Source organism: Ipomoea nil, unplaced genomic scaffold (genome assembly GCF_001879475.1).
Source record: "Ipomoea nil cultivar Tokyo-kokei standard unplaced genomic scaffold, Asagao_1.1 scaffold3169, whole genome shotgun sequence".
NCBI lineage: Eukaryota > Viridiplantae > Streptophyta > Magnoliopsida > Solanales > Convolvulaceae > Ipomoea > Ipomoea nil.
In genome coordinates, this window is record NW_017619597.1 from 2,921,593 (window position 1) to 2,993,681 (window position 72,089).

The following is a 72,089-nucleotide window of genomic DNA, read 5'->3' on the forward strand; positions in this document are numbered from 1 at the left end:
TTTGGTCCCGGTAAATTATTGTGTGGACCATAACAAAAAATACATTTTAATATACTAAAAGTACATTATTCGTGTACTGCATGTACATTATACAAAATAATGTACTTTTGTTACTCAAATAATATACTTTTCTTAAATACAATGTACATTTTTAATATATTAAAAGTATATTATTTGTATACTGAATGTACATTATTTTATAATATGGTCACAATAATGATTAAGTATGGTCAAAATTGGGTTATGCATCAACCTATTCTTCACATTCCGACTAATGATGAATCTAGTGTATAAAGTTTAATTATGAACCCATTTTGCCTGGGTAACAAACCAATTTTTACATTCTGACCCTTAAATTTAACTCATAATAAACAAATATTTAACATGAGTACCAAATTCAAATTAAAATCAATAATCAAGGGACTAATTAAATTGTAATGATGAAAATTGATAAATATCAATAATTAAGAGATCATTCTTCGAATTAACTCTATCGATTTATTATAACGTTTAAACTGACTTATGCCTAATATAACAAAAACAATTTACCAATAAAAGTTAAATAATTCAAAAATTAAATTAGCAAATCAAGAGCTTGTAGACAATACAAAATTTGGTTGATAGAAGCTATATTGGAACTATCGGATAGCTTAGGTCTTAATTAACGTTAAACTGAAACTTGCCGGCAATCATCAGTTCAACGGTTGATAAATGTTATTCACATTATCTAATCCAAAAGTCTATCACAACATTGTTATGAGTTATGACAATTTGACAATCACAACAATTTAACCCAAAGTCTATGAGAACTGCAGTGATCGATATGATGTATTCCAAATTATTACTCGCTCTCAATAATATTCAAAACTCGAGTATTTTATTTCCTTTGTTAAGAAAAACAAGATTAATAAATCAAAAAAAAAAAAAAGAACAAAAAAACAAACAAAAAAAAAACAAAAAAAAACAAAAAAAAAAACAAAAAAAAAAAACAAAAACAAAAACAAAAACAAAAACAAAACAAAACAAAATAAAAACAAAAACAAAAACAAAAACAAAAAAGAACAAAAAATACAAGATTTACTTGGCTTGACAGTGTGCGCGCCTACGTCGTACATAGAAGCGATTAAGTTCTTTATTAATTGTGATGATAATATATTTAGATTTACAAATACCATATTTATATATAACTCTAATTATGGTACATTTATAAAATTACCCTTATACCTTACATGTCGCTCCATTCCACTCCGCTCTACTCATTTTGCTTCATTGCACTCCAGGGTACTTGTAATCTTCTAGTAACCTATGAAACATATACATTTTTTAATGGATAATATATAAATGTGATATTAAACAAATTAGGTGAAGATAAAGTGTAAATTCAATTACACTTAATACTACAAATGATCTTCTGACTATTGGACTAGTATTCCTTTTAGTTCTCGACTTTCAATTTGATCAAAACACATATCTTGACTTCCATTTTTATCATAAATAATCCCCTGTCAAGATTTCTGTTAGATGGATGTTAAATCTATGGGTATTATCGTCAAATTAATTAATATGGTTATGATTATCTCTTTTAAAGAATTATGGTGGTTAATTTAATATAATTATGGTGACCTCTTTTAATTAGAGAATTATATATATAGTTAAAATGAGATCAAATTCTTATTGAATTAAAATGTATGAGAAATGATTATTTTTTTTTAATATTGTCAAATACATTTATCTTTTTAATTTATGGAAAATCAGCATCTACTACCTAGAGGTGTGATCTGGGTGCAGTGAAATTTATCTTGTGACCTAGAAGGCAAAAGACTACAATGAGGTAATTAAACCAGCCTATGTAGGTTGCGCATAACTTATCGGCTCAAACTAAGAAGACCAACAAGCAGCTTCTACTGGTTATCAAGTCAACTGTTTGACCAACTCGGCTATGGATTTTCTCAAAATGCATTTATTTAATTTAATATGAACATAATCCATGGATTGCTCCGATAGCCTAATGTCACGCAATCACGCCTATGCCCTACATAATTCTCTAGAAGATGTAATGGTAATCATATTAATTAATTTGACGATAGTATCCCTAGATTTAACACACATTTAACATTAATTTTAATGGATAGCTATTTGTGATCAAAAATAAAAAGTCAAGGTACGTGTTTTGGTCGAATTAAAAGTCAATGACTAAAATAAGTACTAACTCAATAGTTAGAGGACCGTTTATGGTATTAACTAATTCAATTAGCTTATCACATATTACATACATACTATAGAGGTGTGTTTATATTTTAGTTAATTAATGTTGAAAAGAATTCACGTTAATATCGAATTGAGTTAATTCTCAAAATGGTCCTTCAATTATGGCCTTTTCTCAAAGTGGTCCTTTAACTTTTAATTTCTCCAAAGTGGTCCTCCGACTTTTGAATTTTAAGCTAAAATGGTCACCCGTTAGCTTTGGCGTTAAGTTGGTGTTAAAATGAAGGGTAAAATTGGAAATTTAAGTTTTACACTTCAATTTAAAGCAATTTGTGATTCCTTTTAGCAATCTGCGCACATATTTCTTCAAATTAGGTTTTTGTTCTCCTAAATCTGCAATCAAAATGTGATATAATCAACTAGAAGGCCAAAAATCTTTGCCTTTGGAAGTTTGTGGATGAAGTTGAAGATGAACTTTTTTAGTCTTCTAGTTGATTATCTCACATTTTGATTGCAGATTTAGGAAAGCAAAAGCCTAATTTGAAGAAATATGTACGCAGACTGCTGAAAGGAATCACAGATTGCTTTAAATTGGAGTGCAAAATTTAAATTTTTAATTTTACCATTTATTTTAACACCAATTTAACGTCAAAGCTAACAGGAAACTATTTTGACTTAAAATTTAAAAGTCGGTGAACCACTTTAAAAAATTAAAAATCAAAGAATCAAATTAAGAAAAGACTATAGTCGAAGGACCATTTTAGGAATTAACTCAATCGAATTTATTTGTCAAAAATCCTGACTTTTGGACCGAGGGAGTGGACAAAAGCTGAGAATTGAAAATTTTGAAGAGTCGAACGAAACGGCATGCAATAGACTCCGTAAATGTTTTATTAGGGATGTCACTGAATTTTAATATTAGAAAACTGTGAACAGTCAACTGTTAAAATTATTTATTAATGTTATAAATGACATAATGACTAGGATATGTTTATAAAAAAAAAAATTGAAATAAAGGATATGTTTATAATTTTTTATGATTTTAATTTGATACATACATATATATCATAAATAATTGTACAGAATATTATTAAAAATTATTAGTGATAATATCATTTATAAGCATATATGTTTTATATAATTATACTGGTTTAAATGCGGACAGACGGACAGTGTTGCCCGTTCGGTCAGTACGAATTCACAATTAGATATGTAAAAATGCACCACACAGTATTCAGAAATGCATCAATGCACCACAAAATGCCACCATACACCAAAAAAAATAAAAAATGCATCACACTGTACCACACCTAATAGTGCATTTTCGAACATTTTGTGAGTGCATTTATACGTAACTAATGGTGAATGACCACACGACCGCACGAGAAGCACCGTCCGCACAGAAACCTGAACCTTATACTAAGTACGTGCAATTAGCATCGACATTAATCAATATTATAAAAATTATTTATCCATTCATCCATCATATTATGTAGTATGAACAAGAACAACACTACATAGGACCGTAGTTGTTGTAAGAACTAAGAAGTGGTGGTCAGTGGTTTGTTCTGTACCCACTTGGCATTTAATTGCCGACTTTGACTAAATACAATTTATTGTTTTGTCTTTTCATTTCTATTTTGGCAATTTGGCTTTGTGGGCTGGTAATAATATAATTAAACTAATATAGAATCTTGGCATTCCATGTTCGGGAAGAGAATGACATTTTAACGATTTATTATTATTATTATTTTAAAAATATATAGAGAATTTAAATTTTGTGAATTAAGTAAATGCATTTTATAATTAAAAACAAAGAGTGAATTATGAAAATTTAGAGAAACGAAAAACAAAGTGATGGTCGGGTTACATATAAGACGACAACTGTATTGGTTCAACAGACAACAACCTCAATGTAGTAATGGTTCCGTTCTACTACCAATTTGTCGGACACCACATCAGCAACTTCTATGTAGTATGATTGACCTAAGCGTCTAGCTAAGTAACGCCACATTAGTTCTGTCAACTGCTCACCTTCATGATGTCCCAACGAAGACGCCAACTCACTTCACTTGTACTTTTACCAATCAAGGTTGAGAGCCTCTCGAGCTCTCTATTAGAATAATGTCTAGACAATTATATCCAAATTATTGACATTGGTTAGTATAAATATCACTTTTCTATTAGAATATTGACTTGTTCATTTATTTTTAAAATCATTGTATTACTTTTCCCGTGCATATTTGGTTTTGATAGTTCCTATTATTGTTGAAAGAATCCTAAAGTACCCAACCCTCAAATATGTAAATAGGGCCCCAAGTTGAAGGCCAAAGAAAAATGGGGCCCAAATCGAAGCCCAATGGAAACTGTGGCTACACAATTTAATAGATATATATTAATGCTCTCGTTGCCTTCGAACTGGGTGTTTGGTCTAGTGGTATGATTCTCGCTTCGGGTGCGAGAGGTCGCGAGTTCGATTCTCGCAACACCCCTGAAACCTGGTTTTGGCCCCTGTTACCCTGTATGTGACTACACAGCTGGACCACCGTCCTTCATTAGAACCTAAAATTGTTCAGAACAAATGTGTTCAGGTTTTTCGTATGCATAAACAATATAAATTATAGATATGATTCATTTTAGTTTTAGGACCTAGGAGTGGTTACAGGTTAGTCAATGTAATCACGCTCAGAGTATAAAAGATAAAAGTAAACTGAAAACACAAGAATCCAAAGCAAAGAATTCTCCGATCCCCTGATCTTGTCTGTTGAGCCATTGAGTCCCCGTGATTTGCATCATCTGATCATTCCAAATGTTCTATCGGGTCAGGATCTTGGGTTAGGATCCAACCTTTTGGAAGAAGAAGAAGAATTCTCCGATGCCTTAACCTCAAGAAAATTTGGAACCCCTTTCTCAAAATATTTATACACTGAGATGCTTGATCAAAAAAGGAAACAAATCTCCTAAATTAATACCACCAAATTCCCGATCAATCATGCCTGCATTTAGTGCTAACTGTAAGATTTTCCCTTATAATATATATTGATATTATATATTAGGGCCTTAATTAAGTGGTGCAAGTTGACTAGGCTTATTAAGTGGTGTGGTTGGACTTAATAACTAGTAGTTGTTAGTCAACCAAACTATGTGCCTAATATAATCCTGGATTGATGGGATACAGGATGGTTGTTGTTAGCACATTCAGTTACGGTACTCAGACCGCTCAGTAGATACCAATACACCATCTAGGGTTCTGAGTCAGGTCTGAGACAAAACATGGCTGACGGTCTACCGTTAAGAGTGGCAACACGACAGGAACATCAACTATGGCTGGAGATCAACACGGCTACGCTTCCGCTATCATACGATGTTAGGTTTCTCGTATACTGTGGTTCATATAGTTAGACTATTGTATATCTAACATTTGGTTTCAGAGCCTTTATAATCTCTGTCTGGTTGATTGTTTTGCCTAAAACAATATTAAGTTAAAGTTTTCATATACATCAAGTTTTTGTATATGTTTCATATATTAATTCGTTGAAATATGCATACAAAATATATCTATTCAGTCATGATATAATTAAGTAATTTAGTATGTATGTTTTGAGTATTAATTAGTATTGATACTGCCGTAATTAATCTTAAGAGCCTAAAGCATAATTTTGAAATTATTTTCAAAATTCTTAATTTTTCTCTACTGCCATGTTTTATCATTGAGCCGGCGACTGTAGATGGATTGAGAGACGGCGGAAACTTAAAAAAAAAAAAAAAATCAGTTCTTCTGTCCCATTCGACACTGCTTCATCGCTGCTGATTCTCACGGCATATAGGGTTGCTTTAGGCTAATTAATTTGAGGAAGATGATGGTGGAATGTTATGTGGGCCGGGTCTGGCCCATTCGGCCAGACCTGGACTATTAAAAAAAAATCTTGGGCCTGTTTTGTTTTATTGGGCTTGCTTCAGTTTCTCCATCATCATATTTGAACTTCTTCTAACTTAATTGATCAAATTAATTTCTCTTTCAGTTATTATTAAATTATCATTCAATTTGGGACAAATATTAAGTTTTAATTTGCTGTTTGAATTTTAATTTAATATTAAGGTGCACATTAAATTGTTTCAAGTATTACAATTTATTAAGAAAATATGGGTTAATAATATATTAATATGCAAATCCAAGCACGCTACGTATATTTATTAAATAATTATTTTATTGTTATAATTATACATTCGTAATAGCATGCATTAAGGTTGGATTTAGCATATTATTAACTCATAAATTCATTATCAAATATCATTCAATTTTGGATCGTTAGGCCAATTTTAGTCATTACGGCCTATTAAAGGTAGTTTGTTGTGGTTTCCCCTTAATTTTGAGCACATTTTAGTATTATGTGTCTCTGGGACTTTAGAACCTATTTTGAACAAGCTATTTGGGACCTATCATGGGTCATTAAGTATGAATCCCACCATTTTGATTGATATTTTAATAATAATTATAACTCCTTATAACATGTTTATTAAGTTTTAATTATTACTAACTACCATATTTTATAATGGTATTCATCGTTGGTAATAATATTAAGTTTTGGGTCTACTTCAGTATTAGACCAATGTCCATCCATGTTATAATTCACTTGGGTCATTGAGATTTATGAGCCTAATTTGAGTGAATAAGTGCTATAATTATTGTTTTGGCCTGTTTAGAGATATTAAAGATTTAATTGTTATTTTGGCCATTAAGAACTATAACTATTGTTTAAGTTGATTAAATTTTAATCTATCAATAGTTTTTAGGGCTTTAATAATATTAAGTCTTTAATTTTATGGCAAAAGCAATATAGTTGGTATATTGTCATAATAATGGTAATTTGGTTATTACCTTAACTTCAGTCTCCCTAAGTATCATAATAATCATGGTTAATTATTATGTGATAAATTGAGATTAGCATTTGGCATCCCTTAATTACAGTTTTGCCTTTATTGTAATTATTATTAATTGGCATTATTAATTACTGTTATTAAGTTTAAGGGGCTAATCTCATTTTATTACCTTTCATAATAATTATTATTTCATGGTAATCTGCTATATTTGGTACATTGGCATGATTACCACTTCATTTTACATGACTATTAATGTTGGTAATTAAGTCCTACCAATAAATTTTTAATGTACCATTGGACGCTCATCGAGGCTAGTGACACCGACAGTGAAGATGAGAGAACTCTGGAGTTTTTTTCTTCTCTTGTGGATTATCATCGTTGTTAGCGCAATGGAGAGATGCGGTTTGCATCATTAAGGTTAGCCATTAATTATCTTTTACAGTTATTATTGATAATTAGTGTTACAGTTACAGTTAACCGCTAATTTGGACTAGTCACATATTTTATCTTTAGAAAATGAAAACATTTAAAGGTGCATTACCATACTTTGATTTGTCATTATTATTAATGTTAATAGTGATTATAATGTTACTTATTGCTATTAATAATTAATTAATGATGACATTAATATTGTTATGGTATTCAGTTATGCACCTTGAACTGTTTCCAAATAAATTTATGTGACAATATTCCAGTACAGAAAATAATTTTTCTTGACATTAATGTTTTTCGGACTTCAAATTTTATCAAGTTTTTAAAATTTTATCCGAAAACGTTTATAAATGTTAGCGGTTTTAACCATTGTTTTTCCATATTTAGTCTCCTACTTAATGTGATAATATTATTATGGCTATTTTGGTTATTTGCAATTTTGCCATTAATAATAATAATATTATTATTAACTGAGTTATGGAGAGTGATTTTGAGTCAATTTAGTAATGTTGGAAAAACATATTTTCTAGGCATTTGACTTTTGCCATTAATTCCATAATTCATTTAGTTCTTTGAATTATGACTGTCCATATTTGGTTAAGTATAAATAAATGAATATTTTGTTTAAATTCATATTCTTTAGTTGGTTCATACTCCTTAGATTGTTTTATGCATTCGATCATATTAAGTGCATAATATTAAGTTTAATTATGCAATTAGGGTTTGTGAGATTTTGATTTACAAATGATAGCATATCCTTTTGGTTTGATGTTGTTTGAATTTGTAAATTCAGTTATTTCTCATAAATTTGATCTTTATGCATTAAAACATTTTACCATGAGCTTACAATTTAAAAATTTTAAAGTATATATTCAGTACATTATTATTCAACATGTTGAGTATCTTTTGGTTTGGGCTCATCGGTGTTTGAATATTAAGTTTATACTTTAAAATCTCATATTGTAAATTGCTTTAAGTTATGCAATTTATTTGGAATATATGAGTTTAATGCTTAATTTTATGCATATTTGTCCACCGCATAATATTCTGTTTTAAATTATGCAATTTTATTATGCCTTTAGCAATGCATACTTTGAGATGGAATTATATTAGTTCCTATTTAAGTTGGACTTACGCATAAACTTTAGTTGCAGTAGTGCCTGAATTTAAGCACGTTTAGTCCGCTAATTTAGTTCACCATTTAAGCTTTAATCATAGGTGAACCATACAGTTTTTTGGTGTATATCCTCCAATTTTAGGTTCATACCCCCAAACAATTATACATTAAGTATATATAAATCGGAGAGACATACTAGTTTTAATGGTCATGACTTAAGAACATCTTGAGCCACTAGTCTCCTTAAATTGATACTCTATTTAAGGAATTGGTTTTCAGTGAGACTTAGTCTCTAACCGCCTTTCCTTGGAGTATATTTAGATTTTCCCATCACAATCTGGTATAATCTGTTTGTCAAAATTTTAAGTATTTCTTGCCAATGTGATTTTATTTCGGTTCATTAAAGACTAGCAAAAGCATCTTTAATTTATTGAAATATCTTGAGTTTTCAATCTTGGTTAATTAAGAAAATGCTACAGCATATTTGGCTACCTAAGATTGTTAAGTTTTAATCATATAAAGTTTAGGCAAGAATTTGATAATTGTCTAGTGATCTTATAATTTTAATTTGGTTTTGGATTAGCCACAGCATCCTTAATCTGTTAAAATTATATATTAAGCGGTTTATTTTGATCACATAAAGTTTTAGAGATATCATTTGTGATTAATTGTATGTAATATGATGAAATTTAGCCCACAGGCAATTTCGTTATATTTGTATAATTAATCAGGATGAAATACTGGACTACAGTCATAATTTAGCCCACAGGCAATTATGTATCGGAATGTAGTTTAGTAGTTTTATCAGTGACGATAGAAATAAATCAATTTATTTACTTTATGGTTATTTGTAAATAATTTCCAATTCTATCATGAAGTTTAATTTTATGATGTAAACTTTAGATCATATTTCTTAATTTGCCCACAGGGATTAAGAAAATGAACATGATTTCTTAAGTTTTATCATAATGGTTGTAGTGAATCTTATTGACTAAAACTTTAGCCTACAGGCAAGTTTTATGTCATTTGATTCTTCAACTCATTTGATAATGGTTTCATCATAAATAAATTTTTCAGTTGGATCTAATTGAGTAAAACTTTAGCCCACAGGCAAGTTTTATGTCTCTAGATTCTTCTGGCTCTTTAGTAATTGTGGAAAATATTATCATAAGGGTTTCTTAATTGGATTTCATAGAATTAAAACTTTAGCCCACAGGCAAGTTTTATGTCAATAAATCCCTCAACCCATTAGATAATAATTTTATCACAATTCTTAGAATTTATAAATTTAGTTCAATTATAATTCTAAGTTTCATGGTTTGCATTGGCAAAACATGTTTTTCAGTCACTTCCCAAAATTTAGCAACTTTTATTAATTGATCCACGAATCTTGCTCGGTTCTTCGGACTAACTGTAGTAAGTTACGTGATTTGACATACATATTTTGGATTCCATTAATAATAAAATGTATTTTTTTGAGCCAAATTCTAACTTGGTTTTGGAAGGTGTATTTTTATTTTAGTATGTCCGACTATGGTGGGGATTATATCTTCATTATTTAGTTAGACTTTAATTGGAACCAAAAATTGATTATTTAGTATGTCCAACTAATGGTGGGGAATTATGTCTTCATTTGTTAGTTGGTCAATAAATCAATTATGAGTATGTATGTTATTAAGTTCATTTTATTAATTTCGCTGAAGAATGTTTTAATCAGTGGGAGTGATCATTTAGAAAAGGATCATTAAGATACTCCACTAAAGTTTATGGATTTAAATGGCTTCATACATCCTAAATTTGATTGTATGTCAAACAATAAGTCCATAAGATTCCACAAGTATTAATCTTGTATTTGTTCATATAAATTCATAAGTTCAAATTATTGAACATTTGGTTGTGCAACATATTTATGAAAATGTTGTAACAATATTAAGGAATTTATTATAACAAAACATTTAACTTGTGGTGCACTGTCAATTAATAAATTCTTCAGTGATTAATAGGGTCTTTAGTTTCTTCAAAATTGATCCTGTGCCATTTTGGTTTGTAAGGCTCAGAACAATTTTGTGGGACACATAAGTAAGACTCATTATGTTCCGTTCATTTAAAGTGAACATTGAAGTTATTTGGGAAGTTATGGTGTATGATTAAGATTCCAAATTCATGGACTTAGACCTTTGGTTTATTGTCTAAGTTATTGGAATGCTTCTGTGACTTGACTATCTTTTGGCAATTTTTGATGAGTGGGAGTGACAGACGTGTCAACTTCAAGCTCTTAGCTGTTAGAGATAGTACTTAAAGTTAACTTATAAAGAAGTCATGGAATATAGTTAGCATTATGCTAACATTAAGAGATCTCTACTTAAGGCATGCTTATAAAGTTTTAGAGATCATACAGTATACTCTTCTGTACAATTTGGATGTGTTTCTCCTTCAGTTGTGCACATAATGTATTTTGAGAAACATCCCTTAAGGTACCGAGAATAAACATAGGATTTGTTCATTAAGGACCTAAGTTGAAGAATTAAAATGCATGTGACCATAATGGATACTACTCTGATTAAATAGAGGACATATCACTATGATTCGTGTGTTTTGTTCTTTGATGATGGTTGTGCTGGTACTTGCACCAAGTGGGAGAATGTAAGATTTTCCCTTATAATATATATTGATATTATATATTAGGGCCTTAATTAAGTGGTGCAAGTTGACTAGGCTTATTAAGTGGTGTGGTTGGACTTAATAACTAGTAGTTGTTAGTCAACCAAACTCTGTGCCTAATATAATCCTGGATTGATGGGATACAGGATGGTTGTTGTTAGCACATTCAGTTACGGTACTCAGACCGCTCAGTAAATACCAATACACCATCTAGGGTTCTGAGTCAGGTCTGAGACAAAACATGGCTGACGGTTTACCGTTAAGAGTGACAACACGACAGGAACATCAACTATGGCTGGAGATCAACACGGCTACGCTTCCGCTATCATACGAGGTTAGGTTTCTCGTATACTGTGGTTCATATAGTTAGACTATTGTATATCTAACACTAACAACCTACCAAAAGTACAAGATCATGTTCCAAATTTAGAAAAAACAAACTATTTTATTAAGGAAATACACCTACATAAATCTCTATCTTTGTTGCATCGAAATCTCGTCAATACTTATGAAAATCCTCCTCAATAACCACTTGACAACCTAACCCGAGGATCTAGTGGTCTAACACTCTCTCAGATGCTTTCCGACCAACCACTCTAGGGTTGACCATTTGGATCTCAGTGCCCTATTCATCAATTCCATCAAAATTTTCTCATTTTTAATGTATGCACTGTTTTAAATTATAAATGATTGTGAAATTAAGTTTTTAAATTTGCTAATTATGCACAAATTATATAGGGTATTTTTTGTTTTCTTCTCTTTTCTTTTTGGTGTACAATTTACTATGAATTTTTAAGTGATAGTTAGAATAACCTTATTTGAAGTGTTGGTGAACTTAAATCATGGTAGATCACTCATAGTCCCATTGTCAAATGATTAAGATGGGAGAGGGAGACAACAATCTGCATATGCATATTATAGGGGCAATAATGCAATATGGGAGCAACCTCTCAAAGTGAGGGGTTTCTTGTGCGCAGTGAGCAAAGGTCTAACCTCTGTGGTTCATGTTCAGTTAAGTTACCATGATTTACATCCTCATAAATACTCTGTCAGGTCGGAGTGTAGGACCCTTAAGGTTGGGGTTCAGCCTTTTGGAAAAATATTATAGGGGCAATATGACATTTGTGTAGAAAGAATATTATAGGGGCAATATTAGGGTTGGGGTTCAGCATTTAATGATATTCGATTCACCACATTTATAGAAAAGTTAATTTCTCTACAAATTGAATTACGAATTCCCACACCAAGACTATGTGGTTTAATGGTATCCAGGTTGGATTTCCATTTGAAATGTTATGAGTTCTCGAGCCTCAGTGGAGGCGTTATTGGTTCTTTGTGTTTCAGTAAATTGAGAATGTATATGAACAGATACTACAATGTAATAGGGTCAGAAACATTCAAAAAAAAAAAGAATTACGAATTACGAATTCCCACAATCATAATGAACATAAACTTTGGTATTTTGAGAAACCTTCAAAAGGAATTAGATTTTTTTTTCCTTTGCTGATCTTGTTAGTGTTTTACAACTTAGATTGATGTTATGTTTTTTTATTATATTTATTCTGTGGTACCTAAATTATATATATTTCCTAGAAAAAAATGACACTTTTTTCATGAATTATATGATTATAGCGTTTTTGTCCCTTGAATTATTCATGTATTTATAATTTATATTAATCCCCTCAATTATATTAAAAGTAGCGGATTTTTCTATTTTATATGGAGTATTAAATTGACACTTTTATCCTTAAAAATTAAGTATTTCATTTTTTTTCTTAACAAATCATTGCTTATATGCGGGCTTATATGCGGGAATCATAATAAATGTGGAAAGAGCAAACACCATTTGTAAATATTATAATTATAATTTTAAGATAATGCTAGAAAAAAATTAAGACTTCAACACAAATAATTTATTAATGTTAATTAATTATAACACTAATATTAATTTTACTAGATTTGATCACGGTTCTAGTTCTGAGCCGACGGTTCATGATTTTGAGAAATGAAAAATTGGCGATTCCGATTTGAATCGCCTGTTCGAACCTTTTTTGGGTAAATTATATTTTCTATTTTATAATAATCCAAATTCACTTATTTGTATTCTTTTTTTTTTTTTTTGGGTTAGAAATCGGAGGCGGTTCCGATATTCAATTTTAATAAACCCAAGCCGAGATTGTTTGGGTTCTGGTTCTAAACTGCAACAGTAACCGTTCTTACGATTTCGATTTCAATTCAATTCGATTTGCTGTGGTTATCTTTAAATGTTATTAACATTAGCTTAAATTTTTAATTATAATATTTACAAATGATGTGCTCTTTTTGTATTTATACTGATTCATAGATGTAAGCAATAATTTGTTAGAAGACAAAAATAAATGAAATATTTATTTTTAAAGATAAAAATGTACATGTAATAGAAAATTGAAAAAAATCCTCACTTTTAAAATAATTGAAGTACAAAAACTCTATAAACATATAATTCATAGAGAAAAAATGTCATTTTTCATATTTCTTAAAAAAAAAAAAAAAAAAAACCATACATTGAGGGATTAAAACATTGAGGCATTATTATTCAAGGAATAATGTGCCCCAAGGCCTTACAGTCCGTCAAAGATTTTTGTTTCCCGCCCTCACACAAAAATAATCTCAACGGACAACGGTACAAACAGTTGTCCCCAAGTCGGACTTTAACGGAACCCGGTTTTAGATCCAGCAGAGGACCCGGGATTGCTCCGGACAAGTAGTTGCTTCCGAGCAGCAGCCTCTCCAACCGCGATACCCCTGGACCCGGCTCCAACACCTTCATTGCGTATTGGGTCGGTATAATACCCGACAACTTGTTGTTCTCCAGTGAGAGAGACGATAATCTGGGCATTAAACCCATGAACCCGGGCAAGAACCCGCGGATGTGGTTGTTGCTCAAGTCCACCGCAATAAGTTGGGAATCGTGAAACCATTTCCCGGCGGCGGGTTCGTCGATTGACCCGAATTGGTTATGTGAAACGGTGACCTGTTGGAGAGACGGGTGGGTGAAAAGAGCCGCCGGGATTGACCCACTAAGTTTGTTGTGACTCAGGTCCAGTACCTCTAGAGAGAGCAAGGCGGTTACGCTCGCCGGAAGATTTCCCTCCACCGCGTTGTTCCTCATGGAGAGCTGGACGAGAGATGCCGGGAGCTCAGCCGGAAGCCCGCCGGAGATCCCGTTGTTGCTGACGTCAAGGAAATACAGGGTATTCAACCCAGTAAGCTGGGGAAACTCCCCGGTGAGGTTGTTGCATTGAAGGTCGATGCGTTTAAGGTTGTTGAGACGGTTAATACTCGAGGGGACCGTTCCTTCAAGGTTGTTATAGTCGAGGTAGAGCTCTTCAAGCCCCGACAGCAACCCGAGTGACGGGGGGATGGGCCCAGAAAATAAATTATGCGACAGAGTGATTCGCCGGAGGTTTAGGAGGTGAGAGAGGGAGTGAGGGATAGAGCCATGGAAAGAATTGGCGGAGAGGTCAAGAGTTTGGAGGTAAGGGAGGTTGTTCCAAGAAACGGAAGTGAGTGAAGCGGAGTAACCCCAGTGATCAAGAGCGAGTTCCGTGACTCTGGCGAGGGAGGAAACGGCGACGTCGCATCGGAAGCCGCAGGTGAAGTTTCCGGTGAATAAATTGTCGCAGGGATCGAGGGAGAAGTCCCAGGAGGCAAGACAGGAACCGGGAGTGATTGAAGTGGGATCCACGCTGTTCTTGAGCTGCTTCAACACCTCCACGTCTTGCCAGTGCGTTGTTGAATGCACATGCAAGTGCAATAACAGTAACTGAACAGAAACCAATACTATATCGAAACGTGAAGTAAAGAAACTAACCATTTCTTGAAATCCTGATATTAATGACTAATGAGGTTCAACTCCACCTAATATATATGGATAGATGACAATTATCCTGAACGAACTGTTAGGCAGGGTCCCAGATTTCTCATATGAATATAAACAAACCAAATAGGTGCATGACAAATAGCTCATTTCTCTACCAAATATCGGTAGGTAATCTTATCATTGCATATAATAACGCTGGCAGTATCACTCTTCATTTGTTTTAATATGTATTTTGGTTATGAAGTGCAAGCTGGTGGCTTTGGTTTTGCATAATGCAGGCAAGGGGCCAAATTATCACAATTTTCAACTATTTTTTCACCTAATATCGGAATTTCTTGTTGCACCAAGCTAGGTTGGCTTTTTAATGCCGGATTGAAACTAGAAGAATCTGTCACCAAACGCATCATGTGCAGTAGTTATAAAGCATCCAATAATCAACTGACTCAGCATTCAACAAACTTCCTAGCTACCAGTTACTTGGCAGTCACTTCATGTGGGGAGGAAGAGATGAAATTGATTTACTTTCAAGAAGAAAATGAAGTTTTAACTATATATCCGACCATCTGTACAAGACGGTATATGGTAAACCGCAATGACCAGTAGTGACAGTAACAAGGATGTTTGTTCACTAACTATAATGGAGGTAGTAAGTAAAAATAGATAGACAATAATTGCTGTGATGTATAAACAGTATTGTTGAGTGAATTGGAAGCTGATCTAGCCTTTACCAAAGCTTAACATCAGGAATCAAGATTGGATACTGAATTTTCTCAAAAGTTTTCTATAACAGATAAATTTATTCGGCGATATACAAATTAACAAGACTTAGGCCTTCAACCTCCTCTTCTACTGACAAATCAAAAATAAATGAACTAGTAAAAGAAAAATGAAGGGGGGAAGGAGATAATGTATTTAGGTACGATTTTTTTTTTTTTTTTGGGTGGGGTATGACTGAGGGGGAAGGGATTGTACTTGAAACCTCTCACATGGCGTTTCAGGTCTATGGCAAAGGGTGGATCTATTTGCTAATTAAACATTCATGCTAAAGGTCGGTATGTACACATCCTGTTGTGGGCGAAGGGCGTTTACTCTCAGTGAAGGATATAAAAGTCATCCACCGGGGAGGGTTAATTGAAAGCAATAAAATAACTGACGCTACCTCTAAATGGTTTTTATCTGTTCAGGCCTCCCCCTCAGGTGACCAATCAAATTTGCTAAGCTGTGCTTTGTCTTTCTGTGAAATGCTGTCCAAGTACCGCTGGACATGCTTTCTGTTGATTTCAAACACAAAGCCCATTCCTTTGATCTACAAGTACACAGTTATCCATGAATTAGTCAGAGAAGTTCTCAAAGGTAGGAAAACACTATAATCCAAAAAGTGCACGAGTCCATGATTCATAAGCAGAGATTGCAGTGGGTTTTGGCACTGTTTTGCTGTGCTTATTTGGCAGGCAGCCTATTGGAACTTTTCTACTCCAAAAAGCATAAATTAGAGGTTTAAAAAGGACCTCTTTTTCAAGAAGCTCCACAGTTGAGACTTTATCACCAAAAAAAAAAAAAAAAAAACCTCTTTTTAAAGAAGCTCCAGCTGGACAAGCAATTTAATATTCTTCAAAAATGTGTTACCTAATTCAGCTATCCTAAGAATACACCATTGACCCATGTGCTTATTTAAATAAATAAATAATCTTCAAATCCCTAAAAAGTTAATATGCTAAGTAGTATATTTAGTTTGGTTTATGTCAAGCACCTCAGATTCTTTAACAGGTAGAACTATGGCATCATAGCATAATCATGCGAAAGTATTTCTACATTGACTGGTGCGTGAATATAATGCCATCTTCAAATGTCATACTTATAACTTAATGCAATCCTTGCACCAAAAAAGTAACATACATCAATTGTCTATAAAGAGGGAAAAAAAAGTCATAGGGATAAAAGTAAAAGGGGAACTGTAAGAATACCAAAATCAAAAGTGTGTACAAGAATGTGAAAATAAAACCATGTAAGAAATCAGTTCCTTAACACACTGTGCACCTAAGAATTTGGTGAAGAGATGAGACGTTCATGCAAAAGGAGAAAAAGTACGGAAAATAAATTATTAGTGGTGTTTCAGTTGGTCTTTCTGTTTGGATCAAATTGAAAATAATTAATGAAAAATGAATAGTTACAACTAGGAAGATCAAAGAGAAACACATTAAGCTTCAAATAACAGTCTTCAATTTCAGAGCTTCCTAGGGCCAAATAAGAGAGAGATTCACATTGAAAAAATGAATGAAGAAGTTGAGGAAGGCTACTCTTAAACCCAGAAAGTTTTTTTATACCCTTCTTTTATTTGCTCATATTTTGATAGAATCTAGACTCTAGAGGAACCTTGTTTCTATATATACTTTCAAGTTTTCCTCACTATTTTCATTGTCACCCACACAGGAAATCATTTCATAGGAAACCCTTTATTCTTTCAACAAACCCAATTTCAAAATAAAGCATAAAAGTAGGAGGGAAGATAAATACCTCAATCAGACAACTAGAACTTAGAAACTGCATTTTTCCAGAATCAACTGACTTGCCATTCACTGTTATCGAACTCTTTCCAATATTCCTCAAAAAGAAAGATCCATCTCGTTCCATCCTAATAATTGCCTAAATATGTGTAAAGAGATAATAATAAACAAAAACTGAAATTGTATAACATGCAACAAATACGGAATGCAGATAAGCTAAGTATATAAAGGAAAGAACCATAAACTCTATACAAAAATTAGCACCAAAAAATGGCTGTTAGAATTTTTTAAAAGGGTGTTCTAAAAGAACAATTGAAATCAAAACTCTGTAGTAGTTTCCAAAATAATTGTCACAATGGAAGTAAGGCTGGAAAGGACTAGATAATCTCACTTGACGTCTAGACACTTTGTTCGCATTGCCTTCTTTTCGCAAATCAATATCAACATCAATGTCATCTGTTGATCTCCCAAGTACAACCTGCAAAGGAAAGCATGTTTAGTTAAAAATGTGTACCATAAGAATGATTCATTGTGAGTTCAACAAACAGGGGACAACTTGCAAACCTTGTAAATAATGCTGAAAGTTCCCCACGCACATACACTTTTCATTATCAAATACTCTCGTCCCTCAACAACTATCATTTCTATTGTGGGATATTCCACAAAAATTGTACTAAGATAAATCATAAATTCAATGGTTTTAGTATGTAGCCTTCCAACAACGAATGTTGTAAAAATCGCTAGGCACTGATCGGGCTTTGATGGGTGCCTAACTTTAAAAAACTGGTTTTTTAAAGATTTCGAGGCCTCTAGCAAGTATTCCTCCCATAAAATACAAATCCAGAGTACTAGGCTGCAGCGATTCTGTGAATGAAGCATGATGCTAGGCGAGGTTAGGTTTGTTTCGCTCAAAACGACGTCGTTTTGAGCGAAACAAAAGATTAAAAAAAAATAAGAAAAAATCAGCCAAGTCGGCCAAGCGCACTTCCCTTCGACCTAGGGAAACCTAGGCAGCCACCTAGGTCGATTTTTACAACACCCCTTTATAGGTATCAAAGCCCCTCACTCTGAAATTAAGGATAGATGAAAGATACAGAGTAATGATGTATCTGTGATGGGCAAGAATCTGGGAAATATATTTCATTTAAATATTAACCATGTATTAAATACAGTTACCTAAAGGGAAATTGTATGAGGGGAGATAGAGGAAATAATAAACAAAAAGAAAAGGAATACAAGAGGAAATGAAAAAGGCAATTAATGATCACTCTTCAAGAAAAATAAAATGAAAATTGAAAATGTAAAATATGAATTATGTATTTATGTACCTCTGTTTTCTTGATGAAGTACTTTAGATGACGGCCATATAAGATGGCAAAAGCCCCATGAGATGTCATGGCTCTATGCATACAAGAACGAGCACATTGTTCCAACCTTATGACTGTCCTTTTACTTTCCTCAGGATGATACCTTATTACTGGATATTACCAATGACAATAGCTCAGAGTTATAAATAGAAGATATCAAAAAGATATATAATCAATTCTTTTATATTTTGATGAAATAGATATTTCAGGCCATTCTATTAGTAATCAGTCACAGAAAACAAATATAGTTGACACTTGATGGCTACCAGGCTAAATGATTGGCAACTGAAATTCTCTATAAATGTATAGTTAGCTTGTATGATGCTGTATTACATTTTCCCAGATCCTATTGTGCATCCTATACACATGGATTTTACAAAGACCAAATTGTTAAAATTTCACAAAATTTACCTTGTTTTGCAGTATATGAGTCTTGATCAGGTGGATCTAAGTCCATGTCAAGTATCTGAAATCCAAGAGCAAACAAGGAACTATGCATCAGCAACCTTAAATCTGAGACCTGAACAAAGAATAACAGAAAGAATTTTAAGAATTACCATAGCTTCAATATCAGAAAAATAAGGGACATCATCATCACTTGGTGGTTCTTCCTGGTCTGATGTTGAGGGGTTGGCTGACGATTCTATAGCAGGTTTAGCAGAGCCTGATTCAGCAAATCGTGGCATGTCAGGAAATGTGTCTGGTGCATCTCCAACCTGCGCACAACACACAAGCAGCTCTGGGATATTAGCATACTGCATAATCACAAATATAAAGAGCTCAGTCTTTGGAAGAAGTTCAGATGCTAACAAAATCATTTACCATTCCAGCTCTAGCAGCACCTCGCTCTTGCACTCTATCAATGGGGACCTCTGAAATTGCTTGCAGGGATCTGCCCAGACTTGAGTCTCCAAGTGCCCTGTTAGCATCCCCAGGAAGCAAGGCGAGACGGTTAGTATCAGGCAATTTGGATTTCACAGCACATGCAACCACTTTATGCTGAACACGTGTTTCTCCTAAAATGGTTTGTCCAATCTTGTGTGACCACCCAAGAGATTGTACAGAATCTTTCCCTCTTATTAAGGAGTTTACTCCTTGTTTAGCATCCTTCTGATTAGCAGCAGATGATGTGTCCATATAGCGTGCACTCCTGGGTGATGTCACAGCAGAACCAAAGGATGTGGAAGGGTGGATAAGTAAGAATATATCATCATTACACGGGATTTCAGTGTCCTCAGTGTTTAATGTGCAGCAAATGCTACCATCACTTAGTTTATTTGTATCAGGATTTGATGTTAAGTTAGATGGCAAATTAATCTCTGAACAAGAAGAAACTTCCGGACCACATGTAGAAGAAGCAACAACCTCTGAGTCGATAGGCATTGCACCATTTGGAGGCAAAGGAATTGTTTTTGAATCCACAAACGTTTCAGATTCATGAGTACATGCCCCACCTTCCTGAATGCGATCAGAAGAATCCATGAGAATAGCATTTTTATCAGATGACTTATCTACTATGTTCCTCACATCCTCGTCCACCATGAGAATCTCATCGTCATTTGAAAGATTCAAAAGTGAATCTGGTAGATCTGTAAAATCACCATCTGATGTAGCTGACGGTTGACAGCATTCCTCACTAACTAAGCATTTTCCATAGCTAAGGGAATTACCTTTGGGCACATGAGGGACTTCACTGAGTTTAATCCTAGGCTGAATACAAGTACTCCTCTCCTGTAATGAAGCTGAAAACCCCTCAGAGAATCCATTTTTCCTCAAAACTTCATTTACTTGATTATCATCAGCTGTATTTGTGCATCCAGTCTGATATGCAATAGAAGGGGTGGGAGCAATCTCACCCAATGCTTCTGGGAAAGCATTACGCAGGATAGTCAGTTCTGCTTCCTGGAACCCTAAATTATCTGAAATACAGTCCCCAAGGACACTTCTGTCCCGGGACACAGCATCATGTGTAGCATGCTGCTGAAAATCAGCTCCATGTCCACTGAAATCATGTAAATTGGGTTCATCCAGAAAACCAAGATCAGAGGCATTGAAAATTTCATTTCGAATTTTCTTTCGCATGGCATAGTACTGTTTGCGGATGCTCATGATTTTTCTCTTTTGAGGAACCTCCTTGTTTCCTTTAATGTTTTCCGATCTATTAAACTTTAAAGAAGGGCTGACACCAGAAAGTTCAAGCTCTATCATACAAGCAGAAGAAAGCTCTGAAATATCAGGATCGTAAAGAAGTGAGTGCCACCGTTCCCGCAGTTCTTGTAATGTGTATCTGCGAGAAAATTGCACTGCACCTTTAGCGAGTGCTTCCAGAGAAGCACCAGCCTGCAAATAGGTGGAAATTAATATCAATTACGTGAGTAAGATTTTGTGACATAAAAGGAAAAAAGCAAAGTTGCAACAGCAATGTTATGATAACTTTGGATGCTCAAGAATGAAGTTTAATTGTAATCATCAGTGTAATGAATAACACAAGCCTCTGAAGTCTGAACCATCCGCAATGTATAACACCGCATATAATTTAATTTTAGCTCTAACAGATATCCAATGGGCAAAATATTGACTCCAGAAACTATTTAAAATGAAAAGAATAAACAGCATGGAAGAAAATCTCATGAGGCAAGAACTCAAGCAAGAAGGCTGTTGAGCTAGTAAATAACAGCCATTGTTTTTCTCTGAAGTGCAAATTCAGCTAAAACAATTTATCTTAAGGCAAGCAATGACAACAAGCAGGTAGAAGCATTAAGAATCAAGTTTACTTTCTAGTTTCTACACAGTCATCCCTTTAAATATTGAGATTTTCCCTTCCAAAGGTATAAGTTCATGGAATTCAAAATGGCATAGGAAAAACAATCTGAAAATGTTAGACTTCACTTGCTCACACGTTTACAGGAAGGGAATTCAAGACTGAGAAAGTTTACTGCAAACACAAGTACACAACCGAAGAGAAGAAAAAGACAGAGATCAAGGCTTTAAAGTAATGTGAGTAATTAAAAAAAAAAATGATCTAGAAATGAAGAAAATTGAAATTCACGAGTTGAAATTTAAGCTAACAATTTGGAACAGCTCATTCGTTCCTTTAATTGCACATTAGCCATACCGCAAGCATTTGTACTTGATTCGGTTTACAAGTGAGATATCCAACTGATGTGAAAATCCAGACAAACTGAATCGTACAACAAACACGCAACACTAAACAAATCGGACTCATGGAAGCTAATAATAAATAAATAAATAAATAAATAAATAGCGGGAAGCTAACAACAATAAACTTTAGAAGCTTAGAGTTAAACAGAAAACAGAAATTAATAAATTCAACGTGGTTTGGACTTTGATATTAACCTCGACGGCGTTCTTCAACAAGAGGTCGTCTTCGGAAATCCAAGGTGGGGTGATTGGAGCAGTGGTTGCCATCTCTGTTCGGATGAACCCTAAAATCTGCAGAAATAATTTGAATCTACCGGAGTTTTAGCGCTACCTGATTTGAATTTTTACCTCTGATTTCTAGGGAATTCCATCGGAAAATTTTGAATCTCTCGGAGCTCACTCCAACGATTATGGTGGTCGTAAAATGAGAGCAGAGAGAGAGAGAGAGCTGTAGATTTTATTTTATTTTATTTAATCTTTTTCCCTTTTGGAAAACATATAAATTACTCCTACAAATCTAAAATTGTACTACAACTTCTTTTCTCTTTTTCTTTCTTTTTATTTCCGTATTTATTATTTAACCACCACGGTAACGTTCTACAGTTTACATGCAGTATACACTGGACCATGACTCACACATCGTTATATGGATTATGATTGTTAAATGAAATTGTAGTAAAATTAAAATTATACTTTAATGTTATTATAATTAAATTAGTGTGTGAAAATTGAAACTAGAAAACAAAGTAAATTATTGTCAAATAAAACTTATTATAATTAAAATAATACTTTTGTATTACTATAATGAAATTAGTGTGCATTGAAAATGAAATTAAAAACCAAAGTCATACAATAACATATATTGTCAAATGACCTGAATTGTGATTTAAATAATATTTTAATATTACTATAATTGAACTAGTACGTGTAGAAAATGAAACAAAAAAGTAGAGCTCAAGCGATAATGTATACTATTAAATGAAACTATAGTATAATTAAAATGATAATATAGTATTGTTATAATGAAACTAGCGTGGAGGAAAAAATGAAACTAAAAAATATAACAATATTGTCAAATAAAACTGAAATGTAATTAAAATGATACATACGATCATAGTCCATGATGCTACATAAACCATGATCCATAGTAAAATTTGTCGTTTACATGCCTTTGGGCTTTCCCACTTCACTTTCACGACATAAAAATGTCATTTGTAGTTTTTTTTTTTAAATCAAATAATTTAGTTTGTGCCCATGACCTTGTAATCTAGTGGTACAAAGTGGTGCGCCTAATTTGAAGGTTTTAGTTTGTATACAATATCAATTTTATTTATTAATTCGATATCACAATTATTGTGTAAATTCAAAAGTCAAAACACATGCAATTAAATTAAATCGAATATGAATATATCAATAACTTGTGGTTTAATTGAAAGTGTTTGCCCCTCCTGTTAAAGTCTAATTGAAATTGAAGGGTGGAAAAAATTTATGTATAAAAGAACGAAATACTAGCATAAGTTGAGAGGAAAGAATAATAAACAGAATATGCTAGCTAGATATAGATCGATATGGAGAATGGACAAAAAGCTTAGCAGTATGGGAGTTGTTCATGGCCGCCGTACACCAGGCCAGTGCTGTAGTTCGGAGTATTCTTTAATGATCCACATTCATTCCTTGAATTCAACCACACAAATTTGGAAAAGAGTAAGTGGCCTCGAAAAAAGTGACAAAATAATAGAATATGATTTTTATATCTCATCATTTTAATTCTTCTTACCTTATTTGTGTGGTTTGTGGACCATTAACGAGTTACACATTCTTGAATAATAGATACAAATTTTCTTCATCATCTCAAAACAAAAATGGGAATAGGATTATTCTAAATTATATGATATATGTTAAGTACTTATGCTCAGATGGCATGTAGTTACCTCTTCCATGTGAGAGGTCATGAGATCGGGTCTTGGTCGTTGACTCTGTGCCCTCTTCATCACTACATATTACAAAGTAATAGAGTAGCATTCAAAAAAATAATTTCTATGATCAGGCTGTTGCAATTCTTGGCTACTGCTAATTGGATTCCCTTTAATATGGCTTATGCTTCCCATTTAAAGGGTGTGCAATTACCTAAGCATCAAAGGGTGTGCAATTACCTATATTGTAAACAAAGTCTTGGCACCATTTGCCTGTGCTATCCCGAATTAAGCCGCCGCAACTGGCCTTGCTTAAAGAAATTAACCTGTGATTTTTCCCAGCACAGCTGCTTCCATGACGCTGCAGTTTGTGAGATCAATTTTCCTGAAAATTTGGTGAAAATTGTATTTAAATACACATATCTTTTTTAGTTTTCATTTTAAATATGGAAGATGTTGCATGTATAGTACTTTACACATTTGTACGCATATTTCCAGGAAAAAAAAAAAAACACATTTGTACGCATATGGTATTAGAATTGTGTGGAATATCCATAGGAAACCAAGTTCATATTATATCACTTTTTAGGTTGTATGATAAAAAACATGTTATCATAATTTAAAGGGTCACATTTCTCATAGATCTTTGGACGTAAAACAGATCAGATTAATATGTAAATATAATACTTATATTAGTAAATATAATACTAAATTATGAATAAAATATTTGTTACTTATAATAAAAATTATAATACTTTTGACAACAAATGTAATACTTTTATATTTTAATTAAAAGTATTATTTTTATCATCGAAATTATTATATTTTCCTTATAAGTAATATTGTACATATAAAAGAAAAGAGTTAATAACCGATTTGGTCCTCCGACTCTCGTGAAACTACCGATTTGGTCCTCGACTATATTTTGTACCAAATTAAGTCCTCAACTTTTTAATTTTTACCCGATTTCGTCCTCCATCTCATTAACAGTGAAGTATCCGTATTCTCCAAGGACAAGAATGTAAATACACACATGCTCTTCATCCCCAAGCTCCAAATGCACCTTCCCATTTCAGAAAACAAAATCAATAAACTAAGTAATCTGTAATCCCCAAAAATTCTTTAACCTTAGTTGGTGAAGTTAGCCTCGCAGTACTCTGGAGCTCCGAGGGTCTTCGTCCCCAAGCTGGTCCTCCAAAGCTTGGAAATATCATCGACCACAACGAGATCGGAGTCCAAGTATATGACTCTGCCGACGCAAGGCTCGAGAATATCGGCTAAGTAATTCCGAGCATAGTTGAGCGGCTGCTCCAGTGCTTGCCGGATGGATTGGTGTGGGAGACCAGGAAATGAAAGAACACATTGTCTGGACACCTGGAATGTTGAAGAATCGAATGAACGACCGTGATTGAGCCTCTGAGATACTCCACATCGAGAGTAATCGCACCGTGAATGAGAGACAGATCACCAATGACGATTTTCCCCAATGCGGAACCGCATTCGCCGCCGCTCAGAAACAGAGGGGCTTTCCGAAAAGAAAATCGACCGAGAGCATCGCTGGAATTATGCAATCCGAGATAGGAGTCGAAGTTAGACAATCTGATGGCTTCTGCCGACGGGAAGGACTGCAGCGACGGCGAGAGCACAATTGCCACCACTACAGCAGAAACAAACCACGAGGAAGAGAAACCCAATGAGTTAAAATCGTTTTAAGAATGCAAAAATACAGTTAAATTAAGGGGGTTTCCGACCCAATTTGAAAAGTATAAAGCAAATGGAAGAAGAAGATTCCTTTGTTTGATCCTTTGCAAGTGTCGAAAACCCCTGTATTGGCAGTGTCAATTCGAGCAAGCCACAATTTAATGCCATGTTAGATTCCACTGGTAGTAGAGGAAGAGCGGCGGCGAAACCCACATCGAAACGGCGCTGCAGATTAAGGGTGAAAGTGACGAAGCTATGTGTATTTACATTAGTATCCTTGGAGATAACGGAGGTTTCACAGTCAAATAGACAGAGGATGAAATTGAGTAAAAATTGAAAAGTTAAGGACTAAATTTGGTAAGAATTATAGTCGAGGATCAAATCGGTAGTTTCGCAATAGTCGGAGGATCAAATTGGTCATTAACTCTAAAAGAAAATGTAGTATTATTGATGAAAAATGCAATACTTTGTAAAAGTATTACATTTTCCATATAGACTTAGTATTACATTTGCTAGTATAAGTATTACATTTCATCTTGATCCAACCTATCTCACAGACAAGAATCTGTGAGATAGTCTCACACAAATTTTTGCTAATTTAAATCTAATCTAAAAACATAATAAGTGTGAATGAAAGTTATACCCCTAATTTATGTCCATTTTTTCCGTTAAGTTTTTTTTGTACATTATGCTATAAAGGTTGTACATTAAAATATTTTGGACAAACATACCCCTACTGTTATAACTTCCGTTATCTTTTCCACTATTGTTACCATGCACATGCATCCACCATATATTTTCTTATCTTCTTCATTAATAATAATATATACACATTAAATATTTGAGTTATATGTTAATTATTACATAAATATAAATATCAAATTTATAAAAATGATTTACATTATTATTATTATTATTTAGAATAATTTAAATATCTAAAATCTAAATAAATTTAAAATTTTAATATAATGTATTAATATTGGGCACCTATTTTTTGCGCATCGCGCATAAAAAATACTAGTCATATAATATATGTTGATAGTTAATCTTTTTTATTTTTTTTTTGGATCAAGATTGAGGGGGACACCCAAAGAGACTAAAAGACCTCATGTTCCCTATGGGAAGCTTGGTTAATTCTTCGCACAGTTGAAGCACCGATCTTGTCAAGAGCAATCACACTCGCTAAAATCGGCGGAGGCTCCTCAAGGATGTGGAGCCCTTGTTGAGTTGTGGCCGCCATGGAAGCTAATATGCCAGCCAGGTGATTTTGTTCTCTATAAACATGCGCATATCTGACCTCAGATAACTCCGCCGCTTCTCTGGTACACAACTTGCCAATATTGTGGTTCTGATCTCTCCAATCACTTCCCTTTCGAAGCCTCTCCACTGTGGCTCTCGAGTCGCTTTCAAGGATGATCCTGGTGGCTCCGTAGTCCCTTGCCATGCGTAGGCCGTGTAGGACAGTCCAGGTCTCCGCAGCCTCTATTGAGCATCTGCCTATTTTGCACATAAATCCTCTTTGCCAATCTCCCGATTCGTCTCTTAGGACGCCGCCACAGCATGCTACTCCATTCCTTTTGCAACTTCCATCAACATTGAGTTTTAACCAACCCCTCATCAGTTTTACCCAAGACAGCCTAGCTTCCTCGATCGGTGTGTTTCTGCCAGGGTTGTAAAAATCGGTCTAGGCGCCCGCTTAGCGCCTAACTCGACCGATTTGGCCGCCTAGCGTCTAAGTTAGTCGAGTTAATCCATCCATTTTGGTCGAGTTAACCCGATCGGCTCGGCCTATTTTTTTTATTATATATGTGTGTGCGCGCGCATACATATATATAATATGACATATATACACTCGTAGACTAGTTTGATACTTTGAATCTTTGGATGATTGGAGTATTTGAGTATTTCATATTTGAGTATTTTTAATTTTTAATATTGTTTTAATGTTTTTTTTTTTTGAAAATCATTGTTTTGATGTTATGACTTATGAGTTATCATTAATTCATTTATTTGGATGTGTTATTTGATTAAATTTTGAAAACAACCTCATTAAAATTGTCAAACTGCAAGTCTACCACTGTTTTTTTGGCGCCCGCCTAGCGCCGCCTAGACCGCCTAGGCGCTAGGCGCTATCCGGGCGCCCGACTAGCGCCATCTGCAACCATGGTTTCTGCTGAGGGGCCATCAAAATGTAAAAGTATTACATTTCCCATATAGATTTAGTATTACATTTGCTCGCATAAGTATTACATTTCATCTTGAACCTATCTCATAGACAAACATCCAAAACACAAGTTATTGCCTAATTTAAATCATATAATATATGTTGATGGTTAATACAACTATTATTTTGTTTAAATAATGTATTTTGTAGTATGTCATATTATGTTAGTCAACTATTGCATCATAATTTGTTTGCTGTTATACTGTGCACTTTCAAAAATAATACTGAGTATAAATACCATTAGACACCTTTGAATTGTCTTAATGTTACTAAAGAAGTCATTTCAACAAAAAAAAATGCTTACTATAGAAGTCACATTTACCAAATAAAATGTCATTACACACTTAACAATGTAAAATGAAATATATTTTTTTAATAGTAACGGAAGGGAACTCAAAACACATAACTCGTGATTCACAATGCCTCTTCTCGTGTTCGGAATCCCATCACATTCATTGTTGAGCGCATGCTCGATCTTCGAGTGAGGGCATGATATCTTATTCCATCCAACCTCCTGAGTCCTGAGTGAGCACTACTTTCTCCCAATGAATGATATTTGAATAAAAGTTTAGTATGTATCAAATGTTGTATAACTTGATACAGGCGTTCAAATCTTTTCATATTTATTAATTACTCATCAAATGAAGAATGGATTAATCAAATGAAGTTACATTATATGTCAATCACGACAAAACTTAAAACATGGTTAAAGCACCATTTGTTATGTTGGATCAAAAGCTGTCTGTCTTGGATTCTTGAGCTTAGCAGGACCATGAAATGATATCCCAGATTGGTTAAATAGCGACAGCAAATGCAGCAGCTCTTCATGGGAGAGCTTCGATGGCCTCTTATCATCAAATCCGCCAGAACTTAGAATGTTGATAATCATCTCCCTAAAAGAGGCCAACTCTATTATTTCCGAGCCAGACTGCAAACTACAGTCTTCAACACTTTCTTGATCCTCTTTCATTTCTTGCAGTTTCATAAGCTCCATTAACAGCCTTTTCTGCTTAAACGTCGCGCCCAGGGTCTTGTTCTTCTTGGTAAAACAAGTTCTTGTGAATGCCCACCATTCATCAAGATTGACATCTGGGATTGAAGCTTTTGGATGAATCTTGACAACCGAGGAATCGACTTTTGGGCAAGGTAAGAAGTCCCTCTTGCTCACATCCATCACAAACTCCACATCAGCCACCAGCTTCACATTCACGGCCAGCCGGTTGAACTCAGAATCACCCGGGTTCGCCAGCAGCCTCCTCGCGAATTCCTTCTGTAGCAGAAGTGTGGCGCTCCGATATGCATTTGCCCCGAACACCAATTTAGCCAACAGAGGTGAGGAAATCCCATATGGAATGTTGGCTACCATGAGATCAAACCGTGGAAACTCGGTCTTTAGAGCATCTTGGCATACAACCTGAAAGGAAAACAAAAAAAACCAATAAGAATTAGCATCTTCTAGTACATGTTTCAAAGTTCAAACACATAAGCTTCATTCAGGCATTTTAACAAACAGTTTGCCCGAATTGATCATACAGTTAATTTATCATCGAGGCCGTGTTCAGCTAAAGACCGAGTTTCCTGAATTGATTAGCATCTTCTAGTACACGTTTCAAACACATAAGCTTATTTCAGACATTATAACAAACAGTTTGCCCGAATTGATCATACACTTAATTTATCACCGAGGCCGTGTTCAGCCGCGCGTTTGTTAAGGATCTCCACCATGCGTTTGTCGATCTCGATGGCTATGACTCTTTCGGCAGCACTTACTAGCTTAAGAGTAAGGTTTCCGGTGCCGGGCCCGATTTCCAGGACAGTATCAGTGGGGAGTACGTTGGATTTCCCGACGATGGAGTCTAGAACTCGCGGGTTAGTGAGAAGGTGTTGGCCTCTGCTCTTGAGCAAATATATGTTTGCTTCTTGGTTTTCGATTTTCCGGCGAACGTTGCCGTCGTCTTCTTCGTGGTTGCTCCTGCCGCCGTTGAAGCGACGGCTTGATTTTGAACGAAGCTGTCGCTGAAGAAAGTGCCGGCGTAGGAGGTGCCTGAAGATATTATATTGGAGCAGATATTGGCGATGAAGCATCTTCTACGATTCTCGTATGATTCCGGGATGTTTTTCCGACCGAATCAACCGTTCAAAATTTGAAGCTGAAGAAGAAGGATGAAGAAATAGGCAATCGGGTACTAAATGGGCTGGGTTGGAATTTCTTAAGCCCGATTGTCTTTCGGTCTGTACAAAAAATTATTGTTAGGCCATGATAAGAATTGTCTAGTATGCAAAGGTTAATTGCTTACTAGCCCATGGCCTAACCCCATTTTTTATAAACCCATATTGGCCCAGAGTCACAACTTCCAATCGTTATACCGTGCACCAGGACGCACCGCGCACATAGCACTGTGCGCCTCGCGCTTCCCAAAATGACGTCGTTTTGTTAAGTTGTTAAAAAAAAAATTCATATTTCGAATGCATATAAACTCATAACAGAATACACATAAACTTTTAACATAATACACATAAACTCTTAACTGAGTACACATAAATTCTTAACTGAATACACATAAACTTTTAATTGAATACACATAATGGGTTTGGTTAACATAATACACATAAACTCTTAACTGAATACACATAAACTCATAATACAATACACATAAAATTTTAATTGAATACACATAATGAGGTTTGGTCTGTTCGGATGGACGGAGTGACGTCAGCATGAAACGCGCGCGTTTTTTGCCTGGGCGCACATTGCTATGTGCACCGTGATACACGATATAAATTGCCCACAACTTCCAATTGTTATACCATGGACCATGATTCATATTGCATTGTGAACTTTGATATAAAAATTATATACTTTTAGTTAACACATTTTGTACCTACAATTAATAGTTTCTGTATATGTAAATAAATAATTTGATAATTGTTGACACATAATATGATAGCTACAGGTACAGAAACTATCAACTACATGTACAGAATTGAATGTGTCAACTATAGATAATTTGAAGGTTATTTTTGGATAATTGTTGACACATAATATGAAGGTATATAAACTATTAACTGCAGGTACATAATGTGTCAACTATAGATATGGAATCTGAAGGTTATTTTTGGACCAAGGTCTACAATGCATGATAGACCGTGGTTCATGGTATAATTTGCCCACAACTTCTACGAAAAATCACCAATATAAAACTAGGGGTGTGTTTGGTTTGCGCATGAAAATTGAAATCGGAATGAGAATCAAATACTTGGTAATGGTAATGAGTTTTGGTGAAAGTATTTTGCAGTTTGGTAGTAAGGTAGAATTTGAATGATTATCAATATTGATGTTTGGTTATGTATGACCCTATAATATGAATTAAAAATTTTAAAAATACAAAAACAAAAAAAAAAAAAACAAAAAAAAAACAAAAAAACAAAAACAAAACAAAACAAAACAAAAAATTAATGAGTTTGATCCAAATATAATGACATCCAAAGCACCCAAGATGAACAAAAATTTAAAAGCACTAATTCAAACTTAAAAATCAAATTACCAACATAAAATGAAATAATAACCCTTTTTAATTAGGGAATAAGGTTCTTAATTGAAGGATTAATCAAATCCTAATAGTTGTGTTTTCAGCAATTGCCAACCAAACAATAACTATGATTTCGATTTTCGTTCCTAGTGTGTAAACACAAGAACAACGCACCCTAGAATGCTTGTAGTACATATATGAGTATATATAGAAAAGTAGTATGTAGAATATATATAAGAGGTTTCTAAGTTACACTGGAATGTACGTACTATTTATACTATGTCTCTTGATCAATATAATTAATGCTATAATGGTCTGTGGCAAGTAAGCTTGGCCTTGCATGCTAGCTCTGGTTATTTGGTATTCCAGACTTGTTATTTGAACTTCTTATTTAGATTATTTGATCTTTTGGGTCATCATATTACATATACCTCCATCAAACACATTTACTTCTTTTCTCTAGTTTTACTTTTTTTTTTTTTTCTTCTAATTTTCCTTTCTTCACTTCTCTATTTCAACTCTTTAAGTTTTCAAATTCATTTTCAATAATTATAAACACAAAAGTACAGTGAACCTAAGAAGTTAAAGACGGTAGCTATAGAGAAAGTATGAGATATTAATTTGTCATATAGAAAATTGGATACTAGCTAGGGAGAAAGACATAAAATGTTGGAGACTAAGTCCAACCACTTATTCACTACTCCAAATTGAAGAATATGTCTAACTTGTTTTTCCAAAACTTAAAAAAAATGAAACAAATGACATTAGTCATTCAATTATGAGGGAAGTATAAATTTAGTCATTCAATTATTTGTAATACACATTTAGTCCTTTATTTACTATCAAAGTGGTAGATTTAGTTCATAAATGATCAAATCAACTATTTTATAAAGTATATATTGGTGTAAAAAATAATTCTCGAATAATCAAATTCATCACTTTAATAATAATTGAAGGACTAAATCTACACTTCAAATAATTAAATGATTAAATTAATCTACACTTTGATCATAATCTAGAAACTAAAAAATATCATTTTCCCATGAAAAAGTAATATTTATATTTCTTTATTTTGTTAAAATGGGTTCATATCACATAAAAATAAATTAATTTTTTCAATTAATAAATACACCTTAAATCTAACAAATGAGTAGCAACTAGTATAGCCATGCCAACCAACCAATATATGTTCCATCCTGGATCAGATCTACAACAACATATCCTCATATATCGGATCTTCAAAGATTGCTTTCGCAATTTCCATACACTCACGGCCATTCCCCATTCATGCTAGCTAAATGAGCTACCCCAAACCTAAAGTCGATCTTTAAGATCGAATCAATCTACGACATACATTATATTATGGACAAAACAAAAATTAATTATTAGCAAATGCCAAACATCCATGATGAGGACAAGACACCAAACAATATAATATAAGAAGGGGAAAAAAATATAACAATGAATATGTAGGCATGCATGCACGCACGAATGATAACAATGAATATGTGGAGCCGTGGAAATGAAGGAATGACGACACACTACTGCACATTTGTAGCTAGTGCATGTGCCCACCCCTAATGAATTCGTCCACCACCTTTAAAGTTTAGTTTAAGGTTTTGTTTGTTTTTTGGGAGTAAAGGGAGGGGAACCCGATATCACACTAGCTATTCATGTAGAAAGCTATTCTAGCCTTATCGTAATCCATGAATTCTTTGACCATCTCCGGAGGCTCGTGGAATTTGAGCTTTTGGTGTGTTTGGGTAAACTAAGTGTGTAAGGTTAAGAAAATGATATTTGGATTTGTATATTTATGTTGATTTTGACAGCCGTAAATTTCATTTGATTGGTAATGTAATGGATACTCATTCTGTAAAACTTAAGGGAATAACTTATCAAAAAAATTAGTTCAATAAGTGGGGGAACTCCTTAAATTTGATTGGGGAGTTAATATTGTAGAATCATATCACTACACATCCCCGTGAGAAGTTAAAATTTACAATAGCCCAATCTAGATGCATGGCTTGGACTCCAATCCCTCTCAATCTTAACTTATTAAAAACTAAATGACCCTTTTTTAGGTCGTCCCTTTGCTATGAAAGGACCGGATGAATATACAATTCTCATCTTGGATATATAAACAACTCTCACTTAGAATAGCTTAACTATTGTACTCTAGACCTATGACAGGTAGACAACCTTTACTTGAGATAACTTAGCCTTCTGGCGCTAAATATCTTTCTTCCAAATAATCCTTTCTGGTCATACACCATCACCCCAACAAAAGCAACGATAATACCGTACACTCTCTGGGTGAGATTGTATCATGCATAACATGATATTTTTGAGCACGTAAGAGTTCTCTGTGGTTTCGCTTGAAAGTCACGAGTTCAACTACATTCTTGACAACACCATCTCCTGTGGAGAGTAGAGTTTGTCAACGAATTGAATCAACTTTGTTAGCCATTGAACATTGAAGCCGCTATTAATTAGTGCTTTAATTTTAAAATAATAATATGTTAAGAATGATAAATTATATTCACAATCATTTTATTAAATTAAAATTAGGTTAGACTTAAGTTCATATAAGTTTTATTTTGTTAAAGATATGTTATATAGTATTACTAATAATTTAAACTTTTATTTGAAATAAAATATAATCAGGTTTGTTGGTGTGAGTGGGCGTGCACTCTCATCTCTTAAGAGAGGTCGGGTGCATAATGCATAATAATTACATGCATACATCATACCATATCATATATACGGTTGAATACATACATAGAAACATAGATAATTGAAAATTCAATTCGTTTCTTGCCTATTACAAGGTACAGGGTCTTTGTTTTTTATGCTTTGCCTAGCATTAGCTGATTGTAGTAAAGTGTTTAGTAAATTAGTTGTTACATGTTAGCTGATTACATACAAAATGATTTTTCAAAAAGCTAATAAACAAAACTACTCGATCATTTGAGAAGTTTTTTGAATTTTAGCATTTTGAAGCAATAAATTGTTACAAAAAACTAATTAGTTAAACACTCATATTAATTATTTAACCAAGTCAAAATTGACTGATAGGTTAACTATTTTACCAAACATAGCCTATATATGGTAAACACTACCCAGTAGTGACTAATCCCCTCGCTGAATAGTGAGTGGGACAGCTGACCTAGATATTTAAGGCTGCTCCATTCTCAAACCAAGGATCGAACCCTTAACCTTTGGTTAAGGATGGATGAGTTCCTTCTACTCAACCACAACCTCCAGGTTTTTTTAATTACTTGTTATTCATTCCAAACAATCATTCTAACGGTTTTCCAAAAAAAAAAAAAAAAAAAAAAAAAAACAATCATTAAACAACGTATAGTGGTTATTAAAATGTGACTAATTCTTCATCATCTTTGTCGACTTACTCCTTTCCAGAATTCCAGATACATTCCTCCTTCAATTCATCGCACATTTATCTATCTATCTATAAATACATTCATCTTCAGAGCACAAGTCCATCATCAACGAAAACAAAAATCCATTCTTTTTGACAATATATATATATATTTTTTGAAAACTTGTTTTTGACAATACTTAGTTTCATAATAATGTGGTCGGTTTCCAAAGTTTTGGTTCTCCAGTTTATGCTTCTTTGTAGCCTTTTAGCTGCTGAAGCTTCTGTTATTCATCGTCACAAATTCACTGGAAGCATATATATATATATATATATATATATATATATATATATATATATATATATATATATATATATATATATATATATATATATATATAATCGCACTCGGGTGCGAATGCTTCGCCCAGGAGCGAAATAGGAATGAATTTTGTCTGTCCACGTGTTCAGATCTAATGGATGAGAAACACTGATTTTTTTTAAAAAGCGCGGTGACATTTTTATTATGACCCCTTTTTTAATTTTCAGTCAATTATTAATATTCAGTTATTTTTTCAGTTTACCTAATTTCCATTCCATTTTTAACTGATGATGTAGAATATTATTGTGAAATATTTATATTCTTTTTTTTTTTATTTTTTTATAAAAAATTTACCTTTACTATTTACTATTGTTTGGGTGGGAAATCAAGTAAATAGGTTTTGTTATTAATTATTGTATAGATTGACTCATTTACGAATTAGTTCAATAAATCGTAAATATTACTAATTGTTTGGTCACAAAATAAGCTTTATCTATATATATATATATATATATATATATATATATATATATATATATATATATATATATATTATTTAATAAATTTGAAATTATAAAAATAAAAAATGATTAAACTGTGTAAAGTATATCAATGAATATTACGGATTATTTGCTTAGAGGAATTGCTTACTGAAAAAACGTTAGTGAATTATTTTATTATAAGCAGCAAAAAATTGTGTATATAAATTAATAAATTAGTTGTATAAATTAAAAATGAAAAAACCAGAAATACATACTTAAAATTAGATTTCTAACTTATTTAATTTTCAGAATTTCGGAATAAATTTGTAATTGTAAATAGTAAGGTAAGAATAATTCTTATGCAATATACGATTTGACAACTCAATTAATATTAAGATTCCATGCAATGAACATGTATATCATCTTGTGTACTCATTTGAACGGTAATTTATTTTTATACAATAATTATGCATAATAAATTAATATTATGCTAATTAATAACTAATAAAATTTATTATTAATTTGAGCATTAAAATTAGTCTGGATGGAAAAAAATGGATTGGTTCAATAAATTGTAAATATTACCAATTGTTTGGTTAGAAAATGATCATTATCAAATTAAAATTGATTAATTTGACAAATTATACTTAAGATAAATATTACGAATTATTTACTTATATAATACTTTTATTGAATTATTATTTTATAATAAGGAGTTAAAATTTATGAATATGGGTCTTGTTCCTCCTCTTCTTGAAGGTCTCCGTTCTCTACACCATTGCTATGCAGTTGCAGAGAATATTCCCTTTCGTTCTTTGTAACTTGGTACTGTTTGTATTGAAGAGAATGTAATGTATATATAGATGTTTAGATATGATTAAGGGTAACAGTTATGGTTTTTATTATATTACCAATTACCAATTACCAATTACCAATTACAAATTAAAATTAGGGTTACCATTTTACATTTGCTTACCAAAAAATTATATATAGATACTTAATTTATATTTGAAGAATATATTTACCTAATTTACTTTATATACAGTATTAAGTATGTCTACACGTAAATGAATAATATATAATATATAATATATAATATATAATTTCTATATTTTGATAATTAATTAAATTAGAAAATTAGGATATTATATAAATGCCCCTAAGTTTGGGGGGGGGGGGGGGAATTTATATGGTTTTTATTATATTATTATTATTATTATTGTTGTTGTTATTATTATTATTATTATTATTATTATTGTTATTCTATTGTTATTGTTATTATTTTTATTTTATTTTATTATGATTACATTATTTCATAATATTTTTATTATACTTGAACAATAATATTTTTAATAATATTATAGAATATAATACCATACATAATATTACCAATTATGTAATATAACAATTAATAGATTTTATTTAATTTCCATTTGAAATTTACTAACCAAATAAGCTTTACTACAAAAGTTTTGGGGGGAAAATTTGTTAGGAGGATTTTATTTATATATATATATATAGATTGTTTAGGCGTGAACTTGTAAAGGAGGATTTGTTTTATTATTTAATATAAAATATAAATATAGATTACCAAATAAAATTAGGTTTTTATTTTAAATATTATATTTGAACAATAATATTATCAATTATTATTATTATTATTATTATTATTATTATTATTGTTATTATTATTATTATTATTACTACTACTACTGCTATGGAGTAATTATGGCGATCCCATAATTACGCCAAAAAATATATACACTTTTTGACCTATACACTGAGGAATTGAGCATGGACTTCATAACTTTCAAAATCGACACCATGAGAATAAAACAACTTAACAAATCAGAACTTCAGAACCGATTACTTCAATAATCAACGCAAAGAACTAAGAAGAATATAATAATAGTCAATTGGTGTATTAAAGGCGATTCCTGCTATATCTTGTCGTGTATATTACAACAGAAACACTTAACCACTCCCCAATCTCCAATCACCCATGAGTCACACATTTTATTGTGTGGCACTTTAAATTCTTGATCAATAACAGTATAGCAAAAAAATGAAGAGAGAGATTAGAGGAGTCAGCACTCAGCATCCCTTTAAACGGGCATGAGTAGGCACCACTCAAAGCGAGATTCACATGAGGCTACCTTTCATCAATGATAATGAAACTTCAATAGAAACAAAAATCAATATATGAAATGGACTTGGAGTAACAGTAAAAATATTCAGAATAAATCATAATCTAGGAATATAATATGAATAGCTTTTCGCTGGAAAAAGTATTAAATTTGGACAATACAACCATGAAAAACGTATTGTATCTAATCCAATCAAACTACTTGGATGCTAAACCTACCGTTAATTTCGAAACGCGGCTAAACTGAATGATCAAGGCTGAAGACCTAGTGGGAAAAAAGGGATGCAATATAAAATGAAGACTTATAATTTTTGTAGTCAGCAACTCACTGTATTTATAGGTGAAAAATATGAGAATTATAAATTTATAAATTTTTTAAAAAAGAAAGTGTATTTATTTATTTAAGGTATTTCCCTAATCAATTCATTATATTGATATTCCTAATCAATTCATTATATTAATATTCCTAATTAATCTTATTCCTAATTAATTCATAATATTGGTATTACTAAATTTTCATTTTCCATTTGCTTACCAAATAAGCTTTATTAAGTATTTGACCAATAAAATATAAAATATTTAATTAATTTGACTACAAAAATTTGGGCGGGAAAATGAAATAGGAGGATTTTACTTTTATATATAGAATATATAGATATAGAAGATATAGATATAGATGTAGAGCTAGTCCTCAAAAATCAGATATCATCACATACCTTATGCTTTCAAATTTTTTTTTTAAAAAAAAAAATCACATACGTTATGTTTGTCGGTCTTTTGAAGATAGAAAAGACCACCATTGCCCAAATGGCTGCTCGAAAGATTCCAATCTGAATCAATGTCTGCCAAAACTGTAAGAAAAACTACAGAAATCACGACGAAGCGCAGTATTGCCATGCCCATATAATTTCATTTGACACGCACACTACAACCTAAAAATCAAATGTGATATGTTTCTGGGCATTAACCAATTCCAAGAAACACCCACTGCACAGAAATTTTCAACGAACCCAACTCAAAAATTTGTAAAGAAAATCCCGAGAAAACTAAGATTTCTAAAGATACGACATTAAAATGTTTATCATTAACAATACAAAAGCTGCGTTTTTCTTCCGCCTTCGACGTAATTTCACAAAAAACTTTGGCCAAGACTTGCCTGAAGCTCAGTGGTGACATGATACTCATCCATGTCCGTAGTTCTTGTTAATGGCGGCCATGATAAGCTTTTCGCACTCAGGCTCCATCCAAGTGGTCACAAACGACGCCAAGTTCAACCTCGGATTCATGTCCAGAATCATCAGCTCATCATTTATGATCTGGAACGCGGTTTCCTTGGGGATCGAGTTCTCTGGCATTATAAACATGCGATCATTCGCCAGCGTTCATTTTCTCACTTTTTTTTGAAGTAACCTAATCGAAGAACATAAAATGGAACGGAATAAATAGAGTAAGGAGTATATATTTACCGAGGAAGGGGAGCTCAAACGTATCTGGAAGCGAAGGTTGAGCAAATGGAGACATCAGACTCGGAAGCTGTCTTCGACAAAATCATGGTGAGACTGATCGGACAGAGGAGAGAATGACCGGTTGGTGATAATTTTATCATCAATAAAATACCATACATAACAATACCATAATCACGTAATAAAAATTAATTTCCATTAAACATTTACTTACCAAATAAGATTTATCAATTATTTAACTAATAAAATATTTAATTAAGGTAATAACATTATATAAACTATTATTATTATTATTATTATTATTATTACTATTATTATTAGATTACATAAATGCCCTTAAGTTTTGGGGGGAAAACTTGGTTAGGAGGATTTTATTTTTATATATATATAATATAGATATATAGATATAGATTCCATTGAGCTTTTGAATGTTTTGCATGCTTATACTTATTATGCATGTATGTATGCATTATATATAATATGCAGATTGAAGAGAGTCCATACACGAAGCTTTGCAGCACTAAGAAAATCTTGACGGTGTACGGGAAGTTTCTTGGACCGGTTCTGTACGCCACTAAAGGAGACACACTTGCTGTCCACGTTATAACAAAGGATCAGAAAACATAACCATCCATTGATATATTTTATTTTTATTTTTTTTTACCGTACTCTAGTTCAATCGATAACGGGGCACTGTTATCTCCTTTTAAAAAAAAAAAAAAAAAAAAAAAAAATTCAGACCGCTTCGTTATAGGAGTATATGTTCATAATTTTATTACTATATGTTAATAACTGTACATTCATAACTCCATAACTGTACGTTCATAACTCTATAACTGTACATTCATAACTCCATAATTGTACATTCATAACTCCATAATTGTACATTCATAACTCCATAATTGTACATTCATAATTTTCGAAACTCTATGTTCACAATTTTAGAGCTCTATGTTCATAATTTTATCACTATATGTTCATAATTGTACGTTCATAATGTTAGAGCTCTCTGTTCATAATTCGATCAATAACTGTACATTTATAATTCCATACTGTAGATTCATAATCTCATAACTGTAGATTCATAACTCCATAACTGTAGATTCATAACTCTATAAGTGTACATTCATAACTCCATAACTGTACATTCATAATCTTCGAAGCTCTATATTCACAATTTTAAAGCTCCATGATCATAATTTTATCACTATATATGTTCATAATGTTAGAGCTCTGTGTTCATAATTTCATAATTGCATAACTGTACATTCATAACGGCATAACTGTACATTCATAACGGCATAACCGTACATTCATAATCCAAAAAAAAAAAAATTAACGCCGTTAACACCGTTAACGGCAAAACGCGCGCAATTTTTTATTTTTATTTTTTTAACTAAATGACGCGTTTTTTTTGAAAAACGACATCGTTTTGGGCCCGTATCCACAATGAATTGTGGACACGGGTCCAGGGCATAATTTGCCACTCTAGTTAGTTGGAACTTGTATATATTATTAGAAGTTAGAACGTACAAATTAAATATAACTGATTGAGCTAGATTTCTTGCAGGCATGGAGTAAAAATGACGAGGTATCCATGGACAGATGGTCCAGAATTTGTAACTCAATGTCCTATTCAACCAGGGACTAAATTTAGTCAAAAGGTAGTGCTTTCGGATGAAGAAGGTACATTGTGTGGCACCCTCACAGTCAATGGTCTCGTGCCACCGTGCATGGTGCCTTTCTGATTTATCCTAAGAAGGGAAGTCAATTTCTCCTTTCCCTAAACCCTCAGCTGAAGTGCCCATCATATTAGGTATATATATTATTATATGCCACATTCATTTATACGTTGTTCTTTAGTTCCCTTAACAATATTACGGTAATTAATTCTTGAAATGCAGAAGAATGGTGGAAGAGCGATATAAAAGATGTTTTTACTCAGTTTACTGTCAATGGAGGAGATCCAAACATCTCTGATGCTTATATGATTAATGGCCAGCCTGGGGATCTATTTCCATGCTCCAAAAATGGTATATATATAGTTATTTATTTATTTCAATTTCAATCTCGCTCACTCCACATAATCATTCAATTCTAATGGAATATTATATTCATAATATAATTAATATATATATTCTGAACAGATACATTCAAGCTAACCGTGGATATGGGAAAACATATTTGCTGTGAATGGTGAATGCAGTGATGAACAACATCATATTTTTCTCCATCGCTAACCACAATATCACAGTGGTTGGATCCAACAATACAAACTCTTCGGTTGGTTTTACAGCAAAACTCCGAAGCTTGGCCGACCCAAAACACGCCATATGTGCATCGCACGTTCATCGCACGTGCAGATAATTGGGTAATTAATATGCTCGAATTCAAGCCATATTATCATTTATTTATACTTAGGAGTTAGGATTTACTTCATTTTCTTAGTTTGTTTCTTTTAAAATGAAAATATGTAATGCAGACATGCAATGTAACACAATATGTGAAAATTAAATAAATGAAGCGCCAAAATAAGTACACAGTTTGAATTTTTTAACACAGTTAGAGAATTGTTTGCTTTTATACTCTCAAATGTAGTTTATGCTAATGTGTGTTTTGTGTTTTATGAAAAAACTCTGTAAAACATAATGGCAAATATATAATTGTTAACCTAAAATAAGACAAGCGAGTCATATATTATTTAATTAATTATCTCATATTTTTGTACTAATCTCATAATCAAATAATTGTACATTTGCATTAATCTTATTATCTAAATATATAATACAAAATTTCACCTGTGCATCGCACGTACATTGCACGTGTATCGCACAGACATGGTTGACCCGATCTTCTCTTCACACTCAAATTACATAGAATGGTTTGAATATCATAGAATGATTTATTTAGTTGGGTGAACTTGATTCGAAGGTTTAATTTAGGTTGGGAAAAAGGTAATTTTTAGGTTTTGATAAGTCCTCATCAGCGGCTCAGCCCACCGGGTTATACGTTACGTAGGAATTACCATGACTTGATCATGGTCGAACTCTCTCGAGTTCTAGAAAACACTTAGTTTCGTATCTTAAAAATTTTCAAACTCTATATTATACCCTATATTATTCATATAAAACATCAGTATTTGTAGTTGTAGAATCCTAGTTTCGTTGGACACTTACTAAGATAACTACAAATTCTAACAAACTACAAAGCAACTAATCATGATAATCTAATCTAACTTCTAATCTAATCTAATCAACCTTTTGGAAGAATGATAATCTAATATAACTTCTAATCTAATCTAATCTAATCGAATCTAATTTAATTTAACCCTATAATAAAGCAACAACCTCCTAAAAATTTCGTTTTCCCGCCCACCCAATACAATGTCGTTTGGCATCAAAGTGCTGAAAATTTTATTTTTCCACCCACCTAATACGATGTCGTTTGGTAAGGCTGCAATCCAAATGCGTCTAATTAATGTTGTTCACATTAGATTGCAGATTCTCAGCATTTAATTGTATTGTTTTGTACAAGATGAATATACATTGGTTGATCTTAGAGCATCCACACTAGTAGTTATTTAAGAGTTATTTCTACATGAATTCTCTCCACTCAAAGTTAATAGCTGATGTGGGGAGAAGTTATTTCAAAAATATTTCTTATGCAAAGTATGGTATATTTGTGGTCCCAATAAGTAAGAGAAATAATTAAAATATAGTGAGTTAAATGGTGGGTGCATAAAAAACTGAGAAATAACTCAAAATTGATGTAAAGAAGGGTTTTTTGTAATTGAATGAAATGATAGAGGATGAGGTGAATGCTGGGACCCACAAATAACTGAGAAATAACCTCAACTGATAAGGATGCTCTTACCAATCCTAACTATAATAAAGCAAAATAGATTTTGTGCAAAATTCCCGTCCAGCCATTACGATGCCGGGTTTTTTTTTTTTTTTTTTTTTTTTTTTCAATTCAAATGGAAGACGTGTGTAAGGCCTGAAATTTAGGAGAGTGGTTTAGTGGCTATTGCGTGTGAAATTAATCTAAATGTGTATGGGAGTGTTTAAAAGTACAATATTGTGTATTATTTTATACATTACCCAGCTGACTTCTACACCTATACATCTACACAGCCTACAGTAAGTATTTACAAACATATAGACCCTTTGCTTATATATAGAAAAGGGTTACAAGAAAACAAAAAACGAATGCTGCAATCTGCTTTAGATGCTTCAACTGTAAAGCACAACAATTCATCTTCAGTACAGGTCCATCATCAACAAAAATGTTGTCAGATTCAAAGGTTGTCTTGGTTCTCCAGTTTCTGCTCCTTTGTTGCCTCTTAGCTGCTGAAGCTTCTCTTATTCAGCATATATCGCAAATTCAATGTAAACATATATATCTTCATTTATAGTATTGGGGGATCATTTTACTATATTCCACTAGTATATTTACTCATGCATTGCACGGAATGAATTTGCTATAATAGTTTAAAAATATTTAGATCACTGGATTTGTTTCTGTTTTTTGTTGAATCTTTTTCTCGCCTCGATAGATAATTTGATAAGCCAATGATTTTTTTCCGTGTTTCAGAATACGGTTAACCAACATGTTAACTAATCGATTACGATAAATTGGATCGGATTTTGCTATTTTTTTTTTCTGCAGTACCTCGATGTGACATGAGCGTGAAAGGGGTTCAAGAATCAGTTTTCTTTTTATAAGGGCTAAAATCACTTATTTTGGCTTTTTTACCCCATATTGTAGGGTGGATCTCGAAAGATATGAAAGATCTCCCTCCAAGCCGTACATCCGACTTTCATCGAATACGGCTTTCCGCAGAATTCTATATGTATCTATGAGATCGAGTATGGAATTCTGTTTACTCACTTTCAATTGAGTATCCGTTTCCCTCCCTTTCTTGTTAGGATTGGAAATCCTGTATTTTACATATCCATACGATTGAGTCCTTTTTACATTATCTTGTACTAACTAATAAAAGGCCTAGGGCTGAAAGTGATCTTAGAAACCAATCGCGTTCCGGGAAAAAATCTCAATATTGTATTCTCCTAGAAGAAAAACAAAAATTGCGTTTTCATTATGGTCTTACAGAACAACAGTTAATTCAATACGTTCGGATTGCCAGAAAAGCCAAGGGGTCAACAGGTCAAGTTTTACTACAATTACTTGAAATGCGTTTGGATAACATCCTTTTTCGATTGGGTATGGCTTCAACTATTCCTGCAGCCCATCAATTAGTGAATCATCGACATATTTTAGTGAATGGTTGTATAGTAGATATTTACCTTCAAATTTATTAATTTATTATATTCACTACACTGTTCATTGTCTCCTTTTTACATTATCTTGTAATATATATTTATTTACCAAGTATTTTATACAAATATAATAAATATTAATATTTTGTTCAATACTTTCACATGATAACCTACGACACATATCTCACAACACATGAAACATGTAGGAAAAAGAACTATTACTACTAAATATCAATAGGTGTTTGTAAGATAAAGAGATCATATTTCAACTAAAATCCCAGTTATATACACAACAAGACAAATTTAAAACTTCTTACACCATAATCTCATTGCATGATGATTCCCTCTATGCTGTCACCAGTAACCTAATTGCACATGACACACTACCAATAAAAATAAAAAATAAAAAAAGAAGAAGACATGTACTGAAGATGAAAACAATGACAATGCTATCCAAAAGAGAATTAAGAAGAATTGGAGAAATTTAAACAAAAAGTAGTATTTATTTAGACTATCACTTTTAGACTAACTATTTAGACTAGCGTTATTACAAAGTTGTAAATATTTATTTTAGTAACAATTATAATCAATCTCTCATATATTATCTTGAATTTATATACTTTAAATTACCGATTTAAATAAACAAATTCAACATTTATTTACCTATGCATAAACATTTCCTATATAATATTGCATTGATATACTTTAAAATACTTATTTAAAAATAATCATTGGGCATTATCCCATTCGCGCAAAGCGCGTAAAAAAAACAAGTACAATTATATAAATTATAACAACGAATATTATATAGTATAATTAATGAAATATGTTGAATCGATTATATTTTTTGGTATTATCATTGTTTGAATTCGAGTAAATAATTGTCCAATTATCCGTGCTATGCACGCATGCATGATGCACATGCTATGCACGGATGAAAGTTGTTATTATGTATTTAGATAATAAAAATAAAGAGAAAATTATAATTTGTTGTACAAGCTCATGTTAGACATGCTCAGGACCGGCATTCAATAACAATCCTCCTTTTATCTTTCTTGGTTGCTTTTATCATACATTACAGTATATACAAATACAGTAAAACTACCCAATATTAATTTGTACTCAGCTAGATTTGGGGATTACGTTTTTGAATGTTTTGCTTATACTTATTATGCCATGTATGTATGTATGCATTATATATAATCTGCAGATTGAAGAGACTCCATGCACGAAGCTTTGCAGCAGTAAGAAGATCTTGACAGTGAACGGGAAGTTCCCTAGACTGGTTCTTTATGCCACTAAAGGACATACACTTATTGTCCATGTTTATAACAAAGATTCCAAAAATATAACCATCCATGATCCATTGGTATATATATATATATATATATATATATATATATATATATATATATATATATTTACTGTACTCTAGTTAGTTGGAACTGGTATATATTATTAGAAGTTAGAACGTACAAATTAAATATAACTGATTGAGCTAGGTTTCTTGCAGGCATGGAGTAAAAATGTCGAGGTATTCATGGACAGATGGTCCAGAATTTGTAACTCAATGTCCTATTCAATTAGGAACTAAATTTAGTCAAAATTAAGATAGTGCTTTACGATGAAGAAGGTACATTGTGGTGGCACGCTCACAATCACTAGTTTCGTGCCACCGTGCATGGTGCCCTTTTGATTTATCCTAAGGGAAGCCAATTTCCTTTCCCTAAACCCTCAGCTGAAGTGCCCATCATATTAGGTATATATATTACTACTAGTAGTTAGAATACGCGTGAAGCGCGAATTAATCATGCCCAACGTGTGAAACTAAAGTGAGGATAATCACTATATAAGTTAAAAATAAATGTTGCTTAATATGAATTTTAACTTGTCCAAAAATAGTTTTACTGCTTATTGTAATAAATAAAGATAAGGAAATTGAGAATATGTTTTGGATGGGTCATGAAGGCATCGACAAATTATTGTATGGACCACGATCAGATCCAAAATGACGTCGTTAATATTATGAGTAAGAATAATATGCTTTATGAGTTAGAATAATTTACTTTATGTGTTAGAATAATGAAACTACTGGAGTAACATAATGTATTTTATGAGTTAGAATAATGTACATTATAAGTTATAAAAATGTATGTACAATCAAAAGAATACAAAGTACAATCTTTTAGAAAAGAACACACTATTATACCAACACATTTTGTATTCCCGATATACCCTTACCTTCATTGGCTCTTCTTAAAGTTGTAGATGTAGATACGCCACATGCATGCACCAGCAGGCCAAGTTACGTTGTTCTTTAATTTGGAAATATATAGATATAACTAGTTTTTTACGCGCATTGCGCGATTGGGATAATGCCCAATGCATTTTTTTTAAAAATAAGTACTTTAAAGTATATTGAGGCAGGATTATATTGAAATTGTTCATGCATAGATAATTGAAGGTTGAATTTGCGTATTTAAATAGGTAATTTTTCTCCCAAAGGTTGAGTCCCCAACCCCAAGGGCCCCCCACACTCCGACCCGACAGAGCATTGTGGGAAGTTGTAAATCACGGTGACTCAATGGTTCAGCAGACAGGGTCAAATGCTGATACGCACAAGGAATCTGCCCACTTTGGACATAATTCCCGCACTGCCGCTGCCGAGGTTCAAACCTTGGTCTCCTCTCCTAAATACTACCCACTAAACATTGAGCTAAGTCCGTGCGGGTTAAATAGGTAATTCTAAGTTTACAAATGCAAGATAATATAGTCAAGATTGATTATAATTGTCAATAAAATAATTGTATAGGTATGGTTGAAACCAAATACGGGACATAAGGGAAAACAAATAAAAATTAGGGCATAAAATATTAAATATATACTAATATTGTTTGAGGAGATTCCGACATTAGGATTTGTGGTTAAGTTCGATTAAGACTTTAATATTAGAATTAGATTAATGGCGTAGTTATAATTCTATATTAGACTTTAATATTAGAATTAGACTAACGGTGAATTAACCGAAAAGTTAAATGGATAATCATATAATTAAGGATAAATTATAAAATCTTAAATGAAAAAAATTAAAACCTGAACAATATGAACCATTCATTTGATTTAATAATTTGGCGGTCATTTTTTCTACCCAATGTTAATAATTAAATAAATTCACTGGTCAAATCCGCTAACGCTAACCGCTAACTGCTGATTGTCAAACAAGGACATTGCGAGGTAGTTCTCACTTCAATTTGTTGTGTGATTTGAATACGCTCTTTGTCACAAAATCTCTCAAGTAGTTAATATGATTGGCTTTATTAATTATTTTTTTTTTTAATTTTTTCATGGTATTAATAAAATACTTGATAAATAAATATATAGCATTATTTTTGTATTATAACTTTGATATTTAATTAGAAAAATAGTGCACAAAAAGATAATAGATAATGTAGTGAATATAATCAATTGATGAATTTGAATGTAAAAATTTTTACATTTGAGAAAAATAAAGACAATATAACTAATGAAAATATTTCTTTTAATTAATTTATTGATAATTAATAATTTTTTTCACTGAATAAAGACATTGTAAGGATAATGTAGCGAATATAATCAATTAATAAATTTGAATATAAAGAATTTTTATATGGAAGAAAAATAAAGAGAATATAACTAATAAAATTATTTCTCTTATTTAATTTATTGATAATGAATAATTTTTTTTTTAAATAAAGACATTGTGGACACATAATTCTAAATTAAAGAAATGCATATGTATTATTTTTTGTTGTAACTACTAAATTATTATTTATATAATTTAATAAGAGTAAAATAGAGTACTAATTATGCCAACTTTGATTAGGATGAGGTTCGAACCTAAGACTTTTTTTTATTGAAATCAATGAGTAAGTTAACGGTGAACTAACGGCAATTCTTAAAATTTTAACGGAATTAGTAACGGTGTGTGGGTATTTTAGGAAATTTTAGTGTAAAATTTAAATCTGATCAATCTTTTAATCAATCTGAGCCATACATTTGATTAAAATCTGTGTCCGCTATTTTTTCTACCCATTATAGGCCTAACTCTATTGGGCTCTTATTAGTATAGTAGATAGATATTATGATCCATAACAATATCACACTATTATAGAGAAAATATCATTTTTGCTTCCTTGACTATCATAGTTGAAGCACTTTTGGTCTTTAACTATTGCTTTTTTTTTTTTTTTTTCTAATTAGGTGCATGACTTTCTAATTAGTATCGGATTTGGTCCTCCAATCTAATTTTACGGTCACTTACTATCAGAATTTCAACTGAAAAAATAATGTGGTGTAATTGAAAAATTATTTTGATCCTTTCAATTTTATTTTATTTTCCTCTTTTATTTTTCTTCTTCTTCTCCCTTTCTTCATCACCCGTTTCTATTTCTGACTAGCCCTAAGAAGTCTTCTTCTTCCTCTTACGCCTCTTTTATTTTGCTCTTTATTTCTTTCTTCCTCTCCTGTTCATTTCCTTTCTTCCCTCTATTTCTTCAATCTCTACATAACCCTAGCAAGACAATCCCAACATATGTCAATTTCATCTTCTTTTAGCCATCGGAGTTATTATGGATTTGGTTAATGTATTCCAGTAAAACATTGCTATTGTGATCACGAAGTCAAGCTACGCACATCATGGACAAATGATAATCTAGGTCAAAGGTTTTGACAATGTCAAAATAATGGGGTAAGAAATTCTTCATCAATGTTTCCTTCTTCTTTTTTTTTTTTAAAAAAAAAATTATTTAAGTGAAATATGTAATGTGATTTAATTCTTCATCAATTTAATTCGCAGAACAATGGAGGTTGTGGATATATGGAGTGGTTTGATCCTCCAATTTGTAAGAGGGTAAAGAAAATTATTTTGAGATTACTAAAAAGATTAAACCGACAACAAGAAGAAATTAATAGACTTGAGATGAAGCTTAAATATGGGGAGGCAAGACTTGACAATGAAGCTCAGTGGAAGTTTGATATTGTGTTGCTTAAAATTTTAAAAAAATATATGGTGATGTGAGCTTGATGCAATTACGTGTTCATGAACGTAAATGAACACGTTCACGAACGTTAACAAACAATAATGAACGCTTAACAAACAAACACGAACAAGATTTTTAAATTAAAAACCTTAACAAAGGTGAAACTTTGGAAGAATGACCAGGGATCGAGTCTCACCAACGGCAGTGTGGGAGCTACCTCTCAAAGTGAGGGGGTTCCTTGTGTGCAGTGAGCACCGGTCTAGCCTCTGTGGTTCATGTTCAGTTGAGTTACCACGATTTACATCCTCCCAAATGCTCTTCGAGTCGAAGTGTGGGGGGTCCTTAGGGTTGGGATTCAGCCTTACGGAAGAAGATTTTCAAATTAAAAACCTTAACAAACGAACACAAACACTCCTAGTTTATTTTATAGCCTATACTTTATTTTGGGTTATTAATATGTTACCATGGGAAATAAAAGAGACTTTAAAGTAAAATCCTTTAACTTTCTTCAATTCATAAAGGAAAACTGAATTTTAAAATAAAAATAATAATACTTTAATTACTGTCAGAGGCGCGTTTGACGCGCCCAGCATTGGGCGCAATGGTGATAGCCACGCATGGCATTTTCTGACATTATTTCCACATTATATACTGGTGGTGATGCTCTTAGTTTTTTGTAAAAACTTATTACTTCGAAATGCTAAAATTCAAAAAGCTGCTTAAAGTAGCTTTTTCGATCACCTTTTTTATAAAATCATTTTGCATGTAATCAATTAACAACTAATTTACCAATCACTTTTCTATATCAACTAATACTATCAACTAGTCAAACCTACCAACCCAAACAACTAACAACTATTTACCAGAACACCCCATAAATTTTAAGAATTTTGGGTCATTCTCATTTAGCTTTTAAGTTTTCAACTAGACATGACAATAATATATTAGGGAAAAGATTCATTGTATTAGTGAGATACTTGATTATAAATTTGCTAAGTGTTTAATTTTTACTTGAAAAATAGTAGAATTACAGGATGAATAGTATTGGGAGGTTTCTTTTCAGAGTATGAAGCTAAGGTCCCTATTTATACTAATAGGTGACAGATCTACCTGGTTACCTAACCTTGACCAATGAGAACATAAAGTTTGACCAATGAAACCTGCTCTACATCCTGAGACCAACGACATGACTCGGACTGTACATTATTGCTTGACACGTAAAGCTTTTTACAGACATACGTAACTATTGTCTTTGTCTATGTAAAATCTGGGCTTTTAAAACCATAAAATTGATTTTTGACTTTGAATATATCATTGAGTTTTGAATTTTGATTAACTAATTGTACAATTGGATAAAGTTCAAATCTTATAACCTAACAAAAATTTATAATTTCGATTAATTAATTGTACAATTGAAGGATGTGTTTCAGATTAATTTATTTTTTGATGGACTTCGAGCAACATGTAAACCATAGTCATAACTAAAAGTCTAATCTAAACTTACATTTATAGAACTTGATCAGTTGATCATATTAAACTTTTATCAGTAGTAATTTGAATAATACACTGATAATTCTCCTAAAATTTGTTGATAGAACAGGTTCATCTTGATAATATTTTGATCATAAATCATAATATGTCCATTGATTTAGAGAACTTTTGGTAACAAGACAGTTAAGTATTAGGTTATCAGTGACTCATAGCAAGAAGCACCAGTGGTCTAGTGGTAGAATAGTACCCTGCCACGGTACAGACCCGGGTTCGATTCCCGGCTGGTGCAATAAGTTAAGCAATGATGAAAGCTGCGCTCTTGTGGTGATTTGGGTCTCCACAAATTATCTGATCTTTAATCCGACGACTAGCAGCGCCTCTGAGCTCATCTTTACTTTTTTAATTTTTAATTTTTTTTTCTCTCTCTTTTTTGGTAGACTATTTCCACATAACTAGTAAAATCTCTCCACTATGTTTAACATTTTTATCTTCAAATTATTTTATAGTAAAATTAATATTTAGTGTATTATGAATGTATAAATATTATGTAATCAATCATATTTTGTTATGTCATTAAAAAAGTAAATTTGATTTTATTAAATTCTTTTTTGAGTTAATTACCGAAATGGTCCCTTGACTATAATGAAATTACCAATTTGGTCATTGACTATTTTTTTTGACCAATTAAGTTCCTCAATTTTAAAAATCTTAATCAATTTGGTCTTCCATTTGTTTGACCGTTAGTCAACCGTTAACTTGGGACCAAATTGCTAATTCGCTATAGTCAAGGGACCATTTTGGTAATTAACTTTAAGGGTCGGCAATTCGGTTCAGTTTTCTCGAACCGAACAGTACCAAACTAGTTAGATTCGGTAATATACCGAACAATTGAACGGTAATAGATTCTTGTATATCGAACGATTCGGTAAAAACTCGAACCGAACTGAATTGTTCGATAAAAACTGAACCGAACTAAATACCGTTTGAATTTATACATTATTCCTATCTTATTCTTTGCCCACCGAATTGCAATTCCTTTCCTTCCTCCCAACCAAACACCCCCTAATGGTCTATGGCTAGTGAGCTTGGCCTTGCATGTTAGCTCTAGTTCGCAAAGGTAGGTGGTTAATTAGTTGCCAACACAACTGAAGTGGTGTAATAGTTCCTATAACAAGTTATTATATTAGTTGGATATATGTGGCCAACACATTCAATTCGACTCAACGTACTCAAGTACCTGTAGCCATAGGTCATTCCTCCCACCCATTTTTGTTCAATTGGATAGTTTGGTCTACTTGTGGTATTCCAAACTTGTTGTTTTGAACTTCATATTTAGATTATTTGATCTCTTGGGTCATCATGTACCAAAATCAAACACATTTACTTCTTTTCTCTAATTTTGCTTTCTTTTTTTTTTTCTTTTTTTTTTTTTTCAAGTTTTCCTTTCTTCACTTTTCTATTTCTTTAAGTATTCAAATTCATTTTCAATAATTATACACACAAAAGTGTACCTAAAAGACGGTATCTATAGAAAAAATATGAGATATTAATTGGTCATATGAAAAAATGGACTAGAGAGAAAGACAGAGAAATATTGGAGATTAAGGCTCCGTTTGGAAAGCAGGAAAATGACTTTTGGAAAAAATGTTTTCTGGAAAATAAGTTATTTTCCAGAAAACATTTTCCTTTTTGGTGTTTGGCTACACAACGGAAAACTGTCTTTGTGTGTTTGGTTCATTTTTTAGAAAATGAATAGGAAAATGAAAAGAATTGAATACTTCAAAATTTTTATTGTTTGATATTTTTGATAAAATCCTTTTTGTGAATAACACTCTTTTGATATATATATATATATATATATATATATATATATATATATATATATATATTAACATTTTAAAAAATGTAACTTTTTTTAATTTTTAAATACAAAAAAATTAATATTATTCGTAGATTTTTTTTTAACTTTGAATTAAAAAAATCGCGGACCGGCTCGCGGGGCCTGTCAACCCGCATGGGGCGGGCTTTGGTTGCATGAACCCTAGCCTGCGGGTTTGGTGGGCCGACTTGCAAAAGCTCGCAAAAAATTAGGCTCGAAAATTTTGCATGTGCATCCCTTGAAAAATGACTTCCCTAAAAAAAACAATCGTTATGCTGTGCATCTGTGTGCACCCATAGACGGAGCCAGAGGGGGGGCAGGGGCATGGTGGCTACAGGGGAGCTGACCCCCCATAGTAGGACGCACGTTTTTAGTCAAAACGACGTCGTTTTTGCATCGTGTGCACCATGCAAAATATCATGGCCCATAGATCAGACAACTTTTACTTAGATAGCCTTCTTGATGCAAAATATCTTTCTTCCAAATAGTCCTTTCTTGTCACACACCATCATCCCAACAAACAGGCGCGGAGGGACATGGTGGCTACAGGGGGCCTTGGTCTCGTCCAAAAACAAAAATTATTAATATTAGTAGGGGTAGAGGATTTAGATTTTAGAGGAACATGGTAACTGGGGACAAAAATAATACTTAATATAGATATAGATTAGACTTAAAAAAAAAAAAAAAAAAAAAAAAACAGGTGTAACAATAATCTGCTAAATTGCATTTTGTTTAGGAAAATTTATATGCATATCAAGAAAACTTTCATAGTCTTCCAACAATTATAATATTAATTCACAGCCACCAACATTTATTAAGGTTTTGCAAGACGATGAAGAAATTAACCACTTCCACAAGCATCCGAAAACAAAGGTCAATTCATCTTTTACTGTATATTATTTATTAACCAGTTAATCAGTATATATCTCAATTCATCTTTCCCTTTCTGATCGAGTTTGCATATCCACTTAATTACTCGAATTCAAGCAATGATAATATCATAAAACATAATCGATTCAACTACTCATTTCATCAATTATGTTATATAATATGCGGTGTTATAATTTTTTTTATTATAAGGGATACCTATATACACACTATATGCCTCAACTAAGGTTTGAACCTATCAAACCCCACTTAGGGGAGCAACCGAATACCAGTGGACCACAAGCCACTTGATATGTGTTGTTATAATTTATATAATTGTATATCGATTTCAAATATTCTTAAAATATTATAACAAATTCATTCTGTGCAACGCACGTGTGAAAATACTAACTAGTATTTAAAAAAAAAAAAAAAAAAAAAAAAAGGCAATTAGTTGAGTGGTGTGCAGGAGAATATACTCCGGATATATCGCCCTATACATTTTTACATTTATTCAATATCGGGTCAAGCCTGGTGCCTATATAAAGGGGCCTAACCCCTTCATTTTAGGGAGGCCATTAAGAGGGAATACTGAGCAGTCCAAATGGGACTTTCCTTCTTTCTTCTTCATATGTTCATACACACAAATACAGACTCAATACAACACTCAAGAGGGGAAAGGATCAATAACAATCTCCTTTTATCTTTCTTGGTTGCTTTTATCATACATTACACTATATACAATCAGACATTCTTCTTGTAATAAATACTGCCCTTGCAGTTAACAATCGGACATTATTCTTCTTGCTTCATGATAAACTCACACCACTGGTTTCTCAATATACATTGCTGTTCTTTGCTTAGCTTAGTGTAGCTCATCACATTCATCTTCAGCACAGGTTCATCATCACTATTAGCAATAATCAAAATCGTAATTTTAAAGTACCAAAATTATATTCTATCCATTCATTTTTTTTTTTTTTTTTTTGGGTCTAGGATATGTTTTCTTGTATTGTAGGGGTTGAATATATCAATCATAGGATATTTTCATTGTTATATCAAGTTATAGGAAGTTGAGAATGATGTAAAACAAATTAAATAACTAAATGATCTGAATGATGAATGAATTGACACAAGGCATATATGGTGTGTTACGTGTGTATCTCTCCGATCCCTCCATATATAAATAAATTAGTAACTTTAAATTTTGATAACATTAGGAGTATAGTAATAGATGTTGGAAAAGTTCAATGTATGCTAACTGAATTTTGAATTAGTTGATACCAAATATATGCAAAAAAATTATTACAAACACAACCATAATATAATAATGTTGTCACATAATTCAATCAATACTTATTTATGATAAGACTTTAATGGCCAAAAATAGATTATTGTATACACATACACATATATATATTTATTTATATTTTATATATATAAACAAATAGTATTTTCATGGGCTTATGGATATTTGGACCATCTCTATTCATTTCACAGATGTATTTTATTTTTATGGGAAAAAATAACTAAATTATAATGTTTATTTTTATTGGAAAAAATAACTAAATTATAATGTTTTATATTTTAAAAAAATTATATCTTAGCTTATGCACTCATTTAGTCATTTTTTATAATGTTTTATATTAAAAAAAAATTATAATGTTAGCAGAGGGATACCTGTTTGGGTGAGTGACAGACACATCCAATAAAACAAAACTGAAAATTGATTATTGTTGTTGGGATTAACCGCAAATAATGAAGCTTCTCTTCAAGCTAAAAATGATCAGATAAACACTCAACAGACATTTCATGCATCAAGATTACGATTTACAAAGAAGTTTTTAATAATTTGTAATTTTGATTAGTTTGCTTTTCTATTATTACCAATTAACATTTTAAAGTCAAAATAATAATTAATATAAGACCATAACATTTATGCTTATATTTTTTATATCGTGCATCATATCGCACGGGTAAAATACTAGTATTATTAATCCATTTCGTGCATTGCACGTACGAAAATACTAGTTTCATTAAAAACACAATTCAACCATAATATAATAATGTTGTTGTCACATAATTCAATCAATACATATTTATGATAAAACTTTAATGGCTATTTCAAAGAAGAGTACAGTGACAATGATGTAAAACAATTATCAAAACTAAAGACACGCATAATATATGACGATATCCTATTTAATAAAAATAAGAATGGGCTATTTCAAAGAAGAGTGACAATGATGTAAAACAATTATCGAAACTAAAGACGCATAATATATGATGATATCCTATTTAATAAAAATAAGAATGACTATTTCAAAGAAGAGTGACAATGATGTAAAACAATTTATCGAAACTAAAGGCACGCATAATATATGACGATATCCTATTTAATAAAAAATAAGAATGAACAGCATCCTCTTATTATTATTATTATTATTATTATTATTATTATTATTATATTTTACTGTATAGTTTACTTTTTAGGGTAATCTAAAGCTTGCTTTAATTTCAAAGGTGAATTAACTTTTGTTTACGTTGGGCCACACGGGCTTATCGTTAGTTGATTATCGTTGTCTATAGCAATATTCAAGATCATCATACAAGTACTTTGCATAATTTATAATGGATGGCATGAAATGTAGCAATTATATCGTTGACCACTGATACAAACATGGTTGACCCGATCTGGGTATGTCACACTCAAATTACATAGAATGGTTTGAATATCATAGAATGGTTTATTTGGTTTGGTGAACTTGATTCGAAGGTTTAATTTAGGTTGGGAAAAGGGTAATTTTTGGATTTTGATAAGTCCTCAGCGGCTCAGCCACATCGGGCTATACGTTACGAAGGAATCACATGACTTAATCATGATCGAACTCTCTCGAGTTCTAGAAAACACTTAGTTTCGTATCTCAAAAATTTTCAAACTCTATATTATACCCTATATTATTCATATAAAACATCCCGTAGTTGTAGAATCCTAGTTTCGTTGGGATACTTACTAAGATAACTAGAAATTCTAACAAACTACAAAACAACTAATCATGATAATCTAATCTAACTTCTAATCTAATCTAATTTAATTTAACCCTATAATAAAGCAATTAAGTTATTATTTCATATTATTATTGTATAATGTATAGTCTTGTATTATGTGGTTTTTATTAGTTAGTCAAGGCTAGTTCTACTTATCAGGGTTAGTTAGAGTTTTATTTGTGATATACTCTGTAATCTTTATCATGTTTCAATTTAATCGAAAGACATTCTCCAATCTGGTATCAGCCGGGTCTCGGTCATCTTTTTCATCTCCACCGTCAAATTTCCCCCTCTTCACCGTAAACCACCGAGATGTCTTCGAACTCCTCTGAGCACACTCTTTCCCCCCCCCCCCCCCCCCCCCCGCCGATGGTCCGTCTCCGGCTGCCGGAAACTCTCTTGCAGGCGCCCACCACTACGTAACTATGAAGCTGACGTCCCGGAACTTTCTGTTCTGGCGCACGCAGCTGCTTCCGTTTCTCCGGAGCCAGGAGCTCCTCGACTACGTAGATGGCAGCCTGCCATGCCCGCCGGCGACGATCACCGTCGCTCCATCTTCCGCGGATTCAAGCAGTACTCCGCCGACCAGTGTCGTTCCAAATCCAGCACACCAAGCCTGGGTGAAATAGGATCAATCGATCCTTTCACTCTTGATCTCATCAATGTCGGATGAGGTCTTATATCTTGCTCTTGGACGAAACACCTCGGCGGCGATTTGGGAGTCCATCACCATGGTGCTTGGTTCTTCCAGCCAAGCTCGGTGCCTCAACCTTTTGGGGCAGTTCCAGCTTCTCCGACAAGGTAACTCCACCACTACCGACTACCTTGGGCGTGCGGGGGTGCTTGTTGAGTCCCTCATTCAAGCCGGACGCCCCTGTCGCTCATGGAGCAGAATTTATATGTTATCCGCGGCCTGCGTCCGGAACTGAAGACACTGGCGGCCTCTTTCACCTCCGGCAATGCAGTGATGCTCGCCCACCTCTCGGATTACCTGCAAGCCAATGAGTTCATCCTGGTGGATGATTTTCCTACAGCCAAGGGGACCGCTGCCCACTCGACGTTCTATGCAGGTTCTGGCCGTGGTGCATCATCTGGAGGCGAACGACAACAGCAGCAACATACGAGTCGTGGCTCGTCGTTCGGTGGTCGCGGTGGCCGTGGCGGCCAGAACCGAGGTGGCCGCGTAGGGCCTCGGTGCCAGATTTGCCGCTCCCACGGCCATTCTGCCGTTTACTGCTTCAAGAGGTATCACCCGTAACTAGCCGCGCCACAAGCTCATGTCACTGTATCGGCCAATGCCCCGACGGCTCCGGTTCATGCTCCTTCAGATGGGTGGTATCCGGACATCGGTGCCACCGCGCATGCGACCCCCGATGCTAATATGATGGGGCAGTCGGAGGAATACGGTGGTTCTGACGTGCTACGTGTGGGTAATGGCGCAGGTTTGGCTATTACTCGAGTCGGTCGTGCATCTCTTCCATCCGCGTCAAAATCTCTTTGTTTAAATAATATATTACATGTCCCGAGTCTCTCGGTCCCGTTACTTTCTGTTCATAAATTTGCAGTTGATAACGGTGTATATTTTGAGTTTCATGATTCTTGTTTTTTTGTGAAGGATTCTATAACCAAAGCGGTCCTACTACGGGCGAACTTTACAAGCTTTCGGCGTCACCCTCAAATTTTGCCTATGTCAGTTCCCGAGCCACTCCTACGGTTTGGCACCAAAGGCTCGGTTACCCACATAAAACTGTTCAGAATAAAGTCCTACAAAGTTGCCCAGTCAAATCCAATAAAAATGCTCCAGTCGATTCCTGTGTTTCGTGCCACCTCGGGAAATCATCGCGGTTTATGTTAGATAGTGTACTACGTTCTAGTGAAAGTGTACTAGATCTTATTTTTACTGATATTTGGGGACCGTCCCCGGTATTATCTGTTAGTGGTTACTGTTATTTCTGTTTATTTGTAGATGATTCCTCACGTTTCTGCTGGTTTTATCCATTACGGGTAAAATCAGACATATATAAATGTTTCGAGTCGTTTCGTGTGTTGGTTGAGCGCCAATTTGGGCGTTCTATAAATTCAATCCAGTCCGATCTAGGGGGTGAGTATAGAAAATTACATACTGTATTTCAAACCTTAGGCATCAATCACCGTCAGTCATGTGCTTATACACATGAGCAAAATGGACGTGTAGAGCGCCGTAATAGACATATTGTCGAAATGGGCCTTACTCTACTTGCTGAGGGAAAAGTACCTCACGAATATTGGGAACATGCCTTTGAAACAGCAACTGTCTTAATCAATTACTTACCATCCTCGGCCATAAATTATGATAGCCCATACACTCGTTTGTTCAAGGTACCACCTCCGTATACCTTTCTTCGCGTCTTCGGGTGTCATTGTTACCCATATCTGAAATTTCGTTTTCCCGTCCATCCAATACGATGTCGTTTGGCATCAAAGTCCTGAAAATTTCGTTTTCCCACCCACCTATTACGATGTCGTTTGGTAAGGCTGCAATCCGAATGCGTCTAATTAATGTTGTTCACATTAGATTGCAGATTCTCAGCATTTAATTGTATTGTTTTGTACAAGATGAATATACATTGGTTGATCTTACCAATCCTAACTATAATCCTAACTATAATAAAGACAAATAGATTTTGTGCAAAATTCCCAGTTAGCCATTACGACACCATTTTTTGCCCAATTACCCGTGCGATACACGTGCAATGCAGGCACGATGCACATGGTATGCACGGATGAAAGTTTTTATTATGTATTTAGATAATAAAAATAAAGAGAAAATTATAATTTGTTGTGTAATTGCTCATGTTAGACATGCTCAGGACCGGCATTATATTCAATAACAATATAATCCTCCTTTTATCTTTCTTGGTTGCTTTTATCGCTTCGCTAAATGCACGCTCTCTGTTCCTTCGATCACTAACCTCTCATTGCCGAATTTCATCATCTATCTATCTATACTTAGTTTCATATAAATGTTGTCAGTTTCCAAGGTTTTGGTACTCCAATTTTTGCTCCTTTGTAGCCTCTTAGCTGCTGAAGCTTATGTTATTCAGCATCACAAATTCATTGTAAGCATATATAACTTAATTTATAGTATTGGGGGATCATTTTATTACATGCCATTAAGCTTTTGAATGTTTTGCTTATACTTATTATGCCATGTATGTATGCATTATATATAATCTGCAGATTGAAGAGACTCCATGCACGAAGCTTTGCAGCAGTAAGAAGATCTTGACGGTGAACGGGAAGTTCCCTGAACCGGTTCTTTATGCCACTAAAGGAGATACAGTTAGGTATATATATTATTACTATATGCCACATTCGTTCACATGCATGCACCAGCAGGCCAAGTTACGTTGTTCTTTAATTTGGATATATATATATATATATATATATATATATATATATATATCTATGATCCATAACAATACCACAATATTATAGAGAATATCATTTTTGCTCCATTGACTATCATAACTGAAACACTTTTGGTTCTTGACTATTTCTTTTTTCAAATTAGGTGCATGACTTTTTAATTAGTATCATATTTTGTCCTCCGATCTAATTTTTCGGCCACTTACTATCAGAATTTCAATTGGAAAAATAATGTTGTGTAATTAGAAGACCATTTTAGTCCTTTCAATTTTATTTTATTTTCCTCTTTTATTTTTCTTCTTCTTCTCCCGCGTGTTTCTATTTCTGACTAACCCTAATTAAGAAGTTTTCTTCTTCCTCTTACGCCTCTTTTATTTTGCTCTTTTATTTCTTTATTCCTCTCACCTTATTCCTCTCCCGTTCATTTCCTTTCTTCCCTCTATTTCTGTACATAACCCTAACAAGACAATCCCTACATATGTCAATTTCATCTTCTTCTAGCCATCGGAGTTATTATGAATTTGGTTAATGTATTCCAGTAAAACATTGCTATTGTGACCACGAAGTCAAGCTACGCACATCATGGACAAATGATAACCCAGATCAGAGGTTTTGACAATGTCAAAATAATGGGGTAAGAAATCTTCATTAATGTTTCATTTAAAAAAAAAATTATTTAAGTGAAATATGTAATCTGATTTAATTATTCATCATTGTTTCTTCATCAATTTAATTCACCAAACAATGGAGGTTGTGGATATATGGAGTGGTTTGATCCTCCAATTAGTAAGAGGGTAAAGAAAATTATTCCGGGATTACTAAAAAGATTAAACAGACAACAAGAAGAAATTAATAGACTTGAGATGAAGCTTAAATATGGGAAGGAAAGACTTGGCAATGAAAAGTATCTAGTTGTAGTAATAGTTGTGTTTGGTATTCTGAAAAAATGTACCATTGCCTATATAAAACCATTACTGAACCAACATCATTACACTGTCAACATAATGAACCAAAATGTATCAATTTGTTTAGTGACTAAGCACAATTATTACACTGTCAACATAGTGAACCAAAATGTATCCATTGCCTATATTAACAAAACACTGTAAAGATCTCAAAAAAAAAAAAAAGCAATGAAAATGTATTATAACAGTGCCAATCCAAAAAGTATTTTAACTAGTAACCTTATTTTCAATCTAGGTTGATTGGATTTTCATTGTTCCCATGAAAATTAGACTTCAATTGATATCTTGATCTAGTTTTGAAGCTACTAATTTATTCTTTGTGGGGTTGGCTCTACCTCAATAGGTGTACATTCTCCAAACATGCCAAAGTCAATACCATCCTGTGTCAAAATATCTGCTTCCACCAAAGCACTATCATGTCCCTCCATATGTTCACTTTCTGAAGCATTTGCAATGTACACTAAACTATAATTAGAAAAGAATATGATTAAAAGAAGTTAGTTAAATACTCACTAACTGTGTTCTGAATGACAGCTTGGGCTTTTTCAGTTAGTACATGTGAATTACTTCCTACCTTTTTCCTTGGTTTAGGTAACAAAACAAATGAAACAAAATGTCAAATTAAGTAACTCTGTTCTGCAAATTTTGAACATTGAATATTAAATAAACAAATAAAATACCTGTTTTTGTAAATTGGGTAGGTTTAGTGGACATGTACTTGCATTATGCCCTGGTTTCCTACATTTTGTACAATGTATAGCTTGATATGTGTCCTAGCTTCTTGGGTCTCCCAGGTCTAGCAATATATTGAGGTGGTAGAGGAGGATCCATGCCACTTAAAGGCCATTCTTCCGGGCCTGCCATTGGCTTTATTGAACTTGCATAAATCTTGAGATAGGTGTCTGTTCTATAGCATGGATGCACATAATAAAAAACTGGTCCCTTGCCATGTTTCAACCAGATGGCAGACACTGCATGCTAGCAGGGGATTCCAATAAAATCCCATACTTTGCAACTGCAACTTCTCTTCTCCAAGTCAACTTCTTGTTGATCACCATAAAGGCCACTTACGTCAAATAAATTGAAGTCACATTGAGTGGTTATATATCCTGCTGCTTACTTTTCTATGACTTCTATCTTGTGTAAAATCTTAGGAGATCCAATAACAGAATTCATAAAACCTTGCAGAGAATACCCATGCATGATATCGTCCGACCCCCAAAGGAAGCGAGCCAGTCGACACTCACCAAACAGGTGGGCATCTGATTCATATTGGTGCTCACAAAATGTACAGCCCTCGCCGATCCATACATGCTTAGTCTTCAACGTCTCGCGGACTGGGAGAATACCACGTGCACACCTCCACAGGAGATTTTTAACTTTTGGCGGTATCGGCAGCTTCCAAAGGTGTTGCCAAGCTGTGAATTCTGATTCCGTGTTTGAAGCAGTGGTTGAATTCCGAAGGAGTTTGTACCCCTCTTTTACCGTATATGAGCCTCGCATGTCTCCAAGCCAACGCCACGTATCCTTGTATTCTAGCGACACGGGTGTGGCTAAAATCTTCGTCACATCCTCCCTTTCGAAGATCTCCTGTAGAACTTCCATGTCCCATTCACGTTGCTCTATGAGGAGTCCGCTAACGGTAACTTCACGTAGTCCTTCCATACAGGTAGTAATAAGCTTCGGATTGTCATTGTTAGCCAACCATGGCCAACCCCAAATTTTGGTGTCTAGCCCATTGCCAATTCGCCGTGCAGACTGCAAACAGAGCAGACTTTGGCCTGCCAAAATGCTCCTCCATATGAAACTCGGATTGTCCCCTATCGTAGCATCAAGAAATTCGCATTTTGGATAGTATTTTGCTTTCATAAGTCTGCTGACAAGTGAATTTGGATGTATCATTAATCTCTAGCCCTGTTTAGCGAGTAGAGCCAAGTTGAACTCATGTAGTTTTTTGAATCCCATCCCACCTTGTTCCTTCGGAGAACATAACCGGGACCAGCTGATCCAATGTAGGCCCCGACTGCCCGTACCCCCTCCCCACCAATACCGGTTGAACAATTTTTCAATATTGTCGCAGACACGGGAGGGCAAGAGAAAAACCGACATGGTAAAAATAGGAAGGGCTTGAGCAATAGATTTGAGTAGAACTTCTTTACCTGCCTTCGAAAGGAATTTATTTTTCCATGATTCCATTCGTTCTCTGATTTTCTCTTCTATATAATGAAATGTCGCAGTTTTGTTTCGGCCCAATACCGAGGGGAGTCCCAAGTACCGTCCAAAGTCAGCTGCTTCTTTCACCCCACACACGTTGTCACAATCTGTCTCATCTAGGTCGTGGTATTGTGACTGAACATAGCCACTGACTTATCAAAATTTATTAATTGACCCGATGTTGTACAGTATGCCTCTAAGCAGTCTTTAATCTTCTAGGCTTCCCGCTGAGTCGCCCGGAAGAAAAGGAGGCTGTCGTCCGCGAAAAACAGATGCGAGACCGACGGTGCTCCATGCGCCACTCGTATACCATGGATGTCCCCACAGTGCTCGGCTTTTTGAAGTAAAATGGATAGTCCTTCCGCGCACAGGATGAATAGGTACGGTGATATCGGGTCCCCCTGTCGGATTCCCCGTGTTGGTTGAATAATGCCCGCACTTTCCCCATTCAATTGGATATTGTACCGCACAGTGGTCACACATAGTAGCATTAACTCGATCCATTGTGGTGCAAACCCGAGGGCTGTCAACATACCTTCCAAAAATCGCCATTCCATTTTGTTGTACGCCTTGACCATGTCTAGTTTCACGGCCGCCCATCCCACAGCTCCACTGGTCCGCCTTCTCAGATATTGCCCGAATTCAACTGCCACAATGATATTATCGGTCAACAGCCGATCTGGAATGAAAACACTTTGTGATGGCGAGATCGCAAACTTTAAAACGTCCTTTAATCGATTGGCCAGCATCTTCGATATCACCTTGTACACCACATTGCAAAGCGCAATTGGGCGTAGATCAGCAACCTTCTCCGGTGACTTTTTCTTAAGTAATAACACAATATTTGAATAGTTTAATCCCTCAGGGAGGCAACGATTTGTAATACAATTAAGAACGAACACAGCTAAATCTTGGCCTACCACGGGCCAAAAGTTTTGATAAAAAATCGGCGACATGCCGTCTGGTCCTGGTGCTTTCTCCGAGGCCATGGAAAATAGAGCAGCTTTCACGTCGGTAACCGTGAAAGGTCGTAAGAAAGCGGCATTCATATCTTCCGAGATCTTCCTGTCAACCCGGTTGAACAAATCTGTGGTAGTACCCTCTGACTGGAAAATAACATTAAAGTATCTCAATACCTCCGTGTGCATTTCAGTGTTCTCCAGCCATACTCCCTCTGGGTTTTTGATCTGAGTAAGTAGATTCCGTCTCTTTCTTGCCGAAACCATCTTATGAAAATATTTAGTGTTTGCATCTTCGTGTTTGAGCCACAATTGTTTCGATCGTTGTCTCCAAAATTGTTCCTCTTGCTTTAATAGACTTTCAAGCTCCCCTTCGGCCATCAGGTATTGAGTTACCGCCTCCGGATCTCTGTCTTTGTAGTTGTTGACGCAAAACGGACATCCGTCTGCCAAAGTGCCTAAAATGTTCACCCCCCCCCCCACTTCCATAACCATTGTCCACACAAATCAATGCGCTGTAGAAAAGTTCTGTCCATCGATTGACACCAAGCCATATCAACAACCTTGCTACATCCTTCCTCCTCCAACCAAGCTGCTTCGAACTTAAAAGTCCTTCTAGCTGCCTGCAGAGGCCTCACCTCCAGGCTCAAGTAAATAACAGTATGGTCCGACGAGAAAGTCAGCAAGTTATGTACTACTGCCTCTTCGAACAATTCCAACCATTCAGATGATGCGGCCGCCCTATCAAAACGTTCTTCCACCCACTCTTCCGTCTCTCGTCCCCGGTCCCATGTAAACTGAGAGCCTTCCATTCCCAGGTCGATAAGCTGGCAGTCACTGAGCGCATCGTTAAAGCCGTTAAGAAGAGTATCTTGATGTGCATGGACCCCCTTTTTTTCAGAGTGACATGTAAATCTGTAATATCATTGAAGTCTCCTATAACAACCCAAGGAAGAGAATTACGATCCTTGAGTTGCCGTAGGAGATCCCAAGTAACCTGCCTCTGTGACCTCTCCGGTATGCCATAGAAGCTCGTAAGTCTCCATTGCGGTTTCCCTGGTATGTTCACAATCACGTCAATATGATTTGGCGATAACTCAGCAAAGTCGCCATATTAGCTTCTCTCCATAACAGAGCCAAACCCCCTCCCATCCCGTCTCGATCAACACAAATCATCCCTTCATACCCCAACCTCACACGCACCTTCTCTACCTGATTCGTCATTGCTTTTGTTTCCATCAAGAACACAAAACTGGGTTGCTGTTTGGACACGAGGCCCACCAATTCGCGAACTGTCCGGTCGCTACCCACTCCCCGGCAGTTCCAACTCAATATATTCATTGTGCGGGGCGGGACTGGCTCTCCAGACCCGCCAGACTCAAGTTTTTTGAACTGTCTTCCATGATGATATCCTTACCCACCACCCTATTTGACTCTCGCCCCTCCTCTCTATGGTGCTTAAGCTCTCCTTGCAGCCCTTCCCTCTCCTCCACCTCCACCAGATCTAAAGATTTCGTTGCACTGCCCGAACCAGTCGGTATGGACGCAGCTTTAGCAAGCGATGGAAGGAGCCACTTGGCCCCCACTGGTTTCACCTGGCGCCGTTGTCCTGCCCGCATCCACGAGCCGAACGGGAACTCTTCTGGTGTTATGCCTTCCTCGTATACCTTTTTGCAGAATTTATCTGTGTGTCCTATCACCCCATAATTAACAGAAGCAAAATGTGTTGAGCCTCTCATAGCGGGATGTAATCCACTGTGATGACCCATCTTTACGACACAGCTTCAGCCTTCTCTTCAGTGGTGCAGTAATCTCCACAGCCACCCTTATCCTATAGAAGCTCCTTCATGCACCCCCAAAATTATTGGGATCGTCTGCCTGATAGATGCCTACATAGTTTCTGATCCGCTCAATAAAATCAGTGGATGCATATACCGCCGGCAGCCCGTGTAGTTGGACCCAGAATGAAATACGATTAAGTGCGACATCTTTTGGTCTTATGCCTGGATCGACCCGCTCGCAAACGAGTGTGTGATTCTCGAACGACCAAGGGCCGTCGTCGAGAACCCTCTGCATATCCTTCGGATGCGGGAATTGGAACAGGAAGAGATTGTCGTCGAGCGGCACAACGCACATTCCTATCACCGGCCTCCATACAGACGCAAGGACCTGCTGCATGTGATCAAATTTGATCGCCCTATCTGTCAAAAATTTGTAGACCACCTCCCAGTGCGAAGCAGTGTCCTCCTTAATCGGAATCTCCGGGGCTTCCAACCCGCTAGTCTCCTCCTCATTCAGAGATAGACTAGCGCATCGATCCTCGATCGAAGGAAAATCCATGATATGATCTATATAGAGCGATGATCGATATAACGAATCCGGTGATTGACTGACGCAAGGATGACGATGGACGATCATCGCATCGAATGTGTATATATATAGAAACATCGGTAGAAGATGGTTATACCACGATCCACTACGCATGATAACCGTACAGGATCGATAAAGCATGATGTGCATGACGCTGGGAATGGGAAAAAACTGCCACGAAAACCCTAGAAAGCCTAGGGAGGGAACTCTCGTCGGCATTCACCTAGAGAGAGGGCCACGTTATGTCTTTCTCTTAATTTAGTTATGAAGAAAGTATAAATTTAGTCATTCAATTATGTGTAATACACATTTAGCACGTCCTTCATTTACTATCAAAGTGCAATAAATTAACCTAACATGGTAGCTCAAGTGGCAAATGAGCTTTCTTTGTGGGGGAGAATTCCGAGATAACCTGAGTTTGATTCTCGCAAGTGATGATCCCTTTGGGCCAGCTTTTGCTCCTTTTGGAGCGAACCGGGTGGACCTCTCCGTTTACTGTTAAACGGACCGAGAAAGACTCGGACCACAATGTGTTACACACCAAAATAGTTCATGATTAAATTAACCTCAGAAAGTCACTACATGCCATATGAGTACACAATGTGCTTAGCAAATAAATATATAGTTAAATACACCTTAAATCTAACAAATGAGTAGCAACTAGCCATGCCAACCAACCAATATATGTTCCATCCTGGATTAGATCTACAACAACATGTCCTCATATATCGGATCTTCAAAGATTGCTTTCGCAATTTCCATACACTCACGGCCATTCCCCATTCATGCTAAATGAGCTACCCCAAATCTAAAGTCGATCTTTAAGAATCAATCTACGACATGCATTATATTATGGACAAAACAAAAATTATTAGCAAATGCCAAACATCCATGATGAGGACAAGACACCAAACAATATAATATAAGAAGGGGAAAAAAAAATATAACAATGAATATGTAGGCATGCATGCACGCACGAATGATAACAATGAATATGTGGAGCCGTGGAAATGAAGGAACGGCGACACACTACTGCACATTTGTAGCTAGTGTGCCCACCCCTAATGAATTCGATCGTCCACCACCTTTTAAAAAAATTATCTGAATTTTAATTTAAGGTGTTGTTTGTTTACGTGGTTGTACGATCCGATGAGTAGTTACTTGATATATGTTTGGTCTCTCTGCTCCTGCCATTTCACATTATATAATAATTGTCCTTCACTGCATTTCTAACTTAGCTTCTCTAATACAATGTCTTCTTCTTCTTCTTCTTCTTTTTTTTTTTTTTTTCAGCTTTTGGTGTGTTTGGGTAAACTAAATAAGTGTGTGAGGTTAAGAAAAATGATATTTGGATTTATTTGTATGTTTATGTTGATTTTGACAACCTAAATTTCATTTGATTGGTAATGTAATCGACACTCAATCGGCAAAACTTAAGGGAATAACTTATAAAAAAAAAAATAGTTTAATAGGCAGAGGAATTCCTTAAATTTGATTGCGAAGTTAATATTATAAGATCATATCACTACACATCCCCTTGAGAAGTTGAAATTTACATTAGCCCAATAATCTAGCTAGCTAGATACCTGGCTTGGACTCCAATCCCTCTCAATCTTATTAAAAACTAAATGACCATTTTTTAGCTAGGTCCATAGGTCGCCCCGTTGCTATGAGAGCACTGGATGAATATACAATTCTCATCTTGGATAGCTTAGCTTTTACTCTGGTTGGGACTTTGAACAAATAGACCGCTCTCACTTGGAATAGCTTAGCTTTTGTACTATGGACCTTTGACGAATAGATCCGACAACTTTTACTTGAGATAATTTAGTTTTCTTGACGCTAAATATCTTTCTTCCAAATAGCCCTTTCTTGTCACACACCATCATCCCAACAAAAGCAGCAATAATACACTCTTTGGGTGAGGTTGTATCATGCATAACATGGTATTTTTGAGCAAGTAAATTACATTAATATTACAACATTCCTTACATATATGCACCACGTACGGCCACGGGTCCAGTGATTAAAACATAGAAATGTCATGTTTGACAACAATAGACAGCGATGAACAACGACATATATAATTCTGTAGAAATTCGAGGTAATTATCCGCACGAGCTTAGCTTAATAATAGTTTAATAAACATTATTTGAGAGAAGAGATCAGTGTTCGAATTTTGACGGTGACAGTATGGAGATTACGTTTAAAGTGAACAGATCCCTTGTATGCACCGATATTTAACCATGTCTGGTGAGTTATTAAACCACCGTAATTTACATCTTCTCAAATGTTTCGTTGGACCTGAACAAATGGGAGGTAATTAATCAATCAGGTCCTAGATTCCAGCAAATCAACACCCTGTTTATGATCCGTTGGATATCCATAATTAAGTCCCATATTTTCTTCAACATTTATTATGAACAGACTAGAATAAACGTAGAATGAATAAAAAAACTCATGATGATGATTAGATCAACGGCTCAAAAGGCATAATTAGTCAAATGGCTAACCACGTTGCTTCACTTTAATCTCCAACATCCGTTGCAGATTTATATACCCAAAAAGGCCTAAAGAATACAGAATCACAGATCCTCTTTTCGACCACTCTTCCCCCTTTTTCACTTTGTCCGTAAAGGGCACAAAAGGTATAACCCAATGTCAACACTTGATTTTATTACCCCAAACATAACGTAACAATACAGTAAATAATTTTTTTATTTTAAATAAAATTTAGCATTCAATTCTTACTGCATGCAATTATTTTTCATACACAGATGGTCACGATTTCAATCATTATAACACTATTGTTTAAATTCATCATAAATAATCTTTCTAGGACAAATTATATTATGAATCACTAATAAATGTTCATTTTTAATGTATTGAAAATTTATTTGAAGTATACATAAAAATGAATATTCAGTATACTTAAAATGAATTTTTAATATATTAAAAATAAACATGTATATTTGCGACCTATTGCACATTAACGGTGTTTTCTTAATGTATACACTCCGGTAATAATTATGATTTCCTTAATAATAATATTAATCGAAAGATAATTTTAACTTATATTTCTCATATATTTTTCTCCCAGAACCAAATTAAATGAGCCATAAAATTTTTATTTTTAATGTGATGTTGGGTCGTGAGTGGCCATGATAAAATATACCCAAAAAGTTGGTAAACAAAATTAATTTACGCACTTTACACTTTCCCTTTGCCTTTTCCATATATCGTTAAAGCATTACATTTATTTTAAGGATTGAAATGCTAACCAGAGCTCAATTCGTGATAGTGCGTGGCCTGTCTAAACTTCTTTTTCCTGGTGGAAAGCAAGTCTCCGAGAATCATGTGAAGTTTGGCAATGTTAGGTTGAACATTAATTTTATTGTTGCTAATAATCTCTTTAGTATATGAAATTGAAATTAGCTGGTGCAACTTAAGTTGTTCGAATAATTAATTTGGTAAATATGAAATTTCAAATTCGACCTCTTGTTAGAGGAGTCTATTAGCATTATATTTTTTTTGTTTAAATTGATCGATTAACTGGTTTCTCTCATAGCATAACGGTGTTGGTTTTACAATCAAAACAATTGATGACCGATCAACACAATTGGTCAAAAAATAAAGTGAAAAGGAAAGTTCTTTGAAAAATAAAGTGTTATTACTTTTAGTAAATAGAAAGTCACGAACTCTCAGATCAACTCTCTACAAATTATTCTTTAGAGTACTTATATAGCTAAAATCCTAATTTTGGTGCTCATACTAAAATATGAAAGTAATCCCCTAAATATGATTTACAAATTGATTCTAAAAAATGTAAGTTAGGTAAGTAGCCAATTCCCCAAGTAATTCAATTTCCTAAAACTTATCTAGAATTTTCAACAGTACTTCTCTTGAGTGTTTTCACCAATCTTGTATCAAAGGGGCTTGGGCTAAGTGTCAACTGAGGCATAAATAAATGTCTATTTGTAATATACTGAAGGCACATTATTTGTATATTAAATGTTTATTATTTAGTAGTATATCAAATAATGAATATTCAACACTAAAATAATATACTTTCAAAAATTGAATATTTAGTATATTAAAATGTACATTTAAAATATTAAAAATGTACATTATGTCAGTTGTTTACCTTACATGGTGAACTATGGTCCATAATATAATGATTTTAAGTTACCACATCGAGTGAGTCTAATACTAGATCTCATGTACTCAACTTGGCCATCAAACAGAATTAAGAATTATTCTCTTAGCTTATAGGGGTTATTCATTGTGGTACCATATATTAATCTTTTCACCTAAAAGGCTATTGAATCATCATAATTTAATTTTGTCACAATTCATATAAGGTTGGGATGTGGAGACAATAAATTTTACCTTTTCCACCTAAGGAATTATGAATTATATATCGTGGAGATTGAAGCTTTGGATTCCTAATAAGTAACAAGGAATTACATATCCACACAATCAATTAAAGGTTAGAAAAGCAGGAGCACACAGCTCATCCAATTCCTCAAGCAAATGTTGTCCGTGAACTATACGTACATTTCATGCTCAATTTTTACTTTTGTAAAATTTAAATCCATGATCTATAAAAAGGCATATATATATATATATATATATATATATATATATATATATATATATATATATATATATATATATAATTAAGTTCCATTACGGGTGTATGTTTTCCGTGCGATTGTATGGTGAGTATTGAGTAATGTGTTTTGTACTTAAGTGCGTGGGTGTGTACTTAATGTGAGTAGTTGTTGAAACTTAATGTACGGTGCATGAGTTTTGTGTTTAAGGTGCATGAGTTTATACTTAAGGTGTGTGAGTCTTGAGCTTAAGTTGTGTGAGTTTGTGCTTAATGTGAGTATGTAGTTGTTGAAACGTAAAATTCGTGTTTTTGAAACGTAAGTTGTGTTTTTGTGTGCTTAAGGTGCATGAATTTTGTGCTTAAGATGCGTGAGTTTTGTGGTGTCTGGGTTTGTGTTCTGAAGGTATTTTGTTTGTGTGCTTAACATGCGTGTGTTGTGTACTTAAAGTGCGTCAGTTTAATGCTTAATGTGAGTCTAACCGCACGGGAAGCCCCTCCCGCACCTAATCCCTTCCATATATATATATATATATATATATATATATATATATATATATATATATATAATCGTTTCATTTTCAATAATAGTAAATTCTTACTAGAATGATGTTGTTGATGTATAAGG

General features: G+C 33.9%; 3 protein-coding genes, 1 long non-coding RNA gene, 2 other non-coding genes and 1 pseudogene across 7 annotated transcripts; 3 read left to right on the top strand and 4 right to left on the bottom strand.

Moving 5' to 3' along the window:
* The first annotated feature begins 4,625 nt into the window (after window positions 1-4,625).
* On the top strand, window positions 4,626-4,697 carry TRNAP-CGG. The gene has a single exon. It is a non-coding gene; the product is annotated as a tRNA-Pro (tRNA).
* Window positions 4,698-13,797: 9,100 nt separating this feature from the next.
* LOC109167561 (receptor-like protein kinase 5) lies at window positions 13,798-15,160 on the bottom strand. Its single transcript, XM_019316593.1, has one exon. The coding sequence runs from the start codon at window positions 15,150-15,152 to the stop codon at window positions 13,872-13,874; it is 1,281 nt and encodes a 426-aa protein (XP_019172138.1). The 5' UTR covers window positions 15,153-15,160; the 3' UTR covers window positions 13,798-13,871.
* A 645-nt stretch (window positions 15,161-15,805) lies between these two features.
* On the bottom strand, window positions 15,806-39,468 carry LOC109167677. 2 transcript variants are annotated; one of them, XM_019316764.1, is made up of 8 exons: window positions 22,387-22,639; window positions 19,852-21,369; window positions 19,587-19,745; window positions 19,441-19,495; window positions 18,991-19,139; window positions 18,054-18,140; window positions 17,673-17,801; window positions 15,806-16,464 (listed from the first exon to the last, which is right to left on the bottom strand). In XM_019316764.1, exons 1-8 carry the CDS (start codon window positions 22,456-22,458, stop codon window positions 16,339-16,341), a joined length of 2,295 nt encoding a protein of 764 aa, XP_019172309.1. In that variant the 5' UTR covers window positions 22,459-22,639; the 3' UTR covers window positions 15,806-16,338. The 2 variants fall into 2 exon arrangements, 1 of the variants encoding a protein (XP_019172309.1); XR_002051893.1 differs by lacking the exons at window positions 15,806-16,464; window positions 17,673-17,801 and adding exons at window positions 18,227-18,335; window positions 39,458-39,468.
* LOC109167547 lies at window positions 24,412-25,813 on the bottom strand (annotated as a pseudogene).
* LOC109167678 (ribosomal RNA small subunit methyltransferase, mitochondrial) lies at window positions 28,652-30,374 on the bottom strand. The gene is made up of 2 exons (XM_019316765.1): window positions 29,698-30,374; window positions 28,652-29,443 (listed from the first exon to the last, which is right to left on the bottom strand). The coding sequence occupies exons 1-2, from the start codon at window positions 30,112-30,114 to the stop codon at window positions 28,751-28,753; spliced, it is 1,110 nt and encodes a 369-aa protein (XP_019172310.1). The 5' UTR covers window positions 30,115-30,374; the 3' UTR covers window positions 28,652-28,750.
* Window positions 39,469-49,125: 9,657 nt separating the features above from the next.
* LOC109167679 lies at window positions 49,126-49,519 on the top strand. The gene is made up of 2 exons (XR_002051894.1): window positions 49,126-49,356; window positions 49,465-49,519. It is a non-coding gene; the product is annotated as an uncharacterized LOC109167679 (long non-coding RNA).
* Window positions 49,520-51,357: 1,838 nt separating this feature from the next.
* Window positions 51,358-51,428, top strand: TRNAG-GCC. Its single transcript has one exon. It is a non-coding gene; the product is annotated as a tRNA-Gly (tRNA).
* Window positions 51,429-72,089: the final 20,661 nt, after the last annotated feature.

Bases quoted from the DNA above. Each gene is read 5' to 3' on its own strand.
- LOC109167678 (XM_019316765.1), bottom strand. From the start codon at position 30,114: ATGCTTCATCGCCAATATCTGCTCCAATATAATATCTTCAGGCACCTC. The intron at 29,444-29,697 runs GTATGATCAATT...TTTTCCTTTCAG, and splicing joins GCCTCGGTGATAAATTAAGT to GTTGTATGCCAAGATGCTCT.
- LOC109167677 (XM_019316764.1), bottom strand. From the start codon at position 22,458: ATGGCAACCACTGCTCCAATCACCCCACCTTGGATTTCCGAAGACGAC. The intron at 19,496-19,586 runs GTAATTCTTAAA...CTTGGATTTCAG, and splicing joins TTTCTGATATTGAAGCTATG to ATACTTGACATGGACTTAGA. The intron at 19,140-19,440 runs GTAAATTTTGTG...GGTAATATCCAG, and splicing joins CTCATATACTGCAAAACAAG to TAATAAGGTATCATCCTGAG.
- LOC109167561 (XM_019316593.1), bottom strand. From the start codon at position 15,152: ATGGTTAGTTTCTTTACTTCACGTTTCGATATAGTATTGGTTTCTGTT.